Here is a 68,964-nt window from a genome sequence, read left to right as displayed (position 1 = left end):
GAGTAGAACTGGTCAAGGATAAAAGTTATGTTATCAAGCCAGCTACCACTGTGGGTGTTTAATATCTATGAGCTCTGAGAAATGGTATAAAATATGTGCCTACAGGTCATCCCACTAGAGGGGCAAGAGAGCTGGGGTATTCACACACCAACTCTTATCATTGTTTGAGCGTGGCTCATGAGGGGTGGGGCTAATTTCCCAGAACTTCCAGCTTAGAGTTTGCATGCACAGAGCAGTGCTCTGCTCCTTAGGAGAAAGCCCTTGACAAAAAAGTTGCAAATAGTCTGAGCTGGTGTCACTGAGTCCCTGGAGCAGACTGCAGGAGTAAGGCCCAAGAACTAAGGGTGAGGCACTGTCAGCATCTGCTTCAGGCAGGGACTGAGCATGGTGAGTAATGTGGCAGGCTGATGGCACTAAGGGCCCAAATGTTCACCTCTTCTCGTATCTATGCCTTTTGCCAAGTGACTTTGCATTTCCTCTCATAACAATGAGGGGCCCACCTCCCTGCTTCTGGATCCTGAGGTTGGCCTTATCATCTGCTTTGGCAAATGGGATGACAGCTTTTACGTGCAGAGGCTTAAGAAAAGCATTTTTGCACTTCCCCTACCCCTCTGGCTCCTCTGACTTCGCCATGAGACCTACTTGGGCTAGCCTACTGAAGGATGAGACAAAGTAGGGCAGAGCCAGGTCATCCCAATCATCCCACATGAGGTCATACTGGATCAGCCAACTTGCAGCCAGTCTCCAAGCAGGTGAGACCAGAAGAACCAAATGGCCCACAGACTTATGCACTGAATGAATTCTTATTGTTTTAAACAACCACAGTTTGTGGTTGTTTGTTAGGTACCATATTATCATGGCACTAGATAATTAGTATCTAGAAGGAGTGTGCTGCCATAGCATAAATCAAACATGTGGAATTGGTTTTGGACAAGGTAGAAGACAGAGGCTGGAAAACTGGCAAGGAAATTGCTAGAACAGACTAGAAACATGGTAGCTCATATTATATAGTCATGAAACATTGGGTGAAACTGTCATGTAAGGTAACTTGAAGGTATAAAATGTACCTTATGAATTTCTGGACTTCACCTCCAGGCAGAATGTTGAAAATATCAGCTGACTCGTATTAGTTGCATATAAGGTATACAAGAAGAAGAAGAACTTAGAAAAGAACACACACACAGTGTACAGGGAGAATTTTGTGGGAATCCTGAGAGGCCAAAACTTGCTAAGATGGAAACCAGAACTGTTTCTTATCCCTACTTTCTCAAGCCAGGAAAAGATTCTCAAATGAAGACATGGTCCCAAGATTAAGATAAAATCAAGGGTGTGGCCATCATACCTTTTATTAACACCTTTTAAAGAATGAAGCCAGGGCCCAGTAGGTGCTCTGAGCTGGTCAAAAGAACTTTTGGGAAAATTTGGGGTGTTGCTCCTCAGTAGAAAATACCCACAAAGTAGCAGTGGTTAAGTGCAGAGAGGCATAACTGCAATCTGACTATAGAGACTACTAACCCTGAATCAGTGTTGTGCTTTCTCTCCCCTCTCTTCCTCTTCCTCTCAGTCTTTAGCTCTAAGTTTTTCTCTGTCTAAAATTAGCAAATATCCCTAAGTCATGACTCTGAGAATTAATAAAAGGAAACCTCATTTAAAATGGAGTCAGGAGGCCAGAGGAGGGAGCTCTCATGCCTTTTCACTCATTAATAGCAGACTCAACAGGAAGAGATGGACCTTGCACAGGGACACTACCCTTAATATCCCAGCAAGAGGAAGAAAGGTTTTCCTCCTTCCCTGGCAACAGGCCAGCCAATGACAGACAGTCACAACTTAACCAATGAGAAGCCACCATACTTTGAACTCCCGGTTTACTCCAATGGACTTTGTGTTTATAATAGCCCCACCCAACTTCCCCTTTCTCTCTATTAAAGAGTGTTCCTTTCCTTTGTTCTGGGGACTTGCATATCGTGTTGTCATAGCTGGCTTATCCCAGATTGTAATTCTCCACTATTCCCAAATGAACCTGTTGTGCTGGTAAAATAACTCACAGTTTTCTTTTTAAGGTTAACACAACCTAGGGTCAGACTCAGGTAGGAATCAGCAATTTCATACCTTCTATCACACTGCATTTGCAAGATGGTTCCTTTTGGAACCAAACCAAAGATGTGTTGGCAGATTACTTATCATCTTAGCAGTTGGAGCCTTCAATGATGCTTCTTTGTCCTTTCAAATTAATATAAATAATTGTCTAACAGTTAACAAACCAACAACAGCAAGAGCAAGCTGCCCAGAGAATACAACCTAAGGAGATTGAAATAGTCAAGACATTCCAGAGTCAAGGGTGGGGAGTTGTTGAAAGAGAACTCTGGGACAATGCACTTGTCAGAAATGTGTCTTCGGAGGCTGAGGATAGAATCTGAGAAGTTTAGTTTGTTTATCACTCCCGACTTGAGTATTTATTCTGCACGCATTAACTAGCTCCAAGGCTTGCTGTTGGCCCTCTACACCATACAATGTTTTAATAATCAAATACCTTAATTTCCCAGGAGTAGCACCTGGTTTACAGTTACTGACAACACTATAGGTCAGAAAGACAGACACTGCTCTTTTGAACTTGACTTGAAAAACTCCTTTTTGATCTCTATAGCTAGAGGCAACAGAGTTAATAAGTTTCAAACACTACAATCTCCAGAGACTGTACCTTTTCTCTTTCTTATTTGGAAAAGCAAGTATGAAATAAAAATAAGTATAAAAATCTTACCATGGAAGTAGTTAAATTTCTAGCCCAAAATATTAAAAAATACTTAACAATATAATACTTAATAATAAAAAGCAAAAAACCACATTGGCTCACAAAAGGACCAAGCCCACGTCTTCTGACTCCCAATCCAGTGCTCCTTCTACTGCTGCCTCATTTGAGTGGATGTTTTACATACTATCAAGATTATTTCTATCCTAGATAATTCTAAAGTAATTTTCTTTAACACTGAGACTCTATAAATGGTTATTGAGAATAAAAACTTTTTTGGGGAAAAAAAAGGCGTGTTACAACCAGTATATATTATGATGTCATATTTGTTTTTTACATCTAATATAATTGACAATTGAACCAATTTTATTCCTATTAAGTTGAAGACACTTCCAGTTAATTGACCAAAAACAAGATTAAATCTCAACAGAAGGAAAGCCAATATTTCTTGATTATCTTTGAAGAATATAGGAATATATGAAGGAAAACAATAGCTTTTCACCAAATGTTTTAAATCAACCCATGTCGGGCTTGTAATTAAAAGGGGATCCTAGGTAGGAGTCACTAAATAATATTTTGAAATTGAATGAGTGGGATTATGGTCTGACAAATTATTATTTAAGTTCATGTAACCTTTATCTCTAAAGTAGCCCTCCAAGGAACTAAGAAACCCTAGAATGCCTGGAATGAAAAGGTTTTGAAAGGACTTCCAGTGTTCAAGCAAAATCATACCTAAACCAAGCTAGTGGTAAGAGTTGGCTTATTAATTTTGAGCAGGGATTATATTCAAAATATTTAAACACTTATATCACATGTACCAGTCAATCAGAATGAATACTGGCTGACGAAATGCAACAGTGCCAGCCAGCTAAATATCAGCCCCAGTTTTAGGTAAAATTAATAGAATGAATTAAGCAGTAAGGGGCCATATTTTATTGTTTTTCCCCTAAACCTTTCATATAAATGCTTGAAAAGGTAGGAACCCATGTTCTTTAGCTACCATATTAAGAGATGTTCTAATATTGATGCTACAAACCAGTGGGGCATTTCTGACCTGAGGGCAAGTATTGCTTGGCCTGCACAGCATATGTTTAATGTGAATTAACTGATAATATCTTATAATAAATAGACTTCACATAAAATGTTTTAGCTTCTCTTGAAATATCAAAAGTTCCATAAGTAATGACCTCACAACCCCTCATGACAGCAAGACCCACCAATTGCTCCCTTCGGAAGGGACAAGCTCCCTGTGTGGATGCACTTGCCACCAGCCATGCTCTACACTTTTAAGTAACATGTCATGCTTATGGACACTTGAGCTTGGAACCCGGGTAGAGCTCAATTAGTCAAACTACTGTGAACAGCCTCAAGCTTCCCATGCCTTTAAATCATCTAATTAGAGGCCCTCTGCCCTATGTGTCCTTCCACAAACCAATCAAACTGTTGGCATAAATAGAAACAGCTTCAAAGATAAAAAAGTGACTTGGAAAAGAATACAAAAAGTAAGAACAGGCTGTCTACAAAAAATCAGGGTACAAGACTATTTTATGATTTTACCCAAAAAAACACATAATGTTTCCTGGGTCATTTCCTTATAATTTGTCACAATGCCCCTGCACAAGCAGTTATTATTCCAAACACAGTGCCCTAAATTGCAATTGGAATTGGATGTCAGATGAACAATTTCATGTCTCCTAAAATTTTGATTAAAAATTCAGACTTGTTTTATTTTGCTAATAAAGACCTTAGCTAGCTGTGGTTGGCTGAAGTGTTAGACACAAAACAATTAGTGTGCTTTGACTCTTCTTATGATTCAGAAACACACATTTGTAAAATCCTCATTCTATAATCCAACCTAGCTTATTAGACAATAAGAGTATAAAACACTTCCAACTGTAAGTGTTTAATAATAGTGATTAATATTGATCAAAAAAGGTATAGAAGAAGGATGCAAAGCCCAGTCAGTATCTTGTCATGTCAAATAAAACTCACTTCCTTTTTTTCCAATAGGGTCTCCAGATTGGTAGATCAGGGGAATGTGGCTACATAGTGTATCTACAAATAATAAGTGTTTACATAGACTATTTTAAAATTATATTATTTGGGTAAAGGAATAAGGGCTAAAGAAAATCACAATTAGGATGTTATCTTTTCCTTAAAACTGGCTTTTTCTCCAGGATTTTCTTTCTTGGTTTGCAGTATCATCATTCACCACCAGCTATCCAAGCTAGAAATCTCAACATCATCCTGATTCTTTTTTCTCCTTCACTCATGTTCAATACTCTGCCACTTCTAGAATCTAGTCCCCTCCTCAGCCTCATTGCTGCTTCTCTGGTAAAGCCCTCCTACTACTATAACTTTCTGACTGATCATGCCCTGCAATCTAGCCCCACAGGCCACAAGATTGATTTTTTTTTTTTTTTGAATAAAAGTAATTCCATGGCAATACTCTACATAATACCCATCAATGATTCCCCATCCCAAGCCGTCAGTGATCTTAGGCTGCAATAATGAAATTCAAGACCTAGGAGGTAGGCAGTGGGAATGCCAGTTTGTTCTTCATGGGCAGACCACACCCAGATGGGCAAACTAGAAAGAAACTGGAATCACCAAGATCCACACAACTTTTTCAGATGGATGTTTTGTATGGAAGTGAAAAATCTGTGGGTAAAGAGAATGATCTGTAAATAAATGTAGGACAGTTGTTAGGTTTGTTCTGCAAAGGCCCAAGAAGTGGAACCAGGATCCATATGTATTAAAGAACCAAATTTCATCTATTACAAACAACTTTTAATGCTCAGAATTAAACAAGACCCTGCAAAGGAAGTGATATATTTCCCATCATAGAAAGTATTCAAACAGACTAGATAATTTATATGCCTGATCAGAGCATTATAGAAACTGTCAAAGTCCCTAATAATTTAATTATGTGAACTTTAAAGTTCTTCAAATCCCAATATGCTATGATTAATTTTCCAAAATTAAAGATGCTCAGTAGTATTAACACTTCTAATACGAGATTGAATGAATAAAAATACTGCCAACAGGGACTCCTGAGTGGGTCAGTCAGTTAAGTGTCTGTCTTTGGCTCAGGTCATGATCCCAGGGTCTTGGGATCGAGTCCTACATCAAGCTCTTTGCTCAGCGGAAGCCTGCTTCTCCCTCTGCCTGCCATTCCCCCTACTTGTGCTCTTTCTCTCCTTCTCTCTCTCTCTCTCTGATAAATAAATAAATAAATAAAATCTTTAAAAAAATACTGCCAACCAATGTCTTATTTATAATAACACAATTTCTCTTTCATCCCTTTTGGCCAACCACACCCACTTCCCAATTACCCATCTCATCAGTTTTAACAATCTTAACTGAAGTAAATAAGACCTCCTTGGTTTAGAAAAAAACTCAATGATATACACATTGACCACCCACCGATTCCTCACAGGAATCAGTGAGCAACTATAACCCTGGGAGTGCCAATCTCAAAGCATTTGCTACTCCATGTTCTTCAGAGGTATCCTTGCACATTAACTACATAATATCATTTTTTAAAGATTCTAATTTTAAACTCAGGTCTAGCATTCCTGATGAAATAAAGAATCTCTATGAAGATTCTTAACTCTACCATCCAGACTCTATGACTCCCAGAGCCAGGAGAAGGGGGAAAAAAGTCCATGTAGGAAAAAACAAACAAACAAAAAAACTCTAAAGGAATATTGCAAAGTAACTTATGTGGTCAAATTTTTATTATTTGCTGTGATCAGTTTTGTTATTTTTATGGTATAAAACAAGTTTCTAGGACTAGAACTCTTTTCTAGGAAGAAATTAGATCATAAGTTGCTCATATGCCTTCTTTCAAGGAAAATTAGGAAAGGCTACATAAATATGACATAATTATGGCAAAGCGGATGGTATCATATTATTTTTCTGCTGCTATTCAAGCCTTTTTTTCTTGCCAAGTTCAAAGGAACTGAGTGTATATAAAGATTTAGCAAACTTTTCAACATTCCAGCCACTGCACAGGAAAGATGTTACCAGGAGCCATCTTGAAATTCATAACTATGGAGCTGGGAGTCAGGCTCCTCCCTTGGTGATCTCCTAAGCATCTAAAGGAAGCAGGCCTGGGTCAAGCTGAGGTTTCTGAAGCCCCGGGGGGGAAATTCACAAGATGGTGGTCAGCCTTCAGGACAAAGCTAAATGGCTCTCTTGCTCTCTCCCCTACGCATGCTATAGCATGCCAGTTCCTGTTCTAATGTGGTAACACTCTCAGAGGAAAATCCAGACATACAAATGCAGGAGGATAGACAGATCTAGGGAGCATGCAGTGAAAGAGAAACAGGAGTAGTAATTCAGAGCCTTGCATAGCTTGCCCTTCACTGGCCATCACACCACATGTTCTAAGTGGGAGAATCTATGCCTGTTGTCAGTCTGGACTTTGACAGGGAAGGGGCTGAGGGAGGGGGCTTGATGAGCTTTCCGGACCCTTCAGTTTAGAAATTCAGAGAGAGGGAAATCTCTTCTCATTACACCTAACCGCAAATGTCAATAAATTATCCTCAATGTCTTTTCCAAAATATCCAATGATGTATGGACTCTAATGGAATTTTAATATCAGGTAAAATCAGAAAGGAAAGTTCAGATGATCATAAAGCATAAGAAATATGGTCCTTAATCCTTTCTCCACTCTTAGTTCTGTTAATCGGCTTCCCTTGAATCTTTGAGGCATAATAACTCTCATTTGCACCCCTTCTGGAAAGGCTAAGTATGTTTTGAAATTGTATGGCTCATTTCATGGTCATTCGAACAGCAATCACAATATTCTGTGGTTAACACAGCATAATGTTCACTGAAACTCTATCATAATTGTGCCAGCCAGCACTCTGGGAATATAATACCACTAAATAACTTCCCCGGCCACCCACGCAGAGAGCTCTCCCTTTCAGTGCAGAGGATAAGTTTGTTACCTCTCTCAGGGCCTCCGAAAGCAGTTATACACTGCAACCGAAAAAATACCTTTTGATCATATCATCTGGTTCTAAACATTGCTGACCTGAAGGAGTTCAAAAACATCAGTCTCCAAGCCACATTTTTCCCTTGTGGTAGGTTATCTCTAATGCCCCGCACAGTTTCCTTCTTGCTAATGAATCATTTGAAACAACTGTCCTTCCCATGGCTTGTTGCTGCCACACTTCTATGCCATCTATTTTTCCATTATAAATGGACTCTTGGGATTATTTAAAGCTAGTTTCAATTATAATATATTTTGAATAGGGTTTATGCATACACAGGATTAGAAGAATTCCATTTCTGTCTTGTTCTTCTTAACCACAGTAGTCATCCCGAACAGATGAAGGAGACGGAAGAGTGGGAAAGCAGAAGAAACATCCACAGTTTTCTTGAGCCTAGCTATCTACAGGTAAAGAGCTCCTGACTTTGATCCTCCATTAGGATGAGCTGCCTGAGTCCATAATTCTTTCTCGCACTTTCTGCATGTGACTTGATTCTGTAGTTTCTGGCCTCTTTAGGAAAAAGCAACACACAAAAGAAATCGTACCAGGCCCATAAGCCGGAGTTCTGTGCTCAAGGCACCACTGAAGGTTTTCCTTCAGAAACTGGCCTCAGAGGCTGGGGACCATGTCTGCAGCATTCTTCACGCTCTCCCACTTCTTACCTCATTATAGACACAATCATTTCCGAACCTGGAATTTCCTTTTCATGTCTTTTTCGACTTCAATGCTCTGGTCTTCTTGCTTCTGTTCCAAACGGGAACGTAGTGGCATAAAAAATAAATTAATTAATTAATTAATTAATTTAATCTTAATTTAATTTAAAATTAAATCTTAAAAATTTAATAAATTTTTAAAAAATTAAAACTCATAAAAATAAAAAAGAAAGAAGTCACAAGTCACATCCATTAAGACTTCTAAAGCACCTCTATGTGCCAAGAATTCTAAAAAAGGTGTGAGTATCTAAATGCCTGCCTCACTCACAAGAAGTCACAGGAGTAGCAAAACCAAGAATTGGGCTAATGAGTGAAATAGTGGGCAGGGGTTAGCCATTCTGGTCTCATCCATTGAAATTCTGAAGAACTCCACTGTGTCCTCTGTTATTGACATGGCATATATCTGTCCTAGACAGAATGTCACAGCTCCAGACAACTGGCCAGAGCTTTCTAAATTCTGAAAACTTATTATATATATATAACTGTGACCAGATACTGTTTTTGAGATTCAACCAAGTTTCTTTCTCTCCCTTCCATTCAAGCAGATACACAGTCATGCATCTCTTACCTGAAAGGAGTAACCTAACAACCAAAAAAAGCAGAATTTATCCTAAGTTTCTCCAGCCTTTGGTTTCCAAACACACAAGTTCCAGAGGAGGAAGGCTATGTGGTGTCAACAAAGTATCTTTAAGAGGCAAGAGGTCGAGGGGCGCCTGGGAGGCTCAGTCGTTAAGCGTCTGCCTTCGACTCAGGTCATCATCCCAGGGTCCTGGGATCGAGCCCCGCATCGGGCTCCCTGCTCAGCGGGAAGCCTGCTTCTCCCTCTCCCACTCCCCCTGCTTGTATTCCCTCTCTCACTGTCTCTCTCTCTCTCTCAAATAAATAAAAAATAAATAATAAACAAAAATTAAAGAAGCAAGAGGTAGAGAACAAATAGCCCCACCAGGAAGGTCCTCTCTGGGGATACAGGAAGTGAGAGGGTGGGGCCTGCTGCGTGCTTGCTGGGCAGTACAGACAAGGAAGTGGCAAAATCACAGAGAAGAAATAGCCCTGTATGCACCTTGGAAATGGAGACAAGGCAAGGGGTATACCAAGGAACCAGAGGACCCCAAGGGCTGTGCTGAAAGACAGAATGGGTGTCTGACTGCTCACCTCGGTGCATAAGTGGCTCAATGACCAGATGCAGTGCCCCGAATTCTTAGCACTAGGTAAGTTTTTACAACCATGACACAAATGCCACGGAGGGAGAAGAACCCTTCAAAAGACTAGGGTTAAAGTTTCCTGCCTTTCTGAAGGTACAGAAGCCCCAAATAAGACTTATGATGAATTATGGAAAATGAAAGAGGTATTTCCTCCCACTTGCAGTGTTTCCCCAACCAGGGTAGGTGGGGAGTCATGATATCACTGGAACCAGCACAGAGCCATGTAACAATGCACCACAGTTCCTGAAGTGTTCAAGAACTCCTTTGCTCCCGCCTGCCATTCCATTCCAGCAGCTAATATTTCTCCCACCTCGGCAAAGAATGGAGGCAATTCTACTTTGTCCAGCTAGGTAATCATTAGGCACTTGTTCCACGTGGGATTTGTAAACACTTAAATTGTTTCAGTGAGAATTTTTGGATACTAATTCCCCTCTCAGCTCTGGGGTCTTGATTCTTCCTTAGGGAATGGCTCCTGCAAAATACACAGCAAACTCCCTTACATTATCCTCTAATGTATACCCTTCACACTCCTGTATGCTTCACAAGCCACAGAACTACTTCGGCAACCTTGAATAGGTGAGAAAAATGTCTTCTCCAGATAGCTTCTTCCTAGACATTTTTGTGCAGCAATCAGAAATTAAATTCTGTGTGTGTCTCAGCCACCTGAGTGATTAACTACTGCACAAAGAAAACTCATCTCCATCTTTTCTATTGTTTGAGAACAATGCTGGGTCGATACCTACTGCATAGTTACACTGCTATCGGTTCAATCAATGTCTCCATTTTTGTCCTCTGCTTCTTACAATGGGACCTGACGATTCACTTTATCAGTAACAGAGCAAAGGCTGATGACAAGGCATTTTATTCCAAACCACAATTGACAATCTATTTCAGGTTTTTTCCCTACTTGGAGACTCAGAGCAAGTACAGATCATTGTCTCTTTGTGTTGTTGCCTTTTTGATGGTATCTTCACAATGGGAAGTAATCTACTCACCTGGCACATAGTTAAGTACTCAATAACTGTTATTTAATAATTATAACCTTGGTTGTTGGGATAGTAATGAAACATGAAAGCAAGGATAACAAGGTTGATCCCAGGGTCTGGGCCAGGAAATAGATTGCTTCCACATGGGCCAAAAGACAAGCCAAGGAGGCATCCGTGCTGTAGGATAATTGGTAGAGTGGAAAGGAAGAGCTGAAGAGAGAAAGGGAAGAGAACCAGAAGACTAAGGAGGAGGAGCCAGATTCATTAAGAGAGTAGCACCCAGGAAGTGATCCAGAGGTGAATAAAGATCCCCTGCGTACAAAGAAATATGTAGAAAGAGAGAAATCCAAAAAGAGATGAAAATAAACAAGAAGCAGGAGAAAAGGGGGCTCAAAGCCCGGAATTGCTTTAGTTGGCTTATGGGTTTCAGAGGAAATGATCACATCTGACTTTCACCTTTTGAAATTCTAATCTGATTATTAACTTTTATTTATAATTTTTATTTTTGTGAAGTTTGACGTGGGTCCTTACTGAAGGTAGCTTCCCACTTGATGAAGAGAGGAACAAAGATAATTATTTTCAAACTGTCAGAAGTGACCAAAGCAATACTTCCACCGAGACCAGATATAGAAGCTGAAAATTGCATCAAGTAGCCAAATACTTCATCACCCTCTGTGTTAATCTTTTGAACAAGTTCAACTCAAAGACTGAATTATGCTACCTCTAAGAGTTAAAAAGATTAATGACCTTAATATCTCTAAAGTTCTTTGAAGGTTAAAAAGTACACGTACTAAGTTTTTAAAAGCCAGCATGTAATTTGTGTAACTAAAATATATTGTAATGTTTCATTTAGACAAGTCTTTGAGAAGGAAAGAAACATGCATGAATTACATTGATTTATGTCCCTGTGCTGCTCCTGATTGGGAAAGTGATTTGTTACATGACCTTGGAGAGATACAAGATGCCAGAAAGGGGATGGTGAGGAGAGAAAGCTAAGTAAGGAAAGCCACCTATTTTGAAATCATAGCTATCACAGGGGCAGAGCCAGGCACTACAAGACTGGAAAATAGAGTTGACCTTTGTGAACACCTTCACCTCTGGTTAAGTCAACCCTCAAGTGAAGACATCATGCCCTCGCTTACTCCACCCCCTGGCTGCCTGGAAGCACTCCATTTTCCGCAGCCCAGACCCTAGATCAACTATCAGGAACTGCTCCCACTCCAACTTTTCAGATTCAAAAATCCCACTTTCTTAACAATGTCTCCTATCCTTCCATTTCTCCCGTCCCCTTCCTGCCACCATATCTGTTCTTCTACCATGGAGATATGTGTTTTCCACTTTGAGCCCATCCTGCCTTCAACTCCTTCCTGCCTGCCTGCCTAGTCAGTAGTTCGAACCACACTGTCTGCTTCCTCACCCTCTTCTCTCCCTGCTCCCAACCTGTAGAGCTAGACCTGGATGAGCACAATCACATACTTCTTAGTTTGTGCCCACAAGACCCCCAGCTTTGCCTCTACCAATTAAATCAAGTAAGACAAAGTAAAATACAATACACAAAATAGGAATAGAATAGAATAGAATAGAATAGAATAGAATAGAATAGAATAGAATAGAATAGAATAGAATAGAATAGAATAACACTGTTCTTATTGGCCTCAGATACAAAATGACAGCTTTAATTGGATTGTTGGTCTAATTGGAATCAGAACCCTCTCCATCCAGCTGATGTTTGTATTCTTTGGGGTAACAGTTCCAACCCTTTACCCTTCTCAAATTCTTTTTTTTAAGATTTTTATTTATATATTTGAGAGAGAGCGCATGAGTGGGGACAAGAGGGAGAAGAAGACTCCCTGCTGAGTGCGGAACCTGACACGGGCTTCGATCCCAGGACCTGAGATCATGACTGAGCCAAAGGCAGATGCTTAACTGACTGAGCCACCAGGCACCCCACCCTTCTCAAATTCTCTATTCCATTACCACTTTTAGTTTTCCACTGATGATCTTGTCTCATATCTCACACAGAAAAGAGAGACCATCAGACAGGACCTTCTCCAACCCTTCTTTTCCTGAGTGGTGTTGACTCCTCTTTTTTGAGGAAAACATGGCATAGGAACACCATTGAATAAATTAGATTACCAGGAAGGAAAAACACATCAGGAAGAGTTTGTTTTTTTTTTTTTAATATGACACTGTTATACTATAAAAATAATGGTTAGTATTTGCTGAGTAGTTACTATGTTCCAGATATTCTAGTATGTGCTTTCCATTCATTATCTCATTTGACAAAAAACACTAACCACTCTCAAGAACTCTTTCAGGAAAATTATATTAATACTATTATTTCAAGATGACTTAGTAATGACCACTCACAACAACCCCTGCTGGAAAAGTGCTTTAAAGTGCTGATGTCAGGTCAATAGCATTGGTGTTATATTCAAAATATACATAATCATTATTAATATCTTCATCCAGTCATAGGCTAAATTTCAAGACCCAAAAGCAAGTTTTAGTATGTTTAAAATGTCCATTTCATTGTTTTTAAGACATTTAACATATTACTGATTCTGATATTGTCTGTTCAGATCTACATTGGACACAAGAATTCTGAAAATACTTAGAGATCTTAAGTAGTTTTCTGAAAGCTATGCTTCAAGTCCTCAGAGCTTGTACTAGAGAAGCTTCCTGACTTTCTGGCTACTGTGTGGCAGGGCCTTGCATACTGATGGTGTCCTTTTGATGTAGAGTGTGCAAGCCTAAGGGTTCTCTCTCTCCCTGAAAGAAATTTCTCTTATCTACAAAAATGATCCATTTTGGTATAATTGAAGAGTTTGGAGGATTTCTGCAGTTCTTCTGTTCTGATAAAACCAAAAAGTTCTAAAAAGGACCACTTTATATTTCGGTGTTGTTATGGATTGAATTGTGTGCCCCCAACGTTCATATTTTGAAGTCCTAACTCCCAATATCTTAGAATGTGACCTTCTTTGGAAATAAGGTCATTGCAGGTGTAATTAGTTAAAATGAAGTCATACTGGAGTAGGGTGCGCCCTTATTCCAATATGACTGGTGTCTTTATAAGATTTGGAAACAGACACGCATTGGAAGAACATCATGTGAAGATGAAAGTAGAAATCGGGGTGATGCAGCCGAAGCCAAAGAACATTAAAGCTTGCCAGCAAACCACTGGAAGCTAAGAAAGAGCTAGGGAAACTGATTTGCCGTCCTCTGCCTCGGAGTAACCAACCTTGATCTCAGACTTCCAGCTTCCAGAACTGTGAGATGATAAATTTCTGTTGTTTAAGCCACTCGGTCTGTGGTACTTTGTTACAGCAGCTCTAGCAAACTAATACAGATGTCTTCAAAGGAACAAAGACATCTGTTGATGCAAAGGGACTAGAAATCTAGGGGGAAAAATTTCTGAAGATTGAGTATAGAAAACTATCACATAAACTTTTTTTTCCTAATGTCCTTTTCTTTCATTATAGTTTCTATTTTTCTTTCACCTTTTCCCCCCAACATACTTAATTTATAGCCTCTTTCTATTATCTGCAGTTCTTACAGTGCTTTTTTTAAAAGATTTAATTTTTAAAATTTTAATTATTTGAGAGAGAGAGAGAGCATGCATGCACACAAGCTTGGGGGAGGGGCAGAGGGAGAGAGAGAAGCAGACTCCCCGCTGAGCGGGGAGCCCTATATAGGGCTCAATCCCAGGACCCTGAGATCATGAGCTGAGCCAAAGGCACCACCAAGGTGCCCCCTTACAGTGCTTTTTTAAGAGGAAATGTTTGTCCACTTGCTGACTTTTTTTCTCATGGTGCTTTTTTCCCCCTGTCTGGTTAATAATGTTTCACTGTGAGTTAATGATTTTTAGTGGGCTTATGTTATTCTTCAGCAATCTGGTCCTGAGATGTGGAAGTTTTCCTACAGAAGTTCTCTCCCAGAGCCCATCCTGAGTTGAGGTTCCTTCTCTGCTTATGGCATCCAAGGATTTCTCTTTCTTCTTGTCAAACTTGTCCATGATCATTTTTGGTGTTGTTGTTTGCTATTTTATTCAGCATTGTTTATCCAACATCCAAGTGTTTTCAGCAGCTGAATGACCCTTCTGCATCTGCTCATTTAGCCAATTGCCCAAACTTTCAATTTCAGACTCTCAAGAATATTTCTAGGCTAATAATAATAAGAAGAATAGGAAAATGATCATTTCTCTGCTACTTTATAATATCTTAAACATTTCTCTTTCCTTCTGTCACCTGTCAAAACTGAAGTGATAGAAGCTTATTGGTTTTTCACCTGGACCAAACCTTTTGTATCTTATGATACCAAAAACAAAACAAAACAAAAAACAAACCCCAGAAAATTATAAAGCAGCTTTTAAAAATGATTCTAGAAAAATGCATGCCTTTAGAAGTTTGCTAAAATGTAAACTTTGCAAGACCAATAAAGAGGCCTGTAGTAGTGCCAGATGCTTTTAAACACTAGTCATACAATTCTAATTCAAAATTTCCAAGATTGAGGAAACGTTACTGCCTTTCATTTGCCTTACTAAGTCAGAGATATTATAAGCATCACCTCAAGGTGATACTCACAAAATGCCTTTAGATGTTTATCCCCACTTAACATCTGAGGAACCTAAGACTCAGAGTATTAATTAAGGTCCCTAAGTTACTTACTGGAGCACTGGGATGTATGTGCAGCTTTCCCCTTTCCAGGCTCATGGGGTTTTTGTTTGCTACTATACTATGCTATTTTTCATTAAACAACTATTTTAGCCTTTAATCCATCTATTTCTGTTTATTTTTGATGAAAATGCTTCCTTTTTTTTTCAGTCTCAGAAACCATTTTGTGTCAATGGGAGGACTCTCTAGGTGACACTGTATCCCCTTCTCCTGGCTGAAGCCTGGTTCTCAGACAAGGGAAGTGTGCCTATAGCTTCCTCTAAAATAAACTCTTGTTCAGGAGATTTCTCAATCCTTCCTGAGAATAGAAACCCATAGGCCAATATCCCTGATGAATATAGATGCAAAAAGTCTCGGTAAAATACTAACAAATCAATTCAGCAGCACATTGAGAAGCGCATTCCCCATGATCAAGTGGGATTTATCCCTGGGATACAAGAATGGTACAACATGCACAAATCAATCCTTTTTGAAGATAGTAAGCCATATCCTCCAGATAGGCCAGCATCCTGAGACGAGCACAGCTTTAGGCCAAGCTGAGACCATACAAATGATATTTAATCAGCATTTCCCTGTAATTACTGTTCCACATTTTTCTAGACTCTTTCTGTTCCAAAGTTCATACTCAAGCGCTCTCAGGAATGGAGACCAAACAATTCAACAATTCTGTTCTAGGTCCTGGTAAGGGGTTGATGGCTCCAGCCATCTGCATTTAGGACCCAGTGGGAAGGGGAAGGGGAGAAAAATCACAGAATTCCCGTGCCTTACTTTTCAACAGAGAAGAAAGACTGTTCTCAGCTTGCTAAAGTCTACCTTGACTACTCCACTGCGCTACCACCACAGACATTCCTCCACCTCCCCCCTGACGTTAACCATTTCCAGAAAAACTTTTCCCTAAGTCTCTCAGATGAATCACTGCAGTTTCAGTCCCCCAAATTTGTCCTTTTACCTAAAAGACTCATCGTGCAAGAGCTTGCATGGTTTGGGTTTAGCTCTGTCTACTCCTAATGGGCAGGGTGTCTAGAAAAGCCTGCAGGACCATGAAGTTAATTCCAGCCTCTCTTTAGCTTCTATTCCCCAGCTAGTCTGTGGATAACAAAAAAGCAGAGGAGCCTGGCTCCAGTACCGTGGGTCACTTATCCAGGATGTAGAAAGAGAAGATACGCGCCGTGGGGTGAGTTTTCTCGAGGCTGTCACTTCCCATACAGCCCACATCGCCTCCCATTGCCTGATTGCCCACTGGGATAGCCTTCCTGTGGCCCCGGGTTTAGCGCGGGGCGCTGGCACCACCAGCCCCCCATTGGTGGTTTGGTATTAGGCCTCTGCTTGCGTGCTTCCTGAGAATGAAAGGTGAATTTCTTCTTTGTCTACTTTGTTACCAACAAGTGTTTGATGTGAGATTAAAACTGCCAAAAAGCTAGAAGGACTTAGTCAATACTTTCAAGAAAATATCAAGGAAAACTTTTTGCTTGATGGAGTGACTTTTACCCAGTGAAGAATGTGGTCTTTGAGGTTGTCTTGGGAATATATGTCATCAGTACTTGGAACCAGGCCACATTTCATCAACCTGGTGACAGAAATGAAAATTGTCTTCTGTTGCTGCAGGTTGTCTTGGCTTGCTAGTTTTGGAAGTAAGAGATGGTAAAATGAACCCACAAAGTGCCTCATGACATTTAACCGAACATGTAGATTCTATCATATAAACACCAGACTCTTAACTCTTATAAAATTATATAAGCTGGAGTGGTGGGGGGTGGGAGGGATGGGCTGGCTAGGTGATAGACAGTGGGGAGGGTATGTGCTTTGGTGAGTGCTGTGAATTGTGCAAGATTGTTGAATCACAGATCTGTACCTCTGAAACAAATAAAACAATATATGTTTAAAAAAAAAAAGTAGAAGATAGCAGGAGGTGAAGAATGAAGGGGGGGAAATCGGAGGGGGAGATGAACCATGAGAGACGATGGACTCTGAGAAACAAACTGAGGGTTCTGGAGGGGAGAGGGGTGGGAGGATGGGTTAGCCTGGTGATGGGTATTAAAGAGGGCATGTACTGCATGGAGCACTGGGTGTTATACGCAAACAACGAATCATGGAACACTACATCAAAAACAAATGATGTAATGTATGATGATTAACATAACAATAAAAAATTTTTTAAAAATAAACTTACCTATTAAAAAAAAGCAACAACAAAAAATTATATAAGCATAAAGAAATATCCACTAATTGAAATATAGAAAAATATTCTTTACACAGGGAGTTTCAAATTTTAGGTGAGAAACGTGTAAAGAAGGAATCATATATATAAAAGCCTGGGTGACTACCACATGACTTATTTCATAATGTAAAAGTAATTCTGTTTAATATGCTAGAGGTAAAGCAAATCATTCTTTTTCTTTGGTATTCAGATTTAATATCATTGTATAGAAATAGAGCAAAGCGGCTACCCCTGAAGGTTCATAAAATGGTTATTGTGACTTTTGGAAAAATCGTCTCTACTAAAAATTCTCAGATAGCACAAAACTAGACTTTCTTGCTTAAAGTAAAGGGATGGATTCTAAGAAGAACCAAGGATCTTTATGTTTCCTAATATTTAAACATCTTATTTTATTCATCATGGAAATAGACCAAGGATTCTTGGGTCTGCCCTGTAGGAAAAATCTCATGAATACACAGAGGTACAATTCAGTTATCTATAAATTCACAAAACAGATAATAAAGTGTGAAATAAATATTTCTTTATTTGACATGGGAAATATTTTTAGCACACCACTCATCACATGATAGAGATTCAATAAATATTCCTTATTTCTTTCATTTCGATCTTTCTTCCCCAGATGTTTCTGATACTATGAAAAATCAAGGATGCCATTTTCAACCTGAAGAGTTAAGTGAGAAATTCAACAAAGCAAGGTGAAGGAAATAACTGACATTTTTCCATTTCCCTGGAATAGATTTGTGCAGACCAATCCTCCCATGGAAAACAACCACAATACAGGATAATCCATTTGAAATATTTGTTTGACGGTATCGGAGAGCTAACAGGGCAGGAGGACTGAGGGGCCAACATGCTGCCAAGGCAGAGTATGCAGAGAGGTGAGCCAGCATTTACTGCCACTTTTCCCGAAGACGTATGCCAACTCCTAAATAGCAGTCTCATAATGAAGAAACAGAGCAAGGATTCTACCAGTTTTAGGTGGCTAAGGGATAACACTGAAGTCAGGCACAATAAAAAGCAAGTAAATTATCCCAGGATATCAGTTGGAACCTGAATGTTTGTTTTTATCCTGAGTGGTGGTTGTATAGGCGTGTTCATTCTGTATTAATGCAACAGTTTGTACACTTGGGATTTTTGCACTTTTCTGCATGTATGTTATATATTCTAGGTTGATAGAAAATGTTAGTAAAAAATAAAGAGAAATAAGTGGAACAGAAGGAATAAAGTCTTGTTAAAAATCAAGTTATTGAGCTATACTCAATATTTTATCTACTTTTTAAGAGTCTCCTCATATGAACTGGAAATTTGGATTGACTGAGTTGTGATTTTGTATTTCACCGGGGCATTGTTTCATTGCTTCTTTGCTCTCTCCAAGGAGATAGGAGTGTGGAGATAGAGTAGAAGAAACTAGACTTATCGGTCAACAAATTGTTCTACTATTCTTTAGTGCAGTTAGGGCACAATTGGACTCACACATGCTCCCTGTAGTTTTCCATTCTGCATGAATGGAATTTGTCAAGAAATTCCTCCTCTGGGGCGCCTGGGTGGTTCAGTTGGTTAAGCTTTCGACTCTTGATTTTGGCTCAGGCTATGATCTCAAGGTCCTGAGATCAAGCCCTGGGTCCACCAGGCTCTGTGCTCAGTGGGGAGTCTGCCTGTCTCTCTCCCTCTCCCTTTGTCCCTCCCCACTGCTCATGCTCTCTCTCTCTCTCTCAAATAAATAAATAAAATCTTAAAAAAAAAAAGAAATTCCTTCTCTTGTTCTCTAATCCAGACAAGATGCTGCCATTGCAATTGAAAGAGGACTTCAACCACCTCCATTTTGATCTTAGTTTGTACTTGCTAATTGAATAAGTTCTTTCCAGCTAATCTTCCAAATTTAGTCTTTGCCCAAAGACCCTGAAGGCAAAGCCCCCCCGATGGGAACAGAAACTAGCCAGCGAGACCCCACATGATTGGCCCCAAGACAAAGTTCAACCTGACTTTTACTGCCCACCTACTTGTACCCACCCACCTTTGTCTCACATTTTCCTTATATCAACCCAGAAGTATTTTCAGCACTTTGGAGGCAGTCTTGAGATGTCAGTCCACTGCCTTCCTGGTGCTGGCCTCATTGAAACAAATTCCTTTCTTGTCTCACCACCACTCCCTGCCTCTGGATTTTGTCAGCAGTGAGTGGCCAAACCTGGTGTGTTTGGAACCCCAGGAGCCAGGTGTTCTTGCAGCCCTGCGTGTGGCTGCAATTTTGGGGAGCCAGCCAGGAGCTGTACTTCCGATTTGTCTAGGGCTCCCCCTCCTTCCCCCACCCCCTGTGCCCTGCCCCCAGAGTCCCAGGGATGGAGCAGTTGGCTAGGGCAGCGCACCAGGGCTCACTCATTCATTTTCTGAGCTAGTGTCTGTGACAGGTCAGTGTGAGCTACTTGTGGTTAGTCCAGCCTGGATGGGGAGGACAGGAAGGAAGTCCTTTGCAGCTGCTGCAACCTGTTTCATTGCAAGGATGTTCTTTCTCTTTCACCCTGGACTGGCATCGGTGGCCTTAACCACATTTGTGAAACAGAAACGAATTAGAAGAAGTAGCAGGCCCTAGAAATTCACTCCTGGTAAGTTTCCCCGATAAGTGCACACCGACCTGTCCTTCCTTGGTTCCCTGCTGTTGGGTTCTTTCCAGCCATCTCTCAGGTTTTCGTAACCCATTTGTTCAGGCTTGCATAGCTTGAGTTGTGGCAGGGGCTGTGGGAATTTGTGAAGATACCCTGGGAAAGAGGAACAGATGTGAGGTAAATGGGAAGCCAGGTATGCATTTGGGGAGATCTCTGTTGGTGTGTGTGTGTGTGTGTGTGTGTGTACATGATGGGGAATGCTAACCCTATCCCCTCCCAAAGCCTCTTAGGGAGAATATTGGCTGACTGGTCTTCTTTGAGTTATAAACCTTTGACTAAGAAGAAAATGACTTTATTGTAACACCACCTGGTCTATGTATATACCAAGCTCAGAGGAAAGATGGCCACTGAATGGCTTTCTTGGATTCCTTCCTCCCATTTGATTGCCTCCAAATAGGGGGTTTTGCTTTGGCTCTCTCAGCTCATCCAGGAAGCCATTTGGTTCAGTCGGTGAAGCTCTGACTTCTGGGGAGGAACCAGAAACTAGGAAGCCTTTTGGTTCAATCAGTGAGGCCCCAGACTTTGGGGGATGAACAAATACTAGCAGAGGTACTCTGTGCTCCATTTAGTTACAGTTTTGTTTCTTCTGTGTTCTTTCTGAACTTTTGCCTAGAAAGATGGGGAATACTCCCTCTGTTTCCAAAGAAAGTCCATTAGGACATATTCTGACTAAATGGTGAAGAAGGCTGAAACGCAACCAGAGAAAAGGCCTATTTTGCAGGAAAGAGAGACAAGAGATGAAGAAAAAGAAATGTTAGTCCAAACTTTGAATCCGCCTTCAGCCTTGCTAGCGGCCCCCTTATGCCGCCTTCCTCCCCCTCCTCCTGTTCCTGTTCTTGCACCACCTTCCAGGCTGCTCACACAGCCAGCCCTAAACCATCCTGTGGGCCTCCACACCATCCACTCCTGCTCCTCCTACCCTCACCAGCAAGGAGCAAAGAGCAGCCCAAGCTGTTGGGCCACCTCCTCATGAGGTTCAAACTGAAGTGTCTCCCAAATCAGCACGCAGGGGCCCAAGCGCTCCCCTGGACCTAAACCACTCGCTTCCCATTTCCCCACAGGAGCCCCAGGGAAGACCTGACAGTGGGAGACAAACAGGTTGACTTGTTAGTGGACGCGGGCGCAGCGCTTTCGGTATTGAAGCTAATCCAAGGCTGTTGGTCCAATTAAAATAGACATGTCTTTAGAGTTCTCAGTGTTAAATATAAAACTTTTGTTCTACCAAGGTTTACTAAAAATCAAATAAGCTCATGTTGTCTCTGTTGCAATTTATCAGCAAAAAGATGACTAAATGATGGTTAATTTTGTTTGTTTCATAAAGTTTTCAAGGCTACTTGTTAAGAGACAGTAGCTTGAGTAAGTAAAAGGGTTTGTAGCTTTCTCTTTTTTTAAAGATTTGATTTATTTGAGAGAGAGAGCAAGAGAGCGAGAGAGCACGAGTAGGGTGAAGGGCAGAGGGAGAAGCAGACTCTCTATTAAGCAGGGAGCCGGATGCGGAACTCCATCCCAGGACTCCGGGATCATGACCTGAGCTGAAGGCAGGTGCTCTATTGACTGAGTCACCCAGGCACCCCAAGGAAGCAAAATTTTTAAAACAAAGTTTTGGAAAGACACTAAACTTTCTGTACTTTTAAGAATTTTAAGTTGGGTTGGAGAAACTGAATAAATTTTAAATTATTTCCTAGAACAAACAGATGATTCTTTGTGGAAAAAACAAGCACAAAAACAACCATGTCTTCTCAGTTTTATTCTATGTGGTGTCTCTCCTGATCAGATGGGGTCCCCCAAATGTGGGGTGACAATCGGGTGGAAGCTGGTGGTGGTGGGCAGTGAAAGGATTCACCCAAGGCAGGGCAAGGGAGATAGAAGCTTATTGAATACATCTCAAGGGGGTGGGGCCGGACAGCAGAGGAGAGATTGTTTGTAACAAGGCAGTGGGTTGGAGCTGCATTAAAAGCGAGAGGGCAAGAAGGTATGGGGACATATGGAATTTTCCCTTTTTTGGTAACTGTGCCTGGTTGTAAGTAGCCCATGGGTCAGTTAGGGTCTCTGGATATTTTGAGGTGGGTCCCCTGGTGGGCCTGTCTGTATTCAGCCAGGGGATCACTGTGGGCCCTTTGGCCTTGATCAAGTTTCCATTGCTCAAGCCTGTTGTCTAAAAGCAACCTCTACATCTAGACCTACTTTAGCTCTTAATTTGTTTTTGATGTTCACAGTTTGTAATGTTTATTTTTCTACTTATTTAGCAATTGCAATATTAGGTACAATAAAATCAACTAAAGATACAGTAAACATAATTTCCATTCTGTCTATATACGAAATGTTAGTTTTCTACTTCACTTTTTTTGGCATATTTTTTGAATTCAACCTCACTCCCAGGAGTCCCCTGGAGCTAAAATACATAATGACGGATGGCCTTTACGGTTGGTTTGTTGAACATGATTACCAAGCCAACCCTCAGAAATTTTTGTCAACATAAGTCAATTCTGTTAGAAAGAATAGCGAGTTCAATCCCTTCCATGGTTATAATGGAAGAAAGGTAAGAGAGAAGAAACATGGTTGTCTCCCCCATACCAATAAAAGAAAACCCTCTTTGACCTCTTCCTCTAGTGTCTTCTCAAAATAGCCTTAAATTTTACACAAAGCTGCAAGAATCCACCTAAGGACTGTAATCCCTGTGAGGGGTCATTTTTTTCTTTATAAGAAGTTCAGAAAGATGGTTGAATTTCAACTGCAGGTCGCACTCATCTCTTTACCCTTGAAGGCTGTGTGTTGGAATTTGCCCATGAACCTAAGGCTACTCTGTCAGAGCACCTGGGCTAGAGGCAGGAGGTCTTCTGCAGTTATTTCAAATTTTCTACATACTTTGTCTATTGGAGTTTGTGATAACCAGAGATATCATCCGGGTAACAAAGAGCTTATTACTGTATATACATGTAAAACCCAGCTCATGTGGCCTTGGAAGAACTGTTTAACGTCACTAAGTTCAGTTTCCTTCTCTATAAAATGGGGATAATATTACATATTACATAAAGCTGGAAAATTAAAGAACATAATGCCTGAAAAGCCTTGAACATAAAGTATAGTAAATACTCAATTTATATATTACCTCTTATAATTAATGAGGCTTAGAGTGGGAAGATGCTTTTTTTCTGTCATCTGTGCAGTATTTTGGTTTGTGTTTTAAGGCTAGAGCACCTATTAGTCTTCAATGATTCAACAAAATAAATGTTCAAAGACTTGGAAACTACTTCCCTCAGAAACCTCAGTTGTTACACTGTGGAATTCATTTTCAAAGACTCTTAGGACCCTGCCAATGTGTATGTTCTTTGTCACATTATTGATGTGGTTTGGAGTGGTGAGGTTCAGAGCCGAAGGCCAAGAAAGAATTCTTGAGGTGTCTTTGGTGCATAAAGGTAGTTTTATTAAAGCACAGGGTCAGGACCCGTGGGCAAAAAGAGCTCCATTCTAAGTGTGCAGGGTGGCTGATTATATGATTTTCTATCCTACAGAGGGGAGGGTGATGTTAGGGTCCCAGGAGACTGAATCTATAGATTTCTGGAAGTGTGGCTATTGATAAGATTGCTTTTTTCTTGTAAATCATTAAGACAGCTGCAAACTGATGGAGACACGTCCCACATGACGGGATCTCTGTCAGTTAACCATCTGTTTTTCCCTTTCCTTTGTTCTAGGGCAGCCAGGAGTGCCTGAGGAAGGTCACACAGATCCCACCTGGGGAGGGCTGGGCCTTCTGGGATGTTAGCTTGTGCTTTGCCCTCAGCTTGCCTCCGGCTCCCTCATCATTATCATTTTGTTTTTAATTCTCTAGAGGTTGTTAATACAAAATACCGCATTTCAGAAGCTTCAAGACAATAGTGTGGAGATGATCAGTGTGATTATGAAAAAACAGTTACCAAATTGCCAAAAGTTCAAGGAGCGCTTGGGTGGCTCAGCGGGTTAAGCAGCTGACTCTTGATTTCGGCTCAGGTCATGATCTTGGGGTCTTGAGATCCAGCCCTATATTGAGCTCTGCGCTCAGTGGGGAGTCTGCTCGGGATTCTCTCTCCCTCTCCCTCTGCCGCTCCCCTGGCTCATGTGCACACGCTCTCTTTCTCTCAAATACATAAATAAATCTTTAAAAAAAAAAGTTCAAGATAAATAACTAGAATTTTTCTTTCCTTTTTCTCCTAACATAAACTTCAAACTTCTAGACATTCTCTTAAAATGTCCATTCTGTTAATAAAATGAGCTTTTAGATAGCCAGAATTTTCCTCATTCCATAAGAAGTAAATAAATTTTAGTAAAAATGACAAACTATTTTGCTGCTCGGAGTAATTTTCGTATTAATTGACAACGATCGTATTCAAGTCTTTTGCCATCATTCATCCTACAAAATATTCTTTAATTCAACGCACACAGTAATTACAATACTTTACAATAATTATCCAGTGTTAATAGGGAATAAATCACATGTATGTTTCTGAACTTGTGCCTTTAGAGCAAAGCCGTACCAGTGGTCGAGCTACGCCAGATTGCCTCAGCCCAGCGTCAGCACCGCACCGCCTGCCTGCAGCGGCTTTAGAAAGAGATTCAGACAAGTGAGCTCATTCCCTCTTCTCTCCAACGTCACTCGATTGGTCCCAAGCTTGTCTAACTGCAAAGGTAACTCACCACTGAGTCCCATCATTCACTTAGGACTTTAAATTAACCTCAATCTCCTATTTGACCCAGCTTCCTTTGGTTTTCTCGATATAATTTTCCCATCTCCTATTTTCCCAATCCCTCTCCCACTTTGTCCTATACTGTCCACTCTCCATGGAAAGGCCCTCATTTCCCTTGCATTCAAATCCTCTTCAAAAGGCGCAAAAGAACCAGTATTCCCTGCCTCATTCTTAAAGTTTCATAGAGATCACTGGACCACAGAACTCAGAGGTTGGGGTATCCATAATCCAAGTTCTTGCAGAGTGATATGTGAGAATGAGGATCCCTCTATTTTACAGAGAATTTTCAGGAAAGGCCTTATAACAATATCAGTACTGAATTGCTGTTTTGGAATGTGATGGTTGAAATAAAAGTATCTCTGCCATCAGAGATCTCAGTTCCAATCCTGATGTGTCCATTGCTTATTTTGTTTCTGATCTTTAGTTGCCTTGTTTATAAAGTAAGGAAACTAGAGTATGTGGTCTCTTTCAGCTTTAAAATGCTATGCCCAAAGGTTAGAATTTATGGATCAGCTATAAATCAAAATGATTTTAATGTTTTAAATATTATTCAAGCCCTATTAAATTTCTAGGAGGCTTTATTCTTTTATTAATCTCATCTCTGCCTATATCAATTATCGAAAAGTCATGCCTACCCTGAATGTATAATTTCATTATGCCTTGTTAGAAGCATGTTTCTCCAGTACAAATCAGAGCATACAATACCTGGTCTGAAGGCTTGATTCCCAGAGCACAAACTGTAGTCATTTCATAATCTTTTAAAAGAACTGTGCTCTAACTGGATAAAGCACAGCTATTCCAAGGTTAATCAGAAATCTTAAAGCAGGACAGCCCATTTCCTTTGTAAATTAGTCTGTTTGTTGTGGGATTGGTAGTCAATTAAAGCAGGAAATCATGAAGATTGATTTAGGTGTATCCCAGGCCAGTGGTTTGCTAAGTGTGGTCAATAATCAACCAGCCCATTCTTCTAAATGTTCTTCAAGCAATACGTTTATGAGCATCTGCCAGCAAGCAAAACCAGAGTTAAATTGTATCTCCTATCAAAGATGTAAAATCAAGTCTCATAATAAAATCTGACTTATAGTCTGCAGTCAGTAATACTGGAAAATTCTATGTGACGTTTAGATGAAATAAGACCCTTGGTTTAGTAAAAAAGATAATTAACATACAGAAAGGAAAATATGTGTAAGAGATGTATTTATTTTTTTGTTTGGAGTGGTGAGATCTCATGGTTCTTAGGTGAGATTAAGAATTCATATTTGCATCTCTAACTAGAGTCTGTTTTCTAGGCTGTCTTAACTTTAAGGAAACATCTCCTGCTCCGAAGAAACAGGTTTATGGCAAGAAGATGCAACTGCCTGATATATATAGACCCAACCTTGAATTACTTTAGGGAAACCTCTGGTCTTCTTTATCTCACTCTCTTGAGCTATTAAGTGTCTTGATAGCATGGAAAAGTACTATAAAAACTGAAAAGTATATGGCAGAGCAACCAAAGTTGCTTAAAGAATGGGCTTTCTTATTTTGTATGTCCTCCTTAATCTGACATTATTACTGTGAATAAAGAAGTCTTCAGATATAAGTAAAATCTTTATGAGTATTAAAATATTAAATATAAAGAGGAAAAAAGGATAAATTTTGCTCCTTCAAAAATTTTTATTTTAAATTGCAATTTTACTTTTCTTTGATAAGTAACCCTGTAGAATCCTCAAAGTAATTTCAGATACTTTCAATACTAGGTAGATGATAATATATTTGATGGTTTATTCTGAAGAAGTCAAGGTTCTTGACTTTTCAGTTTTTTTATTCATTTACATGTGGTCTGAAATGGTCCTTTTAGAGTACAATGTTGATTAAAAATAACCAAAGCATAAAGATTCAATTCCATCCTTTCATATCAAGAGCTACAGCATCTCTCATTTGCAAAATTAAGTCAGACACTCAACAAGATCTATTTGGCCTGTATTGCATGTACTATCTTGAGTACAATGTAAGAATGTGTTCATTAACTTGCTCTTTCAAATATTTAATTTCTTGAGCAGAGGATTCTAAATTGTGTCCTCCAAGGACACAGCAAGAAAAGATGTGTACAATAAACAAATAAATAAGTAATAGGAAGACCTCAGATGCATTTACAAGTTAAATACAAGCAAAGCTTTCTGAATAGAGGATTGCCAATGATCATAGTCCTGCCATTGCAAATAGACAATAATCCCTCTTGGCCAAAGTGTCACACTACATAATTGGCTTCTGGGGAATTCTACTCATGTTGTTCTTTGAGGCAGAGGTGCCAGCTTCTCATGAGAGACCCACTTCGTGGCCTTGCTACACAAGAGTAGCTCAGACCACCTCCTCCAAGGAGCCTGGCCTTGGAAGAAGATGAGGGATTAAAGGCCCTATGAAAATCAAGTCACAAAAAGGCTTGTTTTGAGGGTGAAATATGCTACTTTATTAAATACCATATTGTCAAAATCCTCTAAGAGGAATTAGTAGCTAAAATTATTCTTCTGGGCCACTGCACAAGGACACCTGAGTGAATCCGTTTGTGGGTGCTGAGCCCAGCCCCACATTCCCCTCAGTGATTCATGAGTTATGAGGTCCAGTCTTACAAACAGGCAACATTTTTCTAATTTACACAAAGTAATGACATGAGCTACCTGGACCTTGTTTATTGTGAGCTAAACAATAAATCCCACAAGCCTAACAGAATCCATAAAATACAATGCCAATCCCAAATGAAAAACAATATAGGCCTTAACTCTTTCAAGGAAATAGAGTCCAGGGATGAGGTCATTTTGTGGCTCCATCCCAAAGACCAGAAAAGAAATAAGACAAGTGTGTTGAGTACATGAATGTGCTTATGGGACCATGTTGAGCTTCTGTCATTAGTTCTAGGCTTTCTTTTACCCAGTGAATGAGAATTCACAACTGGAGTCATCAAACAATAGTTAAAACACACCCTTATTTGCATATCATTATAAACTTGTAGGATGCCATGTTTTAGTGTATAAAACCAATGAAAAACTAATGAATGTTAAAATATATGAAAATGCATGTTATTTTCTGTTGTTTTTTTTTAATAGTAGCCATCCTAATGGGTGTGAGGTGATATCTTTGTGGTTTTGATTTGCATTCCCTAATGATTATTGATGCTGAATCTTTCTTCATATGCTTATTGGCCATTTGTATATCATCTTTGGAGAAATATCTATTCAAGTCCTTTGCCCATATTTTTTTAATCAGGTTATTTTTTGTTGTTGTTGTTGAGTTATGAGAATTTTTATATATTCTGGATATTAAGCCCTTATCAAATGTATGATTTGAAAATATTTTCTCTCATTCTGCTGCTTTTGTGCTCTGATGATTATATCTTTTCAGGCACAGAAGGTTTTAAATTTGATGTGGTCTCATTTGTATATTTTTGCTTTTGTTGTCTGTGCTTTGGTATCATATCCAAAAAAAAAAAATTGTCAAACTCATATCACAAAGGTTTTCCCTTGTTTTCTTCTAGGAGTTTTATAGTTTCAGGTCCTACATTTAGATCTTTACTCCATTTGGAGTAATTTTTGTATATAGTGTCAGAGTCCAGTTTCATTCTTTTGCATTTGGGTAACAAGTGTTGGTGAGCATGTGGAGAAATTAGAACCCTGTGCACTGTTGGTGAGATTGTAAAATGATATAGCCACTATGGAAAACAGTATGGAAATTCCTCAAAAGAATGAAAAATAGAATTACCATATAATCCAACAGTTCCACTTCTGGGTTTATAGCCAGAAGAATTGAAAACAGAGTGTCAAAGAGTTACTCACACATTTGTGTTCACAGCAGCTTTATTCACAATAGGTCAGAGGTAGAAGCAGCCCAAGCATCCGCCAGTGGATGAATGGATAAACAAAATGTGTTGTACACATACAATGGAATATATTCAGCCTTAAAAAAGAAGGAAATACTGTCACATGCTACAACATGGATAAACCTTGAAGACATGATTCGAAATGAAATAAGTCAGTTACAAAAAGACAAAAACTTATATGAGGTATCCAAAGTAGTAATATTCCACAAACAATGAATCATGGAACACTACATCAAAAACTAATGATGTAATGTATGGTGACTAACATAACATAATAAAATAAAATTAAAAAAATAAAGTAGTCATATTCATTGAGACATAAAATAGAGTGGAGGTTGCCAAGGACTGAGGGGAGCAGGGAACAAAAGGGATTTTTTGTTTAATGAGTATAGAGTTGGTTTTGCAGGTGGAAAATGTTCTGAAGATCTGTTGCACAACAATGTGAATAAATCTAGCATGACTGAGCTATACATTTAAAAATGGTTAAGATAGTAAATTTTACATTATATATTTTTAATACAATTAAAATTTTTATATTTATATATGACATATAAATACAAACAGTAGTATAACATAGCTGCTCAAAGTTACCTTGAAAAGATCAAAACAATATTTATTACCAAAATATATCATTTTGTGATTTTTGAAATGAGAGAGTAAGATTTAGAAAATGCAGTAAGGAATAAATAGAAAACTCTGTCCTTTTACAAGATCTAGAAACTCAATTTTTTTTTTTTTTTGCATTTTTTGAATTTCAGATCCTAAACAACCATATATATTTAGATTACTAACAAAGTAATAGTATGATGTTAATGATGTGTGACAGTTTTGTGGTAGATTTTGAGATCTTACTTTTCCATAGGGCATATTAAACATTCAATAATTATCTTATTAGATTGTTTCATAAGAAAATGAAACAAAATTATTCTAGCTTCTAGGAATGGTCAGGCTAAGTTTCCTCATTCAAAGTCATGGATACTGACCTCAGATAAGTTAGAGTCCCCAGTCCACCGTTTCTAGCAGGCAGATATTAAGTATATCAATTTTGCTTAGCCTCGTTTTCATTATCTGTAAAGTGGGGAGAGTTTTCTCAGTATTAAAATAAATAAGGTAATCCATGTGATGCTTAGTAATTTGGACTCTATTAAGAAAAAAGAGTAATATGGGAAATGGGAAATTACTGGCTAGAACTGAGGGCTTCCCACTTGTGGTAGGCTGTTTTCAATTGTGCCTTAAGATACAGTAGTCATCGACAACAGTGAGATCCCCAAAGAAAACTTGATTTTTTTAAAAAAAAAAAAGCTCTTAAAACCGAGAATATATTAAAGAGGACATAGAAGATTCCCAATTCCAAGTGAGATGATGACTTCTCTTGATGTGGTCAATTTCATGCCATGTAGATATAAGAGGCCTCAGGGTGTTAATGTGGTTTGGGAAAATTACATCCAAAATGTTATTTTGTATAAAAGAATGCCAAATACTAGATACTAATAGTAACCTTAAATGTCTTTTGGAATCTTAATGTCTAGTTTTACATGCCCTTCAAATTGGGTAGAAAGAGTTGTATTTCTGCAGGGTTTTATTTCTCTGATGGAAAAAAAGATGCCTCTGGGCTACTTTGTGGTGTGAAACTCACCCTAAGTGGGTAGGGGTGGGGATGGTCAATGAAGCCGCTACATAAGTTTCCTGCTATTAAAGTGTCAGGCAATGAAGCTATTGGTAGAAAGAACAAAGTTCACTGTTGTATGTCACGGAAATTTTTTAAAAGGTATCATTAACACATATATTTAAGCATTACTCCCAGCAGGATAATGATAAAACAGTTCCGTTCCTTTGGCTTTGCTCTAATGAGGATCTATATCCAAGGATTATAGGAAATGATATCCCTGAGATTTCCGGCATTTCCTCAGTCCATACGAAGTATTTTAGCATGATCAGGAGGCCATATACAAAATAGACACAATGCTTTTGAGCCTTTTCATAATTTATTTCTCCTGATGAAGGTGCTTGATTTTTCTTTTTACAGCATAGAGATTTAAATACTCCATGATAGCAATCATTTGATCTCCCACTATCAATTGTAGATTATTGTTCTTAAAGTCATGAGACAGTCAATGGACTTTTCAAAGTGATGTATGCAAGCTTCCGGTCTTTTGGGTTATTTTGAAAATTTTGGTCTCTTTACACTGTCCATTCAAAACCATGCTTGAATTAAAAAAAAATAGGCAAAGCTTATTTTTTTTTCTAGTTTGTTCGTTCAGTCCATCAGTGTGTACGAACTGCACCTGCACTCATCCTCTCCCTTAAAGATGTCTCTGTTCTAATCCCCGGATCTGTGACTATGCTGTGTGACATGGTAAAGAGGAAATAAGGTTGCAGATAGAATTTTGGTTACTAATGAGCTGACTCTGAGATGGGGAGATTATCCTGGATTACCTGTGTGGGCTCAATATAATCACAAGGGTCTTCATAAGTGGAAGAGAGAGGTAGGAGAGGGGGTATGGGAGAGAAAGCAGCCTGACATCACTAGCTGTGAGGATGGAGGAAGGGGCCAAAAAACCAATTAATGTGAGCAGCCTCTAGAGGGTGGAAAAGGCAAGAAACTAATCTCCTCTAGAGCTTCCAGAAGAAACCCAGCTCTCCTGACACCTTGCTTTGAGCATAGTGAGACGCATTTTGGACTTGTGCCTCCTGAAAGGTAAGATAGTAAATTCTCATTGTTTTTAAACCACTAAGTTTGCAGTCATTTGTTGCAGGATTAACAGAAAGTTAGAACAGTCAACAACTATTTATTGAGCATCTACTCTGGACCCAGGGAGGTAAGTCCCTCAGGGTCTGAGCAAAAACTATAGGGGTAGTTTTGAGGGTGGGATCTCTAAGAAAGGGCTGTGGGGCTGGAGAGGAAATGCGAGCATCTCTAGGAGATACCATTTAAGTATGGGATGGGTGTCTTTTCATCTATCCATCTTCACGTTTTCAGGAGTTGCTTTCCTCTCTCAGAAAACCAGCATTTTCTGCAGGGCAATTTGTTCCATGGAAATACTTGTCTTTACAAAAGTAAATGAAGTTTCCAAATATGGGATTTTAGGCATCCAAGTAATTAGACTTGGTTTTTTATTGTTTACCATCTCTTAAATGAATAGAAAATTGATTTTGTGCCATTCAATAGCATTTGATTTTTACCTAGAAGAATCAGATAAAGTATGTTCTGCAGACTTCCTTCTGCTGCCTTCCCTTCATTTTGCTCCCTGAGAATATGAATATACCCCTGTGACTACTCGTAGGTCCTCCAGCGAGGAAAGAATGCCCTGCCCCTCAGCCATGGAAAATGTTTGTGGAAATTGCAAGAAAGACTAAAGACTCACAGGAAGCTCACCAAAGCAGGACCTTATGAAACACAAAAATACAGTACATGAGAAAGATGAAAAACACCTTCTACTCATCACACAACACTGGCATATTCTTCCATAAGCTTTATTTTTTATGTTCTACTATGAACCTAATTCAAAATACTTTTATTTATGATTATGTTTGTCTGCAACTTCAAGTTTTTTGTTGATTTGTTTCTCTGTTTTTCTTGGCCTTGTTTTTAAAGGATAGAAATCTTTTTAAAAATGTGCTCAGACAGTGTGCTGCCGCGGAAAGTGTTCCTGCTTTGGCGTCAGAAATCCTGTGACAATATGGCACCTCCATCTACTAGCGGAGAAACCTAAGACAGGTTTCTCCAATGACTTCTGTCTCAATTTCTTCCTCTGGAAAGTGGGGGTGGTGATAAAAACACACACCTCATAGGGTTGTTGAATGTATTTCATGCACATGAAATACAATGTATGAAAACTTATGACAGGGGCCCTGGGTGATTCAGTCGGTTAAGCATCTGCCTTCGGCTCAGGTCATGATCTCAGGTCCTGGGATCGAGTCCCGCATCGGGCTCCCTGCTCAGTAAGGAGTCTGCTTCTTCCTCTCTGGCTGCCCCTCCCCCTCGCTCATGCATGCTCTCGCTCTCTCTCTCAAGTGAAAAAATAAAATATATTAAAAAAAAGTACTTCCTATGACATATAGGAAGTACTGAATAAATGATAGCTTGATGAGCGAATGGCAGCTAATGGAGCAGTGAAAGGTCACTGCATTTAGGTGTTCTGGTCCTTCCTACTAGTTGTGTGACCATCAGCTTCCCAGAAACTCAGCTCCTTCATCTCCAAAAGAGAAATAATCACAGCCACCTCATAGGCTTTTGTGTGACTTAATTAGGCCATGTATGTGAAAGCGTGGGGCCTTGCTTAATTTTAATTGAAAAAGAACCTGACTGTGTAGTAAATGTTATAATTATTTGGCTGGTTTACACACACACACACAAACACACACACACACACACACACACACACACACTCCTACAGACACAATAGAGCCTTTTTATCCAAAGTTAAGTTTTTTCATCTACTGTCAATATCACTTACTTAATTAGGGCCCAGAGTTATAAATCATAATTGCTAATGTCTTATAAATACAGAAAGTGTCTTAATATGCTCAGTAGTTTTTAATCTTTCACAAATGTTTATGAAACAATCTTATGCACAATGTAAAAGGATGCAAATCTCTCCTTCTGCTGTCGGACACTAGCTTTTCTTGTGCTTTCCCCCCCCCCCCATTAGTCTTCTCTCTCCTTTTGAATTCTGAAATAAATGTGTCTTCCGATTTGTGGTGAGAGCATAAATCCAGATTTCATCTCATGGCTCTGAGAAGGAATTAGGTTTTGCTTTTTTGCTTAATGCAAAGTGAAGCTCATGTACTGAGCAGTTGGTATTGATGAAGTCACATTTTGTCTCATTAAGTGGTAGTGTGGAGCTCGCTTAATCTTGCTCAGTAACCAGTGCTGATGGAAAGAAGGTAAATGCTGCCACTTGCGCAGGCTGCGGCCCGGATCACGGGACCTGGCCACCTCCCTGCTGCTCCGATGCCTAAGGGGAGGTGAATCCCAGGACCTGCACTGCACTTCATCATTTATATTGAGGATGTGTCAAGTCCTGTCTGCCACTGCCAGCTTGTTTTGTTGTTTTATTATTTTTTTTAAAGATTTTATTCATTTATCTGACAGAGAAAGACACAGGTAAAGAGGGAACACAAGCAGGGGGAGTGGGAGAGGGAGAAGCAGATTCCCCGCTGAGCAGGGAGCCCGATGCCGGGCTCGATCCCAGGACCCTGGGATCATGACCTTAGCCGAAGGCAGAAGCTTAACGACTGAGCCACCCAGGCACCCTGTTTTGTTGTTTTAAATCAAACACTCAGCCTTGGGGAAAACACTCAACCTTGAAAATACCTGGCCTGAAGAATTGTCACTTTCCTTTTAACAGCCCGAACCCCTTTTTGGGTATGTATTTGGGAAGACTGAGTCTCTATATTCTCAATATCTGCTTTCAGAGAAAACCAAGAAAAGGGGCCTCTACTTAAACAATACAACACGCAGTTGAGTTGGGTCGGAATGTTGTTTTAGGCATGGTTGCCCTCGCAACACAACTCAGACCGCTGTAGTGGTTCCCAGAAAGGAAGCATATCCCGCTGCTCCGTCATGTGTCAACCCGGAGATAAAGACTCCTCTCAGCTTCTGACTTTCACATAAACCTGCGTGTGCTTTCTCTGCACACCCAACTTCTACAATTAAGCTGGCAACAGAAAAGCAACAACAGCACACAAGGCACATTTTTTAAAGGAAGCTTGTGATTTGGGGCGGGAAATAGGATAAATGAAAGATAAGAACAGGTCAGAGAAATTGGAGGAAAGGTTGCAACATCAACTGTACTGGACCTGAGCCCTCAGTCCCCTGCAGATTCCAGCCCCTTCCTGAAACAGATGCTTACACCAGGATTAAATATTTGTTCAGTTGCTTTAAACTCCAATTTCACAGCCCATAGAAACTGCCATATCAATCCTGTGAACTTTGGCTTTATAGAGCAGGCTTCTGAGCCCCCCCTTTCCTCCCCATTTCCAACTTCTCCCCTCTGTCACTCCCTCTGTCACACCCCTGCCTTCCACACCCCCACCTGCCACTCCCCCGCCCCTCTTGGTCAAGTGGTCTTAAGAAAATTAATTATAAGCTTCTAGGGCCACAAAGACCCTTGCCTAGGTGGAAAAGAGTGACGGGTGCTTATCATTCATTCATTCAACAAGTATTTGTGGAGAGTCTGTCTTGTGCCAAGCACCATTTTAGATTCTAGGAATCCAGAAAGGAAAAAGTTAGTCCAAATTCCTTCCCTCATGGAGTTTGCATCTCGTGAGACAGATTGTATATACTGTGTTAGGGGATCATGAGTGCAACAGGAAAAATAAGGCAGACAAGGGAGAAAAGGATTGTTGTGGGCAGTTGCAATTTAAATGTCATGGAAAGGGTGACATTTGACTAAAGATCCTAAAAGAGGCATGAGCTAAGACGTTATGTAGGGAAAGAATATTCCAGGCAGAAGGAGCATCAGGGGGAAAGATCCTGAGGTCAGGAAAGCTAGAATGAGTTAAGGGCAGAGTTAAAGAACACAAAGGGTCAAAGAGGTGAGAGGGACTGATCATGAGAGGATGATCATGATCATCCTTGTTGGATGGTTTTCTTAGGAAGATGGGTGACTATTAGATGGTTCCAAGCAAAGAACTGATATCACTTGGTTTATATTTTAACAGGCCTGGCACAGACACTCATTTTCATTGATGACTTGCCTATTCACGTTAAGTGCCTAGTGAGAATAATAGGAAAACAACTGGGGTGCACCCTGACTGGTAGGGGAGAGTTCTTAGGTGAAGAGATGCTTGTGGATGGGATTGCAAGGACAGTATGATGCACTTTTTATTGAGTCAGATGCCCCATAGCTCGGGAAAGAAACTCCGAATACAAATACATAACTTCTATGAATAGGTACATTCACCCAACTGCAGAATGAGTGTCTGCGTAGAGGTGTTGTAAGCAGGAAATGGGATTCTCAAGAGAAGAAAATCCTTAGTTTGAGCACCTGGTTGTCAGAGCTCTGGCCTATCTTGGAAGAGCTTCATCATGTAAGAACCCAGATGACTTCCTTGCTGCTAAGTCCCCTGGACAATACTTGATCTTTCTTACTTGGTCTATTTGAAAGATTTCTGACTGTTGACCTCTCCATTCTCTGTCCTTCTCTGTTTTTAGGGACACCACGCTTCTCTAGTATCCTTCCTATCTCCAGACCCGTTCCTTCTCTGTATCCTTCATGGCATCTCTTCTTCCTACACGTTGTTTAACTTTCCAGGGTGAACCTCACTCAATTTTCCTCTCACTCTGGATGAACTGATTTCATGGCTTTAACTACCATTAGTATTTGAATAGTCACTCCACTTGAACATCCCACAATCCCTTAAGCCCAGCATTCTCAAAGTTTAAACATCGTATTCATTAGCCCTTCTCTTCTCTTTATAACTTGTTAACTCTTAGAAGATCCTTCAGAAATTCATTTTATATCATCCAGGAAGCCTTCCATGGATGTCTGTGTCCAGTTCTGCACAGCCTGGCCTAGTATTCCAGCCTTCCACAGCTTTCACTTTGTGCTTACCCTCTGCCACCATATTGATACACTGATAGCTAAGCCTCTTAGTAGATGGGGGGGGGGGATTACCTGGTGGAGCTGGAAAATTCATCTGGGGCTCAGAGGAGACTATTTTTCATTTGCAAAAAATAAATATTTTTATGAAATTTAGTCAATAAAGAGATGTATTACTCTACTTAAAAAAGTAGAAAGGTACCTTCCTGGGGGCAAAAATTTTGCTTTTGTTTTCTGATTTTTGTCATGCTAAAGAATTTCCCATTTTTTCCTTAGCAACTTGGGAAGAATATGGGAAAAGCTGGGAGTTTAGAGTCCTGGGCCTGGGGAAGTGAGAAAAAAAGGAAGAGTAACTCAGTTCTGAAAAATAAGCCATTGCAGTATGGCAGCAGGCCAGGGCCAAGACTGGCAATGGTCAAAAGGGGGTTCCTGTAGCGAAGATGGCCAAGAGGCTCCAGGTAAAATGTTTTCCAGTCTGTAACGTAATTGCTCTCTAGTATCCCCAAAGCTGTAGTAAAAGCCTTTCATACACAATGACCTTCTGTTAGTGGTCCTTGGGGATGAATGAGTAAAGGCTCCATCGATGAATTCCACACAGGGGCCAAGTGAGTGGACACTGGACAACAGCAGGCAGGGACTCTAACACAAGAGATGATCGAGGACAGGGGTGCCTGGGTGGCTCAGTCATTCGGCGTCTACCTTCGGCTCAGGTCATGGTCCCAGGGTCTTGGGATCGAGCCCCGCATTGGCTTCCTGCTCCGCAGGGAGTCTGCTTCTCCCTCTCCCTTTGCCTGCCTCTCTGCCTACTTGTGCTCTCTCTCTCTGTCAAATAAATAAATAAAATCTTTAAAAAAAAGAGATGATTGAGGAGAGGTCTTCAGTCTCTTTTGAAAGACAATAACGTGGCACACCCAACAATCCTCTGAAATAACAAGGAAGGCATTGGTGTATGTAGAGTAATCTAGGATGGAGCCCACATGATATACTTGGAACATGAAAGGAAAAGATGACTCCAGAAGATGTCAGATTTGTGGTGCAACCTCTAGTTCACCGTCTACACACACTCGGCTGTGGGCTACTGGGGCAGGAACTGTATCTCTATCTCTATATTTCCAGTCCCTGATATAGTGCTTATGGCAGAATAAGTGATTAAAAATTATGGGTTATTTGAATAAATGCTTGATTCTTTCCTTCCATTTTGTCACTGAGAGCCAGATCAAAAAAGAAATTAAAGGAGTGGCCATGGTCTACTTAACTGTGATTGCCAGGGAGATTGCCTAAGAACCAGCACTGGCCACAACAGTGCTTCTTCTTCTTTTTTTTTTTTTTACTTTTTTTTTAATTAAATTTTATTTTATTATGTTATGTTAGTCACCATACATTACATCATTAGTTTTTGATGTAGTGATCCACGCTTCATTGTTTCCATATAACACCCAGTGCTCCATGCAGTATGTGCCCTTCTTAATACCCACAACTGTGCGTCTCAAGCTTTAATGCTCATACGAATCATTTAGGTTAGTTTCTTTCTAAAATGAAGATTCTGATTCAGGTGGTCTATGGCGAGGCCTGAGATTCTGCATTTTTTTATAAGGCCCCAGATGATGCCGAATTTCCTGGGCCACAGAATACAGCTTACACAGCAAGGGGTTAGAAGACAGACACTGGCTCGCCCAAGAGCATCATCATGGTTTATCATCCCACAGTGGTACTTGGCAGATAGTGATATGGGTAGTAGAGAATGAAATTATGGAAAACTCAGAGAACTGGTGAACAGTACACAATGCTCTGATCTTTGTGAATATAGTAAGATTTTAGGTTACTATGTTTCGGCTGTTACAGTATATATAGTATCTGTTGATTTGTCTGTCCTTTTAAATGAGGTGCCCATTTGAAATATAGCTAGTTGTTGGCAAGCTTGCAAGTTTGGTAGCTGATGCCAACTTCCTGACCTCTCCATCCAGAAGAGAAATTTCCCCAGATTTTGTACAAAGCTTAGACTCTGGGACATGAAATGGTATACAAACACACCAAAGGAATCAATCTATTAAATTTATTTCAAGACTGAGAAAAGATAATATAATGTGTCAGTCATGTAGAAATGAATAAGGAGGGAAGGAAAATAATGTGAGCTACTTATAGTTAAAAATTAATTAAATGTTAACAAACCTATATAACTTTCTAGGCACTATCCAATAAAATCTTACAGATATAAAAATCTAAATCTTGATGCCAGAATTTCTACTGGCCATTCTGTATTCCACCTTCCCACACTTCCAGTGTACCCCACACATGCCTTCTCTTTTCCCTTCTCATACCATGGAAGTTGATTCCTCCTAAAGTCTGGGGACATCTGGACAGTGGCACCTCACTCCACAGTGCAAAGGAATTTGTTAAACAGGGAGAATATCCTAGGAGATGTTCTACACACATAGAACCTTCTTTCTTAATCCGATTATCTTCTCAATTCTATGATAACCCAAATTTTGATCCTTTAGACCACATTTGTGTTCAATTATTCATTGTTTAAATGTTTTTCCCCCAAAGCTGTTGCTGCTTCTCAAAATCATTCTATTTAACTTCATGAATTTTAAATGGGAATTCTCTTATTCAGTGTATTATTTTCTGTTTTCTTGGTTGTCACTGCAGCATAAATGTCAAAAAAATTCTATATAGCCTGGCTCTTCGTATTTCCAGATTTACTCAATTATATGCCTCACCACACTCCAGAGATCTGGTTTCCAACTTCTCATCCAAAGCACATTATATTTCCTTGTAAGAAATAACACTGGCAACGTGCTATGGTGAGCGCTGTGAATTGTGTAAGACTGTTGAATCACAGACCTGTGCCTTTGAAACAAAGAATACATTATATGTTAAAAAAGAAAAAAAAAAGAAGAAGAAGATAGTAGGAAGGGAAAAATGAAGGAGGGGAAATCGGAGGGGGAGACGAACCATGAAAGACTGTGGACTCTGAGAAACAAACTGAGGGTTCTAGAGGGGAGGGGGGAGGGGGATGGGTTAGCCTGGTGATGGGTATTAAAGAGGGCACGTACTGCATGGAGCACTGGGTGTTATACGCAAACAATGAATCATGGAACACTATGTCAAAAACTAATGATGTAATGTATGGTGATTAACATAACATAATAAAATAAAATTTTTAAAAAATAATAAAGAAAAGAAATAACACCAGCATATGAGTATCAAAATACAGTGTATGATAAATCATTGCATCTTCTCTGAGCTTACTTTCTATAAAGATGTCAATAGATAAATAAATAAAAAGATGATTCTACCTAGTTGACTCATTATTTCATGAACTATTGTGAAGCTTCAGGTTAAATACCAAGCCAGATCTTAGAATACAAGACAAGCAAAGGATACTACAAAGTTTGTTAACAAAGTATCCAGGCTCACTGTGAATAGCTGGCAATTGAACCTATGGAAGGGACCTGGTTCCTTAGGCTTCCTCCTCCTTTTCCAGATTAGGTGTTTGTTTTTTTTTTTTAAGATTTTATTTATTTATTTGACAGAGAGAGACACAGTGAGAGAGGGAGCACAAGCTGGAGGAGTGGGAGAGGGAGAAGCAGCCTTCCTGCAGAGCAGGGAGCCCAATGCGGTGCTTGATCCCAGGACCCTGGGATCATGATCTGAGCCGAAGGCAGATGCTTAACGACTGAGCCACCCAGGCGCCCCCCAACCATAAGTTTTAAAGATCAAAATGTTAAAGAAGTATTTACCTGAAGTATGTGTTTTATCAGTTTCCTGAGGCAAAACAACTGTTATAAATTTCAATTCCACCCATAGACTGAAAATTGATTGTAAATTTTAGAAAATCACCCATGGTTGTAAAACGCTAAAATGTAAATTCCTCATGAAAAAATGCTAACCATTGTATATTTTGAAGGAGACAATCAGTTTAGAAGGATTACAGGGGCAAAATGCACCAAATATATCTTAAATTCAATAAGCTTTGCCTCCGTGGTTCACTGTATGTTATCTTACATTCTTTCAGAGTTCATCCTCATTCAGATGCCTGAATAATGTGAGCAAAAGAGACATCTGTTATTCTGATTTCTCCTTCCTCCTTTCAGCCCAGGAAAATAACACAACCATCTTTCATCCCCTTCAGAAAAAGTCGTTTAATAAATTAATGATGATTAATGATGTGTCTTTAGTGACATCAAACTTGAAGTCGTTGGCAGTACTTGAGGGTGTAATTTGGACCCACTCTGGCAAGGTTTAATGAGTGATGCCTTGCTGGTGTTTGATGACATCTTTTATCCATGATGCTTAGTCTGCCAGGACATACCATGACCTAAGTACTTCTGCCCTTCGAAAGGAAATGAGCCTATGGTTCAATGTAGAAAATCTATGAGAAGTCCCATAAAAATATATCTTGCCATTGCAATAGTGATCAATTGTGTTTAAAAACAATAGTCAGGAAACAAATTAAATGAACCCACTATGTGATATTTCTCTATAAACTGGAGAGATCAAATTTCAAGGCATGGATGTATATCTCTCTGGATCAACTTTTTTAACATCTTCAAAAATCTACCATGAGAAAGTCCTCAATGGAATACATATATCTTTTGGTCTATTAGCTTATTTCAAATTTTCTCCATAATTCAAATGACTACCATTTAGGTATTGAGCTATATGATAACTTCTAATACAGAACTACCTTCTTATTTTTTATAATGCATCTTTCTGAAATAAATATAGATTTACTTAGGTCTAGAATATATTTTTATTAGGGTTCTTTTTGTGTATGTTTTTGATTCATTTTTAATTTTCAAAAAGCCCTTTTGATGGTAAGGCTAACCATTAGAAAAACTCTTATACACATATTTTGTAACATTTCTCTTCAAACCTCAGCTCCCCACTCTTAGATATGGGGTCTTCTAGTGTGGATTCATGGGTAAACCTCAGAAGCTCATAAACATCCTGAGACTTTGGAGCATAGCATATTTTTCAACAAAAAAAAAGTCTTTAATTTTCATCAGTTCTAAAAATATCAGTGACCTTAAACTTTGTTGATAAAAATTTTTTGGCCAAAGAGTGGACTTCGTTTTTATTTATTCTATACTGACTTTTTCTGACTCCCAGAATTATGATTCTGTCCATTTTTATAATTTTGCTATATTATTTTATTCTTATACAAATTGTATACTCAGTAATTTTCTATAATGTATGACAGTCTTTTGAATAAAATGACTGTTTATGACTCTTTACAACTGTAAAATTGTTTACTTAAATTTATTTGTATTTACATGAGATTTTCTAACCAATTTTTGGTTATTACCATGGGCAGTGCATACGCATTAAAATCATAGCAGCTTAAAATGGTAAGGAGTTTTAGTAGACACTGGTCTCTACCTTCTATCCAAAGCATGAATACTGTTTGCACCATTCTTTTTTTTTTTTTTTTAAATGTTCCATGATTCATTGTTTGCACGATTCTTGGCAGATGATCAATTTTCAACCTGTATCAGGACGTTTCTAGTGACAAGGAACTCTCTATATTTTAAGTTGATCTAATACATTGTTGATAGTTTTAAGTATTAGGAAGACATCTCCTTTATAGAATCCATGTTAAGGATTTGAATTTTATGCTTAAAGTGAAATGGACCATTAAAAGAATTTATATTTTAAGATATGTACTCTGAAGTGTAGAGAATGAAACAGAGCTTTAAAAAGTCAGTCAATGGGGCGCCTGGGTGGCTCAGTCATTAAGCATCTGCCTTCGGCTCAGGTCATGATCCCAGGGTCCTGGGATCGAGCCCCACATCGGGATACCCGCTCAGCGGAAAGCCTGCTTCTCCATCTCCCTCTCTCACTCCCCCTGCTTGTGTTCCCTCTCTCACTGTCCCTTTCTCTCTCTGTCAAATAAATAAATAAAATCTTAAAAAATAATAAAAAATAAATTAAAAAAATTAAAAGTCAGTCAAGAGGCCATTACAGATACACAGGAAAAAAAATTTGATGGTGGTCTCAAGAAGTTTGGCATAGAAATAGAAACTTTAGAAGTTTTTTAGGAGGCAGGAAAAAAACAATATTTAGTGGCTGGTTAGATTTAGAGGGAAAGAACAAAACAAATAACCCCCAGGTTTCAGAGTGAGAGGGAGACTTTTCAATGAAGGAAGAACTCAGAAAGATGAGCAGAGTTGAAGACGCTTATTGCGTTTGTAATGACTACAGGGCATCTACGAAGCTCAGATAAGAAATCTAGACTTAAACATGTACTTTCAGAATCTTAAGAATAAAAACGTAATTGAAACCATAAAAGTGGATGACATTGCAATTCAATAAAAAGACAAATAACCCAATTTAAAAATGGGCAAAGAATATGAATAAACATTTCCCCAAAGATGAAATGCAAATGACCAATAGATACATGAAAAGATGTTCAATATCAGCAGCCATTTGGGCAAGGCGAAGAAAAAAAAAAGACAAAAACATAGCATTTCACACTTACCAGTGTGGTTATAGTAAAAAGACAGATAATAACAAGAGTTAGCAAGAATGTGGAGAAACTGGAACCCTAATATGCTGCTGCCAAATTCTGTATCCTTTTTGGAAAATGGTTTGGAAATTCCTCAAAAAGTTAAATATAGCAATTCCACTCCTACCTATATACTCAAGAGAAATACAAAAATATGTCCACATGAAAACTTGCACACAAAGCTTCACAGCAGCATTATTCATAATAGCCAAAAGTAGAAACAACCTAATGTTCATCAGCTGATAACTAGATAAATAAAATGTGATACATCGATACAGCAGAATTTTATTCAGCAATAAAAGGACTGTAGTACTGACACGTGCTACAACATAGATGAACTTTGAAAACATTATGCTAAGTAAAAGGAGACAGTCATAAAAGACCACATATCATATGATTCCACTTACATGAATTGTCCAGAATAGGCAAATTTATAGAAACAGAAAGTAAGTTAATAGCTGGGTATGGTGATGAGAAGTGGGGGAAATGAGGAGTGAGCGCTAGTGGATACAGAGTTTCTTTTGGGAGTGATGAAAAATGTTTTGAAATTGATTTTGTGATGGTTGCACCATGCTGTGAATATACTAAAACCACTGAACTGTACACCTCAAGGGGATGAATTTATAATATGTAAATTATATATCAACTTTTAAAATTTATTTATTTTTATTTTTATTTCTTTTTATTTAGTTCCAGTGTATTTAACATACAGTGTTATATTAGTTTCAGGCATACGATATAATGATTCAACAGTTCTATACATTACTCAGTGCTCATTGTGATAAGTGTAGTCTTAATCCCCTTCACCTATTTCACCCATCCCTCCACCCCCCTCTCCTCCGGTAACCGTCAGTTTGTTCTTTCTAGTCAAGAGTCTGTTTTGTCCCTTTTTTCTTTGTTCATTTTTGTTGTTTGTTTTTTAAATTCCACTTATGAGTGAAATTATATAGTATTTGTCTTTCTCTGACTGACTTATTTCACTTAGCATTATATTCTCTAGATCCATTCGTGTTGTTACAAATAGGAAGATTTCATTCCTTTTTATGGCTGATATATATATATATATATATATATATATATATATATATATATATGAAATATATATATACATCACTTCCTTTTTATCCATTCATCAATAGACACTTGGGTTGCTTCCATATCTTGACTATTGTAAATAATACTGCAACAAACAAAGGGTTGCATATATCTTTTTGAATTACTGTTTTCATATTCTTTGGGTAAATACCTGGTAGTGAAATTACTGGATCATATGGCAATTCAATTTTTAAATTTTTTGAGGAAACTCCATTCTGTTTTCCACAGTGGCTGCACCAGTTTGCATTCCCACCAACAGTGCAAGAGGGTTCTTTTTCTCCACATGCTCACCAAGATGTTCTTTCTTGTCTTTTTGACACTAGACATTCTGACAGGTGTGAGGTGATATCTCAGTGTGTGTTAATTTGCATTTCCCTGATGATCAGTGATGTTGAGCATCTTTTCATTGTATTTTGGCCATCTGTGTGTCTTCTTTGGAGAAATATCTGTTCATGTCTTCTGTCCATTTTTAATTAGATTATTTGGTTTTTTGGTGTTGAGTTGTATAAGTTCTTTATATATTTTGGACACTAATCCTTTATCAGATATGACTCCCAACCACATCTCTGCCTTTCCTACCCTCTCTGATGTGGCCTCTTTTCCACATTTAGCTACAGGGAGTCTGTTCTGCCAGTCTTTGGGATGTTTTCTGGGTTATTTACAATGATGTGGGGTGTATCTATGGGACAAAGTGAGCTTAGGATTCTCTTACTCTGCCATCTTCCCTGGAAGTCTATATATCAATTTTATTAATTTTTTTTCAATTTTATTTTAAATGATTGAGATTGCTCATAGAAAATATACAAAGTAAAACAATAGAGAAGCCCTAGGGCATACCACTGAAGAGCAGTGATGTTTAAGAAACAGAAGGAAGAGGAGCCCACAATGGAGACTAAGCAGAGTAGATTAAGAAACCAGGGGGAAAAATAGCTGTCAGTAGCATGCTAAGGCCAACCCTAGGAAAGCCAATTTTTAAATGCTCAAGAATGGTAGGAGTATTTAAGGCCATGACGTATTTATAGCAAAGACATCGGCAACACTATATATCAGGGCTTTATTTTTCAGAGAGCTAGTTTACTATCATTCCCCTGGCTATTACTTAAGAGGTGCTAAAGTACCGAGTATCATTTGAATCATTTTACATACATTCACTTAATTACTCCTCACACCTACCCTAAGAGATAGGTACTATTACTATCTCCATTTTAACTGTAAAGAAACTGAATCCTAAAGATGTTAATGACTTACCCAAGGTCATGCAGCTAATTAGTGTCAGAGCCAAGAGTTGAGCCCAGACAGTCTGGCTCCAGAGACCAGAAAAACAGGGAAAATGCAGTGTCTTGTATGCAAAGGGATGACAGTGCTTCCAGAAAAGGGTAATCATTGATAGTGCCAGATGCTGCTAAAAGGTCAAATAATTGAATAAGTACTCATGTGTTCACAGGATTTAGCAAAAAATGAGTCACTGGTGACCTGGCAAGAGTATTTTCAGTGGAATGAAAAGATGTATACCTCTGTTAAGTGAGAAAGGATGAAAGATTTAAAACTTGTGTTGTCTCTTCAATGACTTTTTCCAGCAATCTCGGGAATTGTCTGCATTCCTTGATCAGAGTGAGGCATAATAAAGAAAGGCAAAAAGAGCAAGAATCCCAGTAACACCAGAGAAGACACTATTATTGGCAAAAAAACTGAAATGGGCAGAGACAAAACCAGTCTGCAAACTTAGTTTTAATGAGCAATGCACGTATAATGAGAAACCAGCATTAAAGACATAAGCGAACAATGTGAGCACATATTTGAAATCATGATTATCATGTCTATAAAGTGAGACTATTTACCATATGGTTCTGAAAACAGATTTTATCCACTATCTTTGGTAAACATCTGTATTTATATCAATATATAGGTAGAGATGTTTATTTTACTCATTTTTTTTAAAGATTTTATTTATTTATTTGACAGAGAGAGACAAAGCGACAGAAGGAACACAAGCAGGGGGAGTGGGAGAGGGAGAAGCAGGCTTCCCGCTGAACAGGGAGCCCCATGCGGGGCTTGATCCCGGGACCCTGGGATCATGACCTGAGCTGAAGGCAGACACTTGATGACTGAGCTACCTAGGGGCCCCGAATTTACTCATTTTTAAAAGAAAAAGTATACTAATCCTTGTTTCTAGTGTGTACCCAACTCCTTGCATCATATATAGTCTTGTTCCCAAATTAAATTAAAATTTTCATGTGCCAATAACAGCAACCACAAACGAAAAAAGGAATGCCTATGGAAATGTATAAAATTAATTATGTCATATATATATATATATATATCAACAATGATGCTGAAACAAAGAAATCTTAAGATCTTAGAACTATGAGAGGCAAAACTTTATTTATTTATTTATTTATTTAAGATTTTATTTATTTATTTGACAGAGAGAGACTGCAAGAGAGGGAACAGAAGCAGGGGGAGTGGGAGAGGGAGAAGCAGGCTTCCCGCAGAGCAAGGAGCTCGACTTGGGGCTCGATCCCAGGACCCTGGGATCATGACCTAAGCCAAAGGCAGATGCTTAATGACTGAGCCACCCAGGTGCCCCAAAACTTTAGATATTATTTATGTGGCATATATCAGTCCTTCAGCAACCTTCAAATTTTTCATTTCTTTTGTCTAGTAACACCACTATTGGAAATACCATATCCAAGGGGAAATAATCTGAAATGCCCACCAATGAGAGGCATAGGCAGGAAAACAATCAGAAGGGGGAAGAGTATAGCTGGGGCATTTACAGCTGTGAATCCACTTTTTAGATCTCCCAAGTGGGTTGGCTGGTTTCCTGTGCCCCTTGACCCAAGGCCTTAACTCCGGAGAAGCAGCACATTCCATTCAGCTGCTCCAGTATTCTTCCCTCCACGTGCATTATTGCTAGTTCCCTTGCTTATTTCCTTAAATCCTGCCGATATTGTTATAAATTATTCCTCTATAAAAATCATCTAGTGAGAATACAGAGCAACAGGAATCCTTATTTATTGCTGGTGGAATGCAACACTGTACAGCCGCTTTGAAAGATAGCTTGGCAGTTCTATGCAAAACTAAACATAATCTTACCATACAATCTAGCAATCACACTTCTAAGTATTTACTCAACTGATGTGAAAATTTATGTCTAGACAAAAACCTGCACATGAATGTTTATAGCAGCTTTATTTATATTCACCAAAAACTGTAAGCAATCAAGATGTTCTTCAATAGATAAATGGATAAATGCACTATGGTTCATTCTCATAATGGAATGTTATTCAGCAATAAAAAGAAATAAACTATCAAGCCACCACAAAAACATGGAGGAACTTTAAATACACATTGCTAAGTGAGAGAAACCAATCTGGAAATGCTACATACTATCTGATCTCAATTATATGATTACATAATATTCTGGAAAGGACACATACTATCTGATCTCAATTATATGATTACATAATATTCTGGAAAGGACAAAACTATAGAGAGAGTAAAACAATCAGTGGTTGCCAGGGGTTTGTTGTGGAGAAGGTTTGCATAGGTGAATTACAGAGGATTTTAGGGCAGTGAAACTATTCTGTATGTTACTGTAATGGTGGATATATTATATCATGCATTTGTCAAACCCCATAGAACTTACAGCACAAAGAGTAAACCTTAATGTATGCAAATTTTAAAGCATTATTTAGGAGGTCAGGGGATCCCAGGATCGAATACAGACCATGACCAAAGAATCTAACTATATTACAAATGTATGAAACAGCCTCAGTGTAAGAGGATACGAAAGAAATGTTATAACCCAACTCATTTTGGAAATGAGTTGAATCTTAAGACTAAAGGCAAAAGAAACTGCACATAAGCACTACACTGTTTTTAATAAAGTTGTAAAGGTTAACAATTATAATACTCCTGTGTACATATCATGTAATTGAACAATTAAGAAAATGGTTGGTGGATGGTGGGAGCCAGGTTTCTCACTGTTGGAGTTTACAGATAGGCAAGGGGAGAAGTCCAGAATAATCCATGTGGTAATGGATCATAGTTGAAGACATCAGTATGAACTCATGTTTAGCTTAATAGAGATGTTGACATATAGAGATATTTATAAATAAGTTAATATACACACATATATTTCCCTGTTCTGACAGCTGAGAGTCAGAAAGTAACAACATCCCAGTAACAATGAGCACACCGAGTGCCCAGATTTGGTTTCTAATATTATTCTCCAATAAAAGAACCAGGGCTCCTTGAAGAAATGGCTGATTCTAATACTGGGGCCAGAAATATACAAGATGAGCCTGCGGCATCTTATAGTGTCAGAAAGTAAGGAAATACTTAAAAAATTCTACATTGATGGGGCTATGTCAAAAGAACATAGGAGCCAACTGAAAGAGCACCCAATGACGGAAATATGTGAGCAACAAAATAAAGTAGTATTATATTATAACCCAAAGAATAACATATATATCCATTAGTCCATACTAATAAAAAAAATTAATAGGGGTAAAAGGCAAATCCCCCTTGCAGAAGAAGTTTAAATAATATATAGAGATACATATCCCTCAAGGAGAGGGAGAATAAATCCCTACTTTTTAAGTGTGGGCTGTACATAGTGACTTTTTTCCCAATAAATATATATGGAAAGGGAGGGGGAGAGTAACTTTACAGTGGAGGAACCTGACAAATATGACTTCAGCAGGGTGATTGAGGTCAACACCAGCAGTGATAAATCAAGCTAACATATGGTCCCTTAATATGACATAATGAAAATGGCACTTCACCTGTGACGTTCTCAAAACCCATAGCCTAATCATAAAAAAAAGTCAGAAAAATTCCATTAGAGTAGCATTCTACAACATACCTGACCAGTATTCTTCAAACTATCAAAGTCATGAAAAACAAAGAATGTCAAGAAACTATCACAGCCAAGAGGTGCCTAAGGTATTTGACTACTTAATATAATGTATCCGGGTTGGGATCCTGAAACAGAAAAAGACATTTCACGAACATTAAAGAAATCTGAATAAACTATGGGCTTTAGTTAAGGGCAAAGTATCAATATTGGTTCATTAATTGCAGCGAAGGTACCATACTGAGGTGAGATGTTAATAAAAGAAATTGGGTGGTAAGGTAGATAAGAACTGTCTGTACTATCATCCAGTTTTCATGTAAATCCAAAACTATTCTAAAAAATAAAGTCTATTTTTCAAAAATCTCCTCAATTACCCAGTTTAATTGTACAGTTTTCTTGGTAGGACACTGACTGATAATCCAAACGTCTAACCAGAAGCAGGATGGTTAAGAAAAAACTGTTTCTCTTGACTAGATGTAATACACCTGTTAAAAATCTTTTAATGAAAAGTATAAAAGGGAAAATGTTTAAATTATATTGAGTAAATATTTGAAAAACAGAATGTATCATTTCATATGTATCATGTTTAACAACTGTGTTTATTTTTTAACTTGAAGAGGAAGAAGACTAGGAAGACAGGCATCAATACATGAAGAATACTTATAAGTAGTAGAAAACAGTTGTTCTGCTATTCTCTACTTTGTGTTTTCCAAATTTCTATGAGTACATACTACCTTTGTGATGAAAAAAAGTAACTTACACTTGAAAACTTTTGATAAAGTTTTATAGTTAATTATATTTCATGCCTTATCTGTTATTTTAATTTTATAATTTCAAAATTCTGGCATAGCTACAAAACTCAAAGTTTTGTTATTTGATGTATGGTATGGGCTGAATCATGTTCCTCTAAATTTTTTTTTTAATTTTTTTATTGTTATGTTAATCCCCATACATTACATCATTAGTTTTAGATATAGTGTTCCATGATTCATTGTTTGTGCATAACACCCAGTGCTCCATGCAGAACGTGCCCTCCTCAATACCCATCACCAGGCTAACCCATCCTCCCACCCCCCTCCCCTCTAGAACCCTCAGTTTGTTTTTCAGAGTCCATCGTCTCTCATGGTTCTTCTCCCCCTCCGATTTCCCCCCCTTCATTCTTCCCCTCCTGCTACATTCTTCTTCTTCTTTTTTTCTTTCTTAACATATATTGCATTATTTGTTTCAGAGGTACAGATCTGAGATTCAACAGTCTTGCACAATTCACAGCGCTTACCAGAACACATACCCTCCCCAGTGTCCATCACCCAGTCACCCCATCCCTCCCACCCCACCCCCCACTCCAGCAACCCTCAGTTTGTTTCCTGAGATTAAGAATTCCTCATATCAGTGAGGTCATATGATACATGTCTTTCTCTGTTTGACTTATTTCGCTCAGCATAATACCCTCCTGTTCCATCCACGTCGTTGCAAATGGCAAGATCTCATTTCTTTTGATGGCTGCATAATATTCCATTGTATATATATACCACATCTTCTTTATCCATTCATCTGTTGATGGACATCTTGGCTCTTTCCACAGTTTGGCTATTGTGGACATTGCTGCTATAAACATCGGGGTGCATGTAGCCTTTCGGGTCCCTACTTTTGTATCTTTGGGGTAAATACCCAGTAGTGCAATTGCTGGATCATATGGTAGCTCTATTTTCAACTTTTTGAGGAACCTCCATACTGTTTTCCAGAGTGGCTGCACCAGCTTGCATTCCCACCAACAGTGTAGGAGGGTTCCCCTTTCTCCGCATCCTCGCCAACATCTGTCATTTCCTGACTTGTTAATTTTAGCCATTCTGACTGGTGTGAGGTGGTATCTCATTGAGGTTTTGATTTGGATTTCCCTGATGCCGAGCGATATTGAACACTTTTTCATGTGTCTGTTGGCCATTTGGATGTCTTCTTTGGGAAAATGTCTGTTCATGTCTTCTGCCCATTTCTTGATTGGATTCTTTGTTCTTTTGGTGTTGAGTTTGATGAGTTCTTTATAGATTTTGGATACTAGTCCTTTATCTGATATGTCATTTGCAAATATCTTCTCCCATTCTGTCAGTTGTCTTTTGGTTTTGTTGACTGTTTCCTTTGCTTTGCAAAAGCTTTTTATCTTGATGAAGTCCCAATAGTTCATTTTTGCCCTTGCTTCCCTTGCCTTTGGCGATGTTTCTAGGAAGAAGTTCCTCTAAAATTCATATGTCAAAGTCCTAACCTCTGGTACCTCAGAATGTTATTGAATTTTGAGATAGATTATTAAAGAGCTAATTAAGTTAAAATGAGATCATAAAGGTGGACCCTGATCTGATCTGACTGGTGTCCTTATAAGAGGAGATTAAGACACAGACAGACAGGGGCACCTGAGTGGCTCAGTTGGTTAAGTGTCTTCCTTTGGCTCAGGTGGTGATCCTGGGGTCCTGGGATCGAGCCCCTTGTGGAGCCCCGTGTCAGGCCCTCGTCAGGCTCCTTGCTCAGTGGGGAGTCTGTTTATCCCTCTCCCTCTGCCCCTCCCCCTGCTCATGCTCTCTCTCTCTCTCAAATAAATAAATAAAATCTTGGGAAAAAAGAAAAACACAGGGGTGCCTGGGTGGCTCAGTTGGTTAATCGGCTGCCTTCGGCTCAGGTCATAATCCCGGGGTCCTGGGATCGAGCCCCGCATCAGACTTCCTGCTCAGCGGAGAGCCTGCTTCTCCCTCTCCCTCTGCCTGCCTCTCTGCCTACTTGTGCTCTCTATCTCTCTGTCAAATAAATAAATAAAATCTTTAAATAAATAAATAAATAAATAACACAGACAGGTACAGAGGGAAGACTATGTGCAGACACAGAGAGAAGGCAGACACCTATAAACCAAGGAGAGAGGCCTAGAAAAAAACCACCTGTGCTGACATCCTGAGTTTGGCCTCTCACCTCCAGAACTGTGAGAAAATGAATTTCTGTCATTTAAGCCTCCAGTCTGTGGTACTTTGTTATGGCAGCCTCAACTAACAGAATGAAGCACTCTTCAGTATGAATCTCATTTCTCTCTGCGTCTTTTTCAATCTTACTCTGTATATTGTGTGATTTAATAGTTTCTAGTAATAATTATTTGTTCCTAAAAAAGGTATCACTGTGAAAATAATTCATCTTAATCTGATATTAGCTCAATTGAAGACATTGGAAAAATAAGTTTTCATTGAAATTTGTTGATGCTAAAAATAATTGAATGGGTTCCACGAAGATAAATTTATGTGGATAGGGTACAAATTTACACATATTCTCAAATAAAAACAAAATGAAACAAACAAAACAAAAACACATAGAGAAAGAAGTCTGAGACCTGACATTGGTGGGTGAGCATTAATAAAAACAAAATGAAACAAACAAAACAAAAACACATAGAGAAAGAAGTCTGAGACCTGACATTGGTGGGTGAGCATTAGAATCACTTGGAAAATTTTTAAATGGCTGATGCCTAGGTCTAACTCCAAATGTTCTGGTTTAAAGGCCTGGCATGTAGTTGGGTCCCTGGAATTTTGAAAGGGCCTCCAAGTCTAATGTGCAGCCAGAATTGAGAACTGCTGCTTTGTATTAAGAAAACACTACCTGAGTTTTCATCTGGGTGAGGCCCTAGTAAAGGTTTTTAAAATTCCTCTCTTAGCCATAGTATCAATAAGAAACAAACTGAACAGGGGAAAGCAAAGAATATCCTATCATCAGTGAAACCAGAGCCACAGCCACAACCTCAAAGCCTAAAATTTGAGGACAAAAACATCTTTATTGATCCTATAGAGAGGAAAGGAGGTGAATATTAACCAGCTTTGGAGCAGTGATTTGGAGTAAACTAACGTGAGATCCTAAATTGTAAACACCTAAACAGAAGGCATCAGATGCTTGGAGTCTCTCAGGAAGTCACAGGACAAAAGTATCTGCCAGCTAGTCAGCACCCACCCTGGTTTTTGTCACTTTCTGTACAGTGGTCTCTATTGTCTCCTGGACTGCTGACAGTTACATCAATGGGCTCCCTGGAGGTGCTCAAGTTGAACATCACGATTCAGGATCAGAAGGAATAGAGCTGCCAGGAGGATCTCTAAACCACCTTCAACACCTGTGGCCACAGGGGGACCCCCCCCCACACACACCCACCCAGGAGGGGACCTGCACATCTTTATAGATGAAATCACAAATTTCCTGGCTGTGATGTGGGTAATATAATGGAAGATTCAGTCCTGGTGAGAAGTTAATCACAGTAAGCCTGACTTGTTAGTTGGTGAGATGAGGAAGTGAAGAGGTTTTGAGTGTTGCAAGCTCATAGCTGTGCACCACAGTTCTACTGTACCTTGTAATGAACTATGCTATAAAGTTATACAGAGAAAAACATTGGATCAAAAATGCATCTGCAACTCAGCCTTTTTCAGGCGAATAGCTCATCAGCTTGCTAAAATCCATACTAGTCATGCACTCAATGGTTGGATTCCCAAATCTAATCTATGGCTACAGGTGGGAATATATTTCTCTCTCATTCCTACAGCATTTGCAGATAAAGACATTAATAACATGTTCCTAAGTAATATACGAAGCCCTCAGTCTTCAGGAGGAGATGACTTATTTCAAGGAGAATCTTTCCAACCGGAAATTACTAGCTGTGCTTTGCCGTAATGAGCTATTGTGTAAGAATAGAATCTACAGCAAGAAACAAGGTGACATACAGCTCGTTGATTACAAAATTCTTGACACAACTACCTGCTACATGATATTAGAAATCATTTCAGTGAATTTGTAGGTGCAAGTGATGTAGACTATATTCTCTATCCAGACAGGGAACTCCAGGGTCAGTGGCTGCATCCTTACCTTGAAGTCTACAAAGAATATAAGGGCTTTGAGACAGAAGTTACTGAAAAGGAGGGTAGAAATACTCTTTATTCAAGTCACTGGCTTCTCATATCTTTAGGAATCATGGGCTGTGATTCAAGCCAAATACCCCACTACTGAGGGTGATTTCCCTGAGTGAGCAATTGTTCGTTTTAACAAAAACTTCAAAATGAAGCCTGCGGTTACTGTATTAAAAGTGCTTAAGTAAAGAAATTTAATTATTCATAGGCAGCTGAGCAATCCTTGTATATCTTTTCTTAAGAAATTCTAAAAAGCCAATATTAATGAAAATTGTTATTTCACTTGGTTACCTTGCTTTATAAATTATGGCTTCTATACAGTCAATTTTTTTAAATACATTGAATGATGTCAAGAAATATGCTTACTGCTATCAGTATGTGGAGGCATAGAAATGTTGAATCTACAAAGAGCTATGAAGATGCCAGTTTAATCCTTTCTTTGATAATTTAATCTATGTTATATGTAAATTATTATGAATTTAACATGATTCTGTGACTTTCATCTGTTTTATGTTTGTTGAATGTAAGCAATGAGAGTATTCTAAAATAAATTTTTTAGTTTTACTTTAATTATAGTACACATTCTAGGTGTTCAGTGTAAACATTGTAATCTTAATGCACTGTAAGTAAGATTCATATTTATTCTTTTTTTAAAGATTTATTTATTTGAGGGAGAGAGAGAGAGAGCAGGGGCTGGGGGAAGAGCAGAGGGAGAGGGAGGGAGAAAATCCTCAAGCAGATTCCCCACTGAGCATGGGGCCCGACTTGGACCTTGATCCCAGAACCCTGAGATCATGACCTAAGCCAAAATCAAGAGTCGGCCACTTAACTGACTGTGCTATCCAGCCCCCCCTTTCTCTTTTTTTTAAGTGAGCTCTTCACCCAACCTGGAGCTTGAGCTCGCGACCCTGAGATCAAGAGTCACATGCTTTCCCTACTGAGCCAGCTGGGCACCCCATGAATTTATTCTTGAAATATCAGTCTCTTGCATAGATAATTGAGGATACTTATATAAAAATATGTGTTTGGGAGAATGAAATACATTTACCTTCTATGTTGGTGGTATGTCTTTTTGAATTGAATATTGAAAAACATTTCTTTTAGGGGCGCCTGGGTGGCTCATTTGGTTCTGTGTCCAACTCTTGATTTCAGCTAAGGTTATGTATGGTCTCAGGGCTGTAAGATTGAACCCCATGTCGGGTTCTGCACTGTATTGATGATTCCATATACTAAATATGGTCATTTAGGTTGTAAGTTTCAGTTTTTAAAAGTTTACTATGTCAAATAGTTTCTAATCAAAAATGCTTTTCAGGGGCGCCTGGGTGACTCAGTCGGTTAAGCGGCTGCTTTCGTCTCAGGTCATGATCTCAGGGTCCTGGGATCGAGCCCCACATTGGGCTCCCAGCTCGGTGGAGAGCCTGCTTCTCCCTCTCCCTCTGTCTGCCGCTCTGCCTTCTTAGGCTCTCTCTCTATCTCTGTTAAATAAATAAATAAATAAATCTTTTAAAAAATGCTTTTTAACTTAGATATTCTAGATTTTGTTCTATAGTTAAAATCGGATATAACAAAATGTGAAATAAATACTTATGATAGAGGGCTTTTGTTTTGTTTTATCTTGTTTTTAGGTGTATTTTTTATTTTGTTTGGGGATAAGGGGGAGGCAATTGGTATTTGAAGGAAGTTAGATCTCTGGTATAAATAAGTAGACATCAAGTTTCAGAAATTGATGTGTAGAGTTCAATAGTCATAGTTTGAAAATCAGTCTGGCATGCTTTGCATTTCAGTCATGAGTGCCCATATGCAAATTTGACTTAATGGATATGTATATTCAAAATATACAGCTGTGAATTTATTCTCTGAGAAATTTTATAGGAGTTTGGCATATTATACCAAATGACTTATATTCTCAGACAAGTGTTTTAAAATACTTCGATTATTTCAAGATGTTTAAAGCTAATAATGTAACTACAAACAGCTAAATGCCATTTTAAATGGCAAATTCTAGTTACATAAATAGAATGTTAGAATCTGTTTGTGTCTATAGCAGTGTTAAAACAAGATTGTTTTTCTAATTCCCCAATGTTATAAATGTTCCCTTTTCTTTTTATAAACCATTTTACTACAGAATCAATAGAATTTTGCCTAGTTGACTAAATGAGTGGAATCAATTAAACAACTTTTGTAGTGTTAGAATGAACTTGAAAATGTGTTTTTGGTGGAATTTTCATCTATTGGTGAAACATTTTTATAGAACCATGAAGAATATGTAACAGCCTTAATTTTTTTGCTTACCAATCTCTTAAAGTATGACAGTATACCTCGGAGAACTAGGTGAGGGGGTGAGCCTTTTTCTACCTTACTCCATAGTCTTTCTTAAATCATCTTGAATAGAGATTCACTGAGCCATTACCAGTAGACTGGGCATAGGCCAGTTGTGATATTGTTGTAGGCTTTTCAGAGAGATTTGTGTAAAGGTGACTATAACAGTGAATAATAGTTCTCATGTTAGCCCTGGGAGTATGCATGTTGTTAGGAACAAAGTGAGATGTTTAAGACACCGTTCCTACTCTTTGGTGAGATTTTGTGTGTTTTTAGTGTTAAGATGTTCATAGTTTCTGTACAGGTTTTGGGATCATGGTGCAGGTTAGTAATAGGTTCATATTGTTGCTCTTTATATTGACCACTTAAGAGATTCTAAAAAATATAAATCTCAACAGTCTTTTTAAAATATTCCTCTAATTTGCACTGAGGCTTGCCGAAATATCTCTTGCCTTTTTATGTTAAGTTAAAGAGCTTGAATGCTTGACTTAATAACTGGTAGTAAGTCCAATTTGTAGATATGAAAACGGTTGTTAGAAGTGGTACATGATTACATATTTAACCAGCCATAATCAATCTTGTTCCCTTTTTTCCTTATATATTTATACAATCTTATCTCACAGTGATATTTGATTTTTTTTCCCTTCCAATCCCATGCTTCCACCATCTTCTGAAAATCAGAGATGTAGTCATAAATGATTATCTGAAATCAATGAGCACAAAACTCATCAACTAGGTTTTCCTGGGATGTATATAAAAGAGTATAAATAAAAATCAACAGATTAGTGTAAATTTTATCTTGAATATATTTGATTGTATATTGCTTTGCATTCCCTTTCCTCTTGTAGAAATTTATCTGTCAGAAGTGACCCAGCTCTTTGGTTTTGGACTGGAAACAGCCAATAGTTCTGGCTGCACGGTGGGATAACGGGAACCGGAAATAAGGTTTATTGGTTTTTATGTTAATGTCTGTACTTATTTATACAGACTTGCGGTGCCTAATATGGTGTTGCTTCTTGAGTTGGCCATTCATTTTTGTGAGGTTAGATTCTGAAAGCAATCAATTAACACACTGTTACATTAATAGATCTCCATTCTTTGAGTCATGAGTCTAAGCTAAAATAAATTTAAAATATAATCTAATGATTACAAACTGAAGTATTACCTTTTTTATTTTCAGTTATTAACATTTTTATACCGAAGAAAAGTCTTGAAATGGTACATATCTCAGTGTGAATCTAAATCCCATGTATATAAGACATGTGATAATAATAACTCTTAGTTCAACTTAGGCATATCTCATTGGCTTCTCTAAATAAAATCATTCATTAGGGGATTGTAAAAGATAGAAAAACGTAAGTAATCTCTTATTTACAGCTATTTCCATTTTTGCTGAACCAAAATATTTATCTTAACTTCATTTTAACTTCATAAATATATATTGATAAACCTTCCAGGTTTAAAGAAAAGAACATTTTCTGAAATGTTAGAAACCTCAACTTTTAAAATTATACAGACATTTATTTTAGGTTGCATGCAGATTTCTGTATGATTTTATGAATTCCCTACTCGGTAATATAAATAAAAATATTATCTAATAGTTTGTTTTCCTACCTTAAATTGCTTTCAATAAGCATTTTTACTGCAGTCCAAAGTGACATAGGCTTAAGCTTTCAATATTAACCAGTCATTCAGTTGACAGAAAAAGTTAACAATGTTCTATACTAGGAGGAGAGTTTTGTTATTGGTAGCAATTTGCACTACTTTACAGAAAAGAAGGCAAGTGCTGGTAATTATTATGCACAGAGGAAAAAAGAATTATAAGTATGTAGTAAAGCAACCTCATCTTTGTTATGAAATGGACTTGTTCTGATTTTTCTTCTTTATCTTTCTTTCTTTCTTCTTTAGTTAAATTTTAGAGTGTCCTTTGGGGACACATTAAGTCAAAACATTTTGCTTGTTTTTGTCCATTTTTTTTTTTAAAGAAAACATTAGTGATAGTGAATCATTTTGTTTTCTTTTTATTTCCTATGGCATACCACCTCTGTGATTACAATGTTGTATTGGATTTTAAATCTTTGAAGAGAAAAGTATATCCATTATTTTAAGTTATTTTTCCCTGTCTTTGAAGCTCAGTCTATAAATGTGTTACTAAAAAAGAAATTACTTCAATTAACATTACTTAAATACTTGAAAACTGAAATTAATAGCATATATTATAAGATAAGTTAGATTTTTGAACAGATATTTTTACACTAGAAAATTTCATTTCTCCATCATAGTATGAAAGGGATGAAAGATTTGTACCATTTGAATGGAAAAAAATATATAATGGGCATAGAAAATAATCTTTTGTGTTAGGGACATCCAAAACTTAAATTGTTAGTAGGTTTCTGTCCTGAAATCTGCTTTCCCCTCTTTACTATACTTGATGCACTTAGTATACTACTGATATTATAAAACAGCAGGGATAAAATATCATCATGCTGTGTTCAGTATGAATCCTATGGCTTTTCTAGTTATGAAAAATTGTTCTCTAAATTATTTATCTCAAATAATAACTCCTGAATGTAGGCATGTTTTGTTTACATCTTACCCATTAATGGTGTTATGAATGCCATTAATCACTTTAATAGAACACTGATAGGATGTTTTAAAAATTAATAACTAATATAAACTATGGTCTTTGGGTGGTAGTGATGTGTCAGTGTAAGTTCATCAATTGTAACAAATACAGCATTGGGGGGGAGGGTGTTGATCATGGAGGAGGCTATGTGGGGTGGGGGGAGAAGAGAGGGAGAGGAGCTATATGAGAAATCTCTGCACTTTCCTCTTAATTTTGCTATGAACATCAAACTTCTCAAAGAAATAAAGTTTATATTTTAAAATTAAAAATATTATATATCGTATATGTGCTAATTAGCGAAGAGTAAGAAAAAGCTGACTGATTTGAATTGTAGGTGCTCCTGTTAGTTAAATTTCAAAAGGAACTTTAAAGAACAGGTTGAAACCTTTGTATCTATATAAACTAGCTTCATGACCTGGAAAAGATCCTGCAAAAGTGGCAGGAAAGACAGACAAGAGTGCATACCTGCCATTGTTGTGCTTGTAGTGGGCTGCTATTTACATGTAGGTAGTGACAGAGTGACATTTTTTTGGTCCAATAATCTGACATTGTTCCCTGCATGTACCTGTACTGAGATAACTACAAATGGTTGGAATCTACAAAGAGGAAATGTTTTGACTCTACTGTATTTAGGAGCTTTTGTACATGTAGGTCAGTTTCCATGATACGAAGTATTTGAAGTTTAAAATACACCATTGGGGGGCATCTGGCTGGCTCAGTCGTTAAGCATCAGACTTGATTTCGGCTCAGGTCCTGATCTCAGGGCCGGGGAATCCAGCCCTGCAACGGGGCTCCACACCCAGGGCAGTCTGATTGTCCCTCTCCCTCTGTCCTCCCTCTGCTCATATTCTCTCTCAAATAAATAAATAAATAAAGTATTTAAAATATATACATATATATTTATATATGTATAGTCTTTAAAATATATACATATATTTATATATTATGTATTATAACATATTATAATATATAATTATTTATAATTTTAATAATTTATATATTTTATATAAGTATATAACAATATATAAATAAATAAAGTTTATATATTTTTTTAATTTAAAATTTCATTTCTGTATTTTTTTACTACTGTTAACTTAGGTAAAATTTGTCCTGTGATGTTTTGCTTTACTTCTGTTTAATAAGGCCTTTAACCATTGATTAAATGAAGAAATTGATCCTTTTTTTTCTGAAGGAATGTATCTTTTTAAAAAGATTCTACTCTGTCAATAAAAATTGGTTGTAACAATCAAGTTGGATTCTAGTTGTAAAAAAAGATAACTTAACATATTAACAGATTTTAAAAAGAAAAACCACATGATCAATTCAATAGGTGAAAAAAATTCCCTTGATTAATTCATGACAAAAAAACAAATCTTTCAGCAAACTCAGAATAAAATACTTTCCTCAATCTGGAAAAGATTTTCTGTAGAAAACCAGTAGCTAACGTCATACTTAATAGTGAAATATTGAATAATTTCTTCCTGAGATAGAAACAGGGCAAGAATGCCCATTTTTTCTACCTCCACTCAACCTTGCCCTAACTCTTCCAATAAGGCAAGAAAAAGACAAAAATTCATAAAAATAAAAATGGAAGGCAAGGCCAGGCAAGGCAGGGCAGGGCAGGGCAGGGCAGGGCAAGGCAGAGCAAGGCAGGGCAAGGGAAGGCAAGGCAGGGCAAGGCAAGGCAAGGCAAGGCAAGGGAAGGGAAGGCAGAAGAAAGAAAGAAAGAAAACCTTCTATTTTCAGATTTAATTGTTTACATAAAAAATTATAAGGAATATAAGAAACAACCAAAATTAATAAAGGAATTTAGCACAGCACAAGATATAAAGCTAATTTACAAAACTCAGCAAAAAATATCTTGTATCTGCCACAAAGAAGTATCACTTTTAAGTTGGAGAGTTTCTATCTGAATAGCAAAGCAGAACTATGAGAATACACACAGAGGTACAATTAAAAATGTTTTTACTGAAGTATAGTTGACACAATGTTATGTTGGTTTCAGGTGTACAACATGGTGGTTGAACAAGTCTTTCTGCTCTGCCATGCTCACCGCAGGTGTTGCTCCCATCTGTTACCGTGCAACACTATGACCATATCATTGACTGTATTTCCTTTTCGTACCTACAGGTACACTTTTAAGAAAGAAAATGAGAAGAGCTAGATCACATATTTTTTTCCAGCTCTTTTTTGGTAAAAGGTATGAGCCCAATCATGTTCTCTTACCTCTCAGTATTGGAAGAATATCCGAGACTTCCTAGCTCAGTACATCTCAAATTACTTGTAGTGAAGAACAAGCTTTTTCTCAATTTGTTTTGAACATATACTTTTAAAAATATAATAAAAGTGTCATGGCAATGTTAAACTGCTGCAGAAATTTCTAAATGCATACTCTAGTTTCTGTGCTTATCCCACGGCTGGCTGGTCACCATAGTTAACAGATCAGTACCAGTCATAAATAAAAGTCCTGCCACTGCTAACATTCTCTGACTTTTCCCTAATCCCGTTCCTCCAGCTGTTACTTTTAAGTATTACTTGAGTTTTCCCTTTTTTCCCTACCACCTTGCCTTCTCTTTTCTTACTATTTTCACCTTATATTAAATTTATCCATGTCAATGGAATATAATCTGAGCAGTAAAGGGCATGTAACTCCACTTATCTCCATTATTCTATAAAATATATAATTGGACTTTTAAAAGTCTAAAGCTGAATAAATAGAAATTATTATTATTATTATTATTAGACCACTGAAGGTGACCAAAACGCACTGTATCAGCTGGTAATTTCTCTCTGGTCTATTACACCAAACTTTATTATTCTTATATCAAAATTCACATCCTATTCACATATGAACAATTACACATTATTAACTAGGCTTAAGTTTTGAGAGACAATGAACAGTTAAGGAAAATTGGTCGAGACAAAGTAGGTGGTCCAGACTGCAATTGCTTAGTGAGAAACATAATCAGATGCCACCTCTCAGAAATATATACAACAAAATATTTTTTCTTTAGAGTTTTTGAAAGCACACTTTAAAAATTAATCTTCTGATATCTATTCCTAATTTTCACTTACCTACATGATCACAACCAAAAGAGGAAATAGAATTCTATCCTATGGGAGCTAAGTTATTCTACGTTAAAGATCTCAATAAATTGCACTCCACAATTTTCCTTAAAATTCTAAATAGCACGTTTACATCTATTGTAACCATACATGAATTGCATGGTTCTTCTATTCTACTGGTTGTGATGTTATGTTTTGTACTCTGCATTTTGGCTTTATTTAAGTGAGGCACATTTCCAGCTGATTTCTCATTAAGAGAAACCATAGCTACCTTTTGGATTTTTCTGAATCACTGTTTTTATTTCCTTATCCTGAAAATTGCAGTTCTTCTCTTGAGCTCATGAAAGTCTTAGTTCTCCTGAGTGCCTTAGATTTCAAGGTCAGAGGTTTACCCCGCTGGCTGAACAGGAGGTGAAAAGATTGTTTCAACCCAGATAGAGTTATACCTCAATCCAAATACAATTTGCTCCTCATGAACAGGAAATTCATGCTTGTCTCCTTGGCTTTGTTTCCTCCTGAGCTTTTTATCTAGAAACAACTTCTCGTGGCCTAACTTATTAAACACTAGATGGGCTTAGAACTATGTGCTTGGATCAAAAGAAGCATTCGATAAATATTTATTGATTAGAGCCTAGTCACAAAATTATCTTAGAAGTTCCAACTTTTCACCTAGGTGAATATTCCAACACTTGAGAAATAACTGCTGAAAACTTTAAAAAGAAAAGAAAATACCAAACCCAAATTCTGTATTAAATTTAAAAATTTTAATATTTAATAATATTTCAAATCTAAGTGTTGTGCTGCATAAGAGTGGCATAGTCTCCCCAAGAAATAGGTGGAGGAAAATAAGATGACCTGATTATCATCAGTTCTTCTTTCATCCCTATAGTTTTATACTTATAAATATTCACCGTTTAAATTTAGCATACATTATCCCTCTTTCAATTCTAATCATGAATAAACATATTTCAAGTGTACCATGGAATGTAGGACAGATTTTAATATGCTATTTTGAGGCATACACACAAAGGATTTGACATTGCACTGTGTTCCTCTACTTTCAGATTTGTTGGTGTTAACATTACTTTCTTTTTATTTTTTTTATTTAAATTCAGTTAGCCAACATACAGTACATCATTAGTTTTTGATGTAGTGTTCAATGATTCACTAGTTGCGTATAACACCCAGTGCTTATCACATCAATGCCGTTATTTTCTTAGTTACGGATTGTTTGGTTACCATCAACAGAACTCAATGATTTATATTTAAGCAAAAGAAAAAAATGTAAGAATGTTTCAAGGAACTCAGTGATAGGAGATACAACCAAGGCTCACAAAGAACTGGAACCAGGGACTGAAAGTCAATAAATGAGGTCATTCACTCCCTCTCTTCTGGGGTCACAGAATGCTCAATTTCTACTGACCCTCCATATATGCTAAATTTCTCCCTCCTCCCTCTTTCCCTTCTCTGTCTCTCTCTCTCTCTCTCTCTCTTCTTTTCTCTATGTTAGTGTGCACATGATTGTCTCAGGCCTAGTCTGAAATAGTCTCTCTACTTAAAAGTCCAACAGAATTTGACTAACATCCCTGTGTTCCGATTCCTAGGAAAGAGAACTTTAGTGGCCTGATTTGAGTTAGATTTCCATACCTATTCCAACCAGCTGTGGCCAGTGTAGGTGAATTCACATATCTTATGACAATAAGGATGTGCATAGATCATCCAGGAAGGTGTGATTATGTTGATTTTAAAAGAGCCTTATGAGTAATATAGATAGAAACCTAAAAAAATGTGTGTCCTTTCCATCTCCGTGATTACTAATACCCAATCCAGCATATTGCACCTTCTTCACCACGTGTCCAAGTACTGATTCTTGACTTTATTAGAAGCTAAGCGAAGAATCCTGGGAGAGGGGGCACCTCAGTGGCCTTGGATGAATATAAGATGATATAGGAAAATCCCAGTTGCCTGATGTGCAGTAAGGAAGCTCGGTATTCAATCTGACCCTCCTCCTGGCCCTAGCAACATGTCTCTCAATGGTGAGGCGTAAGCAGAATGTACATACAACCAACCCTTCCTTGCTTCTGCCATCTTTCTGTCTCCAAACTTCTCCTTGCCTAGCAAGCAACTCTTCGTAAGGCAAATTCTCCTCTTCACAAGCCAGCAGAGAGGGATGTGTTAGTGTTTTTGTTTGGCATGTAAAAATTAAATTTGGCCTAATCAGAGTCAGAAAGTGGAAGAGCTGACAAAATCTTAACATATGTCCCACTTTACATATTCACAGAGACCGTGGGTGGCTGTCTGACCTTGGGAAAGAAAGTTCTGCTTCATTATTGTTCTTATTATTGTTTGTTTCCTCAGAGCCTACGTTTCTTCGTTGATAAATGATGGTAATAATAATCATAACTACCTCCTAGTGTCACTGCAACATTTTAGAATAGTCCCTAAGACATGGTTAGCACTTATTAAATATTAGCTATTGTTATCTTTGCCACAGATAGCTCAGTAATGAAAAAAAAATCCATAACCTTAAATACTTTTAATGATCAACAAAGAATAAAAAATAAATAAATTAAACATTAAACCCAAAAGTTTAGAAACAGAATAAAACTAACTTAAGAAATGAACAGAAAGTAGAAAATCAAAGACAGAAAACATAGAAAAAGTTGGTGCTAATAATTATATCCATGGGCTGATTTCTTGGAAATGGAGCTAATAAAATAGATAAATGATTAGATGACCTAATCAAGAAAAGGGGGCACATAAAAGCACGAAATTAAAAAGACAAATATATACAAAGCCACAGATATCAACAAAATTACAAAAGCATTGAAAAATATTTTCTCAATTCTAAGAAAATAAATTTAAAAACCTGCATGCATGACTATGTTCTGGGAAAATATAAATTACCAAGACTAATTCTAGAAAGATAAAAAAATCTAAGCAGATGAATTATCATTAGAAATAGAGAAAAGCATCACAGGGCAACCATCCACCCAAATAAAGCAGTATGATTAAATAGTTTCACAGTGACATTTCACCAAATGTTTAAAAATTCAAATCCCAATGTTTTTGAATTGTTCCAGAGCATGGAAAAAGGATACCTTTTAGATTATTTTTATAAAACTACAATAACAGGGGCGCCTGGGTGGCTCAGATGGTTAGGCGTCTGCCTTCGGCTCAGGTCATGATCCCAGGGTCCTGGGATCAAGCCCCACATCGGGCTCCTGGCTCAGCGAGAAGCCTGCTTCTCCCTCTCCCTCTGCCTCTCTCCCTGCTCATGCTTTCTCTCTCTCTGTATTTCTGTGTCTCAAATGAATAAATAAAATCTTAAAAAAAAAAAACTACAATAACAATGATACTAAAACCCACCATGATCACGTAAGTAAATTATAGACTACACTCACTTATGACTATTGAAGCAAAATTTTAAATAAAATATTAACAAATATATTCCATCAGGAATTTAAAGATGATGATTCACTATAAGAAAAACTTACAACTCAAAATAGTTGGCTGGAAGAGAAAAATCATAATATCATCCCCATAGATGCTGAAAAAGGAATTGACAAATTCAATATCCATTCTCGTTAAAAAAGAAACACAGATTTTAAAATAGGGCAAATGTAAACTTCCTAAACATGATGATATTGGCCAGCATCTTCTCAATGGAAAACATGGATAAGTATCCAGTCAGGAACAAGACAAAGATCCTCACTGTCACCACTAGTACATGGCAATGAAATAAGGAAAAGATAAAATCAGCATAAAAATTGGGGACAAGAGAGATGAAAATATTGTTTTTGTAGATAATATATTTGTATACCTAGAAAATTCCAGAGATTCACCTGAGAAAACTATTCCCAAATAATATGACGACTTAGTACAATGGTGGAGGAAAAATTAGTATATGGAACTCAATTTCCTACATGCACAGAGACAACCACCAGTTATAAGATATAAAATAGATTAAAATGCCTCACATCAATAACAACAAAACAACAACAAAAAATACCTAGGAAAATAACTAGCAAGGAAAATACAAAACCTATATGAAGAAAACTTCATAATGTGAAAGACTAAAAAAAAAAAAAGGAAAATGGAACAAATGGAAAGAAGAATTAATAAAAGTCAAATCATGTTCTTGTGTCAAGGGTCTACCATCATGTAACAGCATGAAGGCTCTCTAAATTAATAATTTAACATGATCTCAGTAAGAAATAGTATCATGATTCCTTTGGAAAGTGAGTGAGGTGTTTATGATGTTCATATAAAAATAAACAAAAATAGGGATGCCTGGGTGGCTCAGTGGGTTAAGTTTCTGCCTTCAGCTCAGGTCATGATCCCAAGGACCTGGGCTCGACGGCATAGGGCTCCCTGCTCAGTGGGGCACCTGCCTCTCCCTCTGCCCGCCGGTCCCCTGCTTGTGCTCTCTCTCTCTCTGACAAATAAATAAATTAAATCTTAAAAAAAATTAAAAATAACCAAATATTGAAATGTATTATAACCCTACCAGATACGTATACACGATAACAATGTTATAATGGAAACAGTGCAGTGAGGTAAAATGGCAATGATAGACAGTAGAAGAGAACTAAAGATTCAGATATAGATCCAAATGTATAGGGAAGTTTAGGATGTTCTAGAAGTGGTCTCCTAAATCAGTGGGTTATTCAACAAATGGTGTCTGGGCAACTGAGTAGCCATCTAGAAAAAAATATGAACTTGGATTTCTATTTCATATACATTACCAAAATAAATGCCAGACCGATGAAAGATGTAAATGAATAAAATATGGAACCATAGAAACATGAGAAACAAATGGGAGAATTTTTTTAACCTCAGAGTGGGAAGGATAGGCCACAAAGCCCCAGAAGCCATAAAAAAAATTTACTCATTTCAAGGGCATAAAAATCAATCATTTTCTGCCTGGGGGAAAAAAGACAAAACAGTAAAAAGATAACCAACTGGGAAAACAAGCTTAGAAAACAAATTCATATACAGGCGTTCTAAGAGCTTCTACAAATCAAAGGAAAAGGGCCAATATCCAGTAGAAAAAATGGTCAAAATATATGAAAAAACCAATTCACAGAAATGGAATTACAAATGACCATTAAATATATGAAAAGATCTTTAATGTCATTCTTAATAAGAGAAATTTAAACTACACTGAGATACGTACATCATATATTTCTGGTAAGTACACAAGATATAGTGGTTGCCTCTGGGAAAAGAGAGTATGTAAGTTGGATACTGACATTTTTAAAAGACATAGTTTCCATAGAATATCCTTTCGTGTTCTTTGTATTTTGTACCTATTTAAAAGTAAGGGCGCGGCACCTGGGTGCTCAGTCGGGTAAGCGACTGACTCTTGATTTTGGCTCAGGTCATGATCTCAGGGTCAAGCTTTACACCAGGCTCTGAGCTCAGCGGGGCGTCCACTTGAGATTCTCTCTCTCTCCCTCTCCCTTTGCCCCTCCCCTCTACTCACACGCGCGCGCACTCTCTCTCTCTCAAATAAATAGATCTTTTTTTAGAAAAGTGAGTGAAATTAATTTTTTAAAAGATAAGAATAAGTACCTAGTGGAAAGAAGTCAAACTTTGGAATGGCATTTACAGAATTATGTCACATAAGTAGATGTTGAGAATACAAAATAATACCAACATTCATGAATGTACACATATGTAGTAAACATCTCAAAAATATGTACCAGCTTCAGGATAGTGTTGTGTCCTCACAGAGAAATCCAGAGAAGGTCGGAGTACAAAAGTAGAGAGGCCCTCCAATTTATGTATACCTTTTTAATTCTAAGGCAAATTTTATCATTGTTAATTCTGAGGGGTAGATACATAATACATGCTAATTTCTCTATTTTTTTTATATTTGAAATAGTTCATATTTTTTTAATAAAAAAAAGCTGTGGAGCCTTTTCAGAAAATACTACAGCAATGCTATGAAAAATCTATCAAAGTGCTGGCTGAGAGAAAATGACATTTTCTGCAGATATTTAAATACAACATAATCCATTCACTCTTGTTTGTGTTTTTTTTCTTGGAAATATTATTTATTTATTTATTTACTTACTTACTTTTATATTAAGCTTGTATTTAATTCCAATAGTTAACATACAGTATAATATTAATTTCAGGTGTACAATATAGTCATTCCACACTTCAATACATCACCCAGTGCTCATCACAACAAGTGCCCTCCTTAAACCCCATCACCTTTCTCAACCATTCCCCTACCCCCTTGCCCTCCGGTAACCATCAGTTTGTTTTCTATCATTAAGAGTCTATTTCTTGATTTATCTCTCTCTCCTTTTCTTATGTTTTTTCCCTTTGCTTCTTTGTTTTGTTTCCTGTGTATACTTTAAATTCAGTCTTTAGACCAAATTGTATCGGTGGATGTCCTGTTTCATGCTGGGAGCAAGTCTCTAAGCCCCTCACAGAGCCATATTATGTTGATACCATTGCTGCAAAATACTGTTATAGAAACTGCCCACAACATCCCTCATTGTACCCCCCATGGGAAATTTCCTTTCATTTTTCCATCCAGGAGGAGGTCTTCTTCTTCTGAGGAGCTACTGTATATCACTTTTTTCTAATAAGAATCATCAATTATATGTCATTTTTTCTTTTGGCTACCTTGAAACTCCTGGTTGATTTTGAAGCCCAACTCAACAATATTGTCTTATGATTAAGATTCTCAGTATTTTTGTCTTTGTCCCAATTTTCTATCTATATTTCATTATTATACATCCTTTAATCATTACTGTGAGCCATCTCCTATCCACTATTAATATCCCAAAAACCAAGGCATTAATAAATGCAAGTAACATATCAGCTTATCCTCATCTGATCCTCAGAAATGTCCTGTGAGGTAGATGGCATTGCCACTATTTGGTCCATTTTGTGGAGGAAATCATTCTAGAGAAGCTCAGAAAAAGTATGTCAGAATCCAGCTTTTATTGGTTCAGAACCAGGTATAGGCAGATTCCTCTGTTAGATACAATGGAAAAATACCATAGCACATACACACACACATACACATACACATTCCTTTAAGCACTTATATGTGCAATATGCATTTGGGTCACTTATTTCTGGCAGAAAAAAAATCAAAAAAAATTTTAATTGTCATTAAACATGTTTGCTTGAATCAACTAATTTATGACATTTGTATGTGCCTTTTCATAAATTTTTTCTTCTCAAAGTGAGCTTCTTCTTCCTTTCCTCTCCAGGCAAATGTCTACT

At 37.9% G+C, this 68,964-nt stretch overlaps 1 pseudogene; it reads left to right on the top strand.

Moving 5' to 3' along the window:
• The first annotated feature begins 22,612 nt into the window (after window positions 1–22,612).
• Window positions 22,613–53,887, top strand: LOC118548696 (ethanolamine kinase 1 pseudogene; annotated as a pseudogene).
• Window positions 53,888–68,964: the final 15,077 nt, after the last annotated feature.

The sequence above is a fragment of the Halichoerus grypus genome, chromosome 3 (genome assembly GCF_964656455.1).
Source record: "Halichoerus grypus chromosome 3, mHalGry1.hap1.1, whole genome shotgun sequence".
In the NCBI taxonomy this organism is placed as follows: domain Eukaryota; kingdom Metazoa; phylum Chordata; class Mammalia; order Carnivora; family Phocidae; genus Halichoerus; species Halichoerus grypus.
This window is presented reverse-complemented; position numbering and strand designations above follow the sequence as displayed.